The sequence below is a fragment of the Lolium rigidum genome, chromosome 7 (genome assembly GCF_022539505.1).
Source record: "Lolium rigidum isolate FL_2022 chromosome 7, APGP_CSIRO_Lrig_0.1, whole genome shotgun sequence".
NCBI classification, from domain to species: domain Eukaryota; kingdom Viridiplantae; phylum Streptophyta; class Magnoliopsida; order Poales; family Poaceae; genus Lolium; species Lolium rigidum.
Genome location: NC_061514.1, coordinates 45,390,779 through 45,462,867, shown reverse-complemented (window position 1 = coordinate 45,462,867; position 72,089 = coordinate 45,390,779). Strand labels below are relative to the sequence as shown.

At 44.8% G+C, this 72,089-nt stretch overlaps 3 protein-coding genes across 6 annotated transcripts; 1 reads left to right on the top strand and 2 right to left on the bottom strand.

Moving 5' to 3' along the window:
• Positions 1-43,570: 43,570 nt before the first annotated feature.
• Positions 43,571-46,578, bottom strand: LOC124676499 (pheromone-processing carboxypeptidase KEX1-like). The gene is made up of 3 exons (XM_047212545.1): positions 46,233-46,578; positions 45,605-45,675; positions 43,571-44,282 (listed from the first exon to the last, which is right to left on the bottom strand). The coding sequence occupies exons 1-3, from the start codon at positions 46,561-46,563 to the stop codon at positions 43,848-43,850; spliced, it is 837 nt and encodes a 278-aa protein (XP_047068501.1). The 5' UTR covers positions 46,564-46,578; the 3' UTR covers positions 43,571-43,847.
• A 427-nt stretch (positions 46,579-47,005) lies between these two features.
• Positions 47,006-52,267, bottom strand: LOC124676498 (RNA-binding protein P-like). Its single transcript, XM_047212543.1, has 2 exons — positions 50,720-52,267; positions 47,006-50,607 (listed from the first exon to the last, which is right to left on the bottom strand). Exon 1 carries the CDS (start codon positions 52,265-52,267, stop codon positions 50,729-50,731), a length of 1,539 nt encoding a protein of 512 aa, XP_047068499.1. The 3' UTR covers positions 47,006-50,607; positions 50,720-50,728.
• Positions 52,268-64,439: 12,172 nt separating this feature from the next.
• Positions 64,440-71,663, top strand: LOC124674917 (transcription factor TGAL6-like). Of its 4 annotated transcripts, none has more exons than XM_047210973.1 (9): positions 64,440-65,811; positions 66,546-66,634; positions 69,464-69,704; positions 69,795-69,872; positions 70,038-70,097; positions 70,205-70,282; positions 70,396-70,752; positions 70,826-71,062; positions 71,151-71,663. In XM_047210973.1, the coding sequence occupies exons 2-9, from the start codon at positions 66,582-66,584 to the stop codon at positions 71,307-71,309; spliced, it is 1,263 nt and encodes a 420-aa protein (XP_047066929.1). In that variant the 5' UTR covers positions 64,440-65,811; positions 66,546-66,581; the 3' UTR covers positions 71,310-71,663. The 4 variants fall into 4 exon arrangements, with proteins under 4 accessions (XP_047066929.1, XP_047066927.1, XP_047066928.1 ...); XM_047210971.1 differs by having other exon boundaries at positions 70,393-70,752; XM_047210972.1 differs by having other exon boundaries at positions 69,461-69,704.
• The last annotated feature ends 426 nt before the right edge of the window (positions 71,664-72,089 follow it).

Below are 72,089 nucleotides of genomic sequence, written 5' to 3'. Positions count from 1 at the left end.
GGCGTTGGATAGCTCTCCTCCTTGGGGAAGCAGAGCGAGTTCTCCTTCTTGGTGAACCCCATCTTCTTCAGCAAGTTGATGTCTTGGGCAGAGATCTTAGATCTTTCCCACTCAGCGCTCCCCAGATCCGTTGTCGCCATCTTCGACTCTGGAGTGCTATGCCTAGTCAAACGGATGCGAGGTGGCATCAATGAGTGTGGCGGCGAAAGGTGTGAGTGTGGTTGAGCGCTTGAGGCAATGGGAGTAATGGAGGATTTTGCAGAGGAGAAGCAGAGGTGCGGCGCGAGCGAAAGGACTAAAGGAGGAAGACGATGCCTTTATATAGAGGTGCGGTGAATCGACGCGCCGTTGGATGAGGAGATTGCGGGATAGATGGTGTACACGTGGACAAGGGGTAAAAGGTAATTTCATTCAATGGGTAATTTGGGCCCGCAAGGCAGAGAGAGAGCAGTTCTCGCGTTTTCCCGGTACAGCGGTCGTGGCTATCATCAGCAGTGATGTCACCTTGACAAGAGAAAAAATCGGCTAAGCAGCTTCGTAAGAACGGCGACAGCAGAAGATTGTGGATTATTTTGAGAGCCTTTGATCAAATACAAGTTTTTGATCAAATGCTCGGGGGCTACTTTGGAAAAATGAAAAACTCAAGAAAGAAAAAATAGAAATGGCGAGAGCCTATGATCAAATACAAGTATTTGCTCATAGCCTCGGGGGCTACTCCCATCGGGAGCGCTGTTCGCGCACCCGAGAGATTTGAAAAATTCGAGAGAGAAGAAAAATATAGCAACATAAGGCGTGGAGCCTACACCCAAGCACAAGTCCTTGGCTGTAGCCTCGGGGGCTACTCCCATCGAGAACGCTGTTCGCGTGCCCGATGAAATTATAAAAAAAAAGTGAGCATATTTCGAGTTATATAAATAACTCTACATATACTCCCATTGGGAGAGCAATATAAGTCATCCGTTGACTCGATAAAATGTGCTATTCCAACAGCCGAATAAGCACTCGACAATATATTCTCAGAACGCCAAAGTTGCGAACAATTTCTGAATGCCGCAAAACTTTGCGAAGGTAAGACCCCGGATCCGTTCTGTGTGGCGTGGCGCCGTCTCTGACGTCGGTTTGCTACTTTTTTCCGTATCAACAGATACGAAGAAAAATCCTAATGGACGCGTTAGGTACCCGATAAATATGACTGGGACTCGACATAATGGTAAGACCTTAAGCGGCACCTGTCGAAGTTTACACCAGTATCCCGAGATCATGTCCAGGGACGTCATTTTGAAGTAGGTTTTTGCGGATTGCCACTAGAGCAGTTAACTAGTACCTGATCCATCAGATGAACTAGCCCCAACTACCATTATCCCTGTACAATATATAAATTCGTATGCAAAGATATGTGGTAAAGTTCAGAGTTATCGAATAAATATAAAGGTGGAGATTTTCCCTGACTCTGCGATTCAAGCAAAATCTCGGGGGCTACTGACATAGGCATCCCCAATGGGCATGCCGAAGATGGTACCCGGGGTTTACTGAAGGCCCTCGACCCGAAGGATAAGAAGAATCGGAAGCCCAAGTTAATAGTTAAGGAAAGATAGAGTTGTATTAGGAGAGAACACTTGTAATATTGCGGGATGAGTTAGAAACCTTCCCGGACTCTGTAACTTGTGTATTACGAATCCCTCGGCTCCACCTCCTATATAAGGAGGAGCCGAGGGACAAAGAAAGCATCGATTCATTGTCTCACAAACCCTAGTTTTCATATCGTCGAGTACTTTTCGGCTGAAACCTTCGAGATCTACTTGCCCTCTACTTCTAGCTAAAACCCTAGTCTACAACCCGTAGGCATTGACAAGTTAATCCCTTGTCAGCAGCCGACATACCATATGGATTGAACCCATCGGTTGATATCGCAACTGCTACGCTCCTCGGGTCACCTGCTTTCAGTGGAAATTTCTTGACAAAGTTCTTCCATGCAGTACCATCCGACGGATGTATCATCTTGTCGGTGTATCCTGTTTCCTTCCACGGCCCACCTCATCTGCTGGGCGTATCCTCGGTCATGAAGAGCCGCTGGATCCTCGGTAGAACTCGGAAGATAGCGGAGGATATTCTTGGCAATCGTGGTCCGCCTCTTCCGACCATCACCATTGCGGTCTACCTCAAAGTACCTAGAGGAATTGCATTTGATGCAATAATTTGTGTCAGCGTGCTCCTCTCTGAATAGCATGCATCCCTTTGGACAAGCGTGTATCTGCTGAGATGACATCTTAAGGTCACTAAGCAATTTGGTCGAATAGTAGAATTTTTGCGGCAAGAGGTGCCCTTTCGGCGGAAGGCTGCCTACGATGACCAGAAGTTCATCGAACCCATCTCTGCACAAGTTCCTATGGCACTTCAAGGCCATAAGGCGAGCGATGGCATCTAGTTGGGTAACCTCTCGTATTTTCATGTAGGGGTTTCTGCGAAGCAAACAGAGCCTCATAATACTCCTTTGTGTTTTCCTCCGGGTCCTCACTAGTCTCCGCATCCTGAGGTGTCTCCACCTCTACATGAGGGCTTTCAGGCACATTACCATTAGCCAAGTTTTCTAAGCACCTATCAAAACCAGTGTCATATTCCCCCCTAGGTTGAATCTGTCGCACCTCCTTCCTAGCACATTTCTTTGCCTTTTCTCCATGGTAAGTCCAAATCTTGTAGGACGGTGTGAACCCAAACTTGATCAGGTGCATACTCATAGTTTCCTTGTCCTGTGCCTTTTGGTTAGCGCACTTACTACAAGGGTACCAAACTCTTATAGGTCTGCTAGGGATGGCAAACGCCCTATCCACAAACTGCTCGGTCTTTTCTCCCCATTCATCAGTATAGTTCCACTGACTGATTCTGCCATTGTACATCCAGCCACGATTATCCATCCTCTAATCAGCAACAAAACAGATGAACATAGCATTTATATATCAAATAGGAAATAAATGCATCATATCTTTTTTTGACGTGTGCATCAACCTGAAACTCTACTAGGTGGGCTCCTAGCAGCCGCCGGATCCGTAGATTGAGTACGTTCTCCCAGCTCTACCCTGATGTCTACACACGCTTCTTTTCCTGTAGACAGTGTTGGGCCTCCAAGAGCAGAGGTTTGTAGAACAGCAGCAAGTTTCCCTTAAGTGAATCACCCAAGGTTTATCGAACTCGGGGAGGTAGAGGTCAAAGATATCCCTCTCAAGCAACCCTGCAATCACGATACAAGAAGTCTCTTGTGTCCCCAACACACCTAATACACTTGTCAGATGTATAGGTGCACTAGTTCGGCGAAGAGATAGTGAAATACAAGTAATATGGATGAATATGAGTGGTAATAGCAATCTGAAATAAGTATGGCAGCGAGTAAACATGCAGTGGAACAGTGAATAAACGGAGATTCGATGTTTGGAAACAAGGCCTAGGGATCATACTTTCACTAGTGGACACTCTCAACATTGATCACATAATAAAACTACTCTACACTCTCTTGTTGGATAACAAACACCATTCATTGTGTAGGGCTACAAGAGCACCTCAATGCCGGAGTTAACAAGCTCCACAACATTCGATGTTCATATTTAAGTAACCTTAGAGTGCATGATAGACCAACGCAATTATACCGAGTACTAACATAGCATGCACACCGTCACCGACAGTGCTATGAAAGGGGGAATAGATCACATCAATACTATCATAGTAATAGTTAACTTCATAATCTACAAGAGATCACAATCATAGCTTATACCAAGTACTACATGATGCACACACTGTCAACATTACATCATGGAGGAGGAATAGACTACTTTAATAACTTCACTAGAGTAGCACATAGATGATATTCAACTAGATCACAAAGAGAGAGAGAGATGAACCACATAGCTACGGTAGAGCCCTCAGCCCCGGGGGAGAACTACTCCCTCCTCATCATGGGAGACAGCGATGGCGATGAAGATGGCGGTGATGTCGATGGAGATGACTCCGGGGGCAATTCCCCGCCCCGGCAGGGTGCCGGAACAGAGACTTTTGTCCTCCGAATTGGAGTTTCGCGATGGCGGCGGCTCTGGAAGGTTTTATGGAGTTTCGTCAATCGATGTCGAAGAATTAGGTCACGAGGAGTCTTATAGGCGAAGAGGCAGAGTCGGAGGGGCCACGGGGGTCCCACACACTAGGGGGGCGCGCCCTCCCCCCCTTGGCTGCGCCGCCCTGTGGGGTGGGGCCCCTGGCTCCCCTCTGGCCCCTCTTCGGTGCTCTGGAAGCTTCCGGGGAAAATAAGATATTGGGCGTTGATTTCGTCCGATTCCGAGAATATTTCTTTTGTAGGATTTCTGAAACCAAAAACAGCAGAAAACAGGAACTGGCACTTCGACATCTCGTCAATAGGTTAGTTCCGGAAAACGCATAAAATCATCATAAAGTGTGAGCAAAACATGTAGGTATTGTCATAAAACAAGCATGGAAAATCAGAATTATAGATACGTTGGAGACGTATCAGCATCCCCAAGCTTAGTTCTACTCGCCCTCGAGTAGGTAAACGATAAAAAGAATAATTTCTGTAGTGACATGCTACTTACATAACCTTGATCATACTATTACAAAGCATATGAGATGAATGCAGTGACTCAAGGCAATGATCTATAGTTGCTAACAAATGGATAACATATAGCAAAACTTTTCATGAATAGTACTTTCAAGACAAGCATCAAAATTCTTGCATAAGAGTTAACTCATAAAGCAATAAATTCAAAGTAAAGGCATCGAAGCAGCACAAAGGAAGATATAAGTTTCAGCAGTTGCTTTCAACTTTCAACATGCATATCTCATGGATAATTGTCAATACAAAGTAATATAATAAGTGCAAATAAGCAAGTATGTAAGAATCAATGCACAGTTGACACAAGTGTTTGCTTCTAAGATGGAAGGAAGTAGGTAAACTGACTCAACATAAAGTAAAATAAAGGCCCTTCGCAGAGGGAAGCAGGGATTAAATCATGTGCTAGAGCTTTTTAAGTTTTGAAATCATAAAAAGAGCATAAAAGTAAAATTTTGAGAGGTGTTTGTTGTTGTCAACGAATGGTAGTGGGCACTTCTAACCCCCTTGCCAAACAGACTTTCAAAGAGCGGCTCCCATGAAGGACGTTATTTCTACCACCAAGGTAGATCATCCCTCTTCTCTTTTGTTTACACATGTACTTTAGTTTGGTTTATTTTTATTTTTTGGTGACACTCCTTCCAACCTTTGCTTTCACAAGCCATGGCTAACCGAATCCTTGGGTGTCTTCCAACAATCACATACCATGAAGGAGTGTCTATTTATTTTAGTTTTATTTAGAGATGACACTCCTCCCCACCTTTGCTTTCTCAAGCCATGGCTAACCGAATCCTCGGGTGCCTTCCAACATTTCACATACCATGGAGGAGTGTCTATTTGAAACATTAAGTTGCTTACTGACGAATCAGAGCAAAACATGTGAAGATAATTATTAATGAAAGTTAATTAATTGGGCTGAGAACCCCGTTGCCGGCTCTTTTTGCAAAATTGGTAAAAGTCTGCCCAACAAGATTGAAAGATAAAACACCACATACTTCCTCATGAGCTATAAAACATTGACACAAATAATAGATAATAACTTTTGAATTGTTTAAAGGTAGCACACGAAGTATTTACTTGGAATGGCAGAAAAATACCATGTAGTAGGTAGGTATGGTGGACACAACTGGCATAGTTTTTGGCTCAAGGATTTTGGATGCACGAGAAGCATTCCCTCTCAGTACAAGGCTTTGGCTAGCAAGTTTATTTGAAGCAAACACAAGTATGAACCGGTACAGAAAAACTCACATAAGAACATATTGCAAGCATTATAAGACTCTACACTGTCTTCCTTGTTGCTCAAACACTTTTACCAGAAAATATCTAGACCTTAGAGAGACCAATCATGCAAACCAATTTCAACAAGCTCTACGGTAGTTCTTCACTAATAGGTTCAAACTACATGATGCATGAGCTTAAACATGATCTACTTGAGAGCTCAAAACAATTGCCAAGTATCAAATTATCCAAAACAATATGAGGCATTTTCTATTTCCAACCAAATAACAATAAGTGCAGTAGCTTCCAACTTTTGCCATTGAACATTAAAAGTAAGAGTGAAGAACACTAGTGTTCATATGAAAAAGCGGAGCGTGTCTCTCTACCACACAAGCATGAATTTATTCAGAGAATGAAAATAACAAAACTAAAATAAAACACGCAGACGCTCCAAGTAAAGTACATAAGATGTGACGGAATAAAAATATAGTTTCAATAGAAGAAACCTGATAAATTGTTGATGAAGAAGGGGATGCCTTGGGCATCCCCAAGCTTAGACGCTTGAGTCTTCTTGAAATATGCAGGGATGTACCACGGGGCATCCCCAAGCTTAGACCTTTCACTCTTCTTAATCATATATCATCCTCCTCTCTTGACCCTTGAAAACTTCCTCCACACCAAACTCAAAACAAACTCATTAGAGGGTTTAGTACTCAAAAAACTTTAATCCACTTTAGTCCTGTAGTGACACATTGCAAGAACTCAATAAAACATTAGCTACAGCTCTCCACGTCTAGAAAGCCTTGCTTAAAGTCCACAAGAGACAATGCAAAAAACAGAGACAGAATCTGCCAAAACAGAACAGCCAGTAAAGACGAATTTTTAAGAGGTACTTCAGTTGCTCAAATCAGAAAACTCTAAACTAATGAAAGTTGCGTACATATCTGAGGACCACGCACGTAAATTGGCAGATTTTTCTGAGTTACCTACAGAGAACCCTGCCCAAATTCGTGACAGATAGAAATCTGTTTCTGCGCAGAAATCCAAATCTAGTATCAACCTTCTATTAGAGACTTCACTTGGCACAACATTGCAATAAAATAAAGCTAAGGAGAGGTTGCTACAGTAGTAACAACTTCCAAGACACAAATTTAAAACAAAAATTGCTGTAGTAAAATAAAACATGGGTTATCTCCCAAGAAATGGTTTCTTTATAGCCATTAAGATGGGCTCAGTGATTTTAATGATGTACTCCCAAGAAATAATAGTTGAAGCAAAAGTGAGCATAAAAAAGCAAATTCAACACAAATTTAAGTCTAACTCACTTCCTATGAAAAGGAATCTTGTAAATAAACAAATTCATGAAGAACAAAGTGACAAGCATAGGAAGATAGAACACGAGTAACTTCAAGATTCTCAACATAAAGAGGTGAAACTTAATATTATTAAGATGCATATAACCATGTTTCCCTCTCTCATAATAACTTTCAGTAGCATAATTGATGAAATCCACAATATAACCATCACTTAAAACATTCTTATCATGGTTCATATGCATAAAAGTATCATTAATTTTGGCGTAAGAAGAATTCTTCTCATTAATAGTAATTGGAGCAGGATCATTATCAAGAATTTGAACATGGTAAACAAGTTGCATACTAAGGGAATTGTTTTTGGCGATCCAATCATAACTATGACAAGTTTCATAAGGATAATTATAACCTATATCATAGCATTCTTTATAATAATCATCAAAGATTGGAGGCATAGTGTCATCATAAGAAATAGAATAGTTATCTTTCCCAGTAGGTTCATCCATGACTATACCATCATTGTTGCAAGAAGGAGATGTATCAAACATGTAATGATCAGTAGCAAAAGGATTTTCAAACACCTCATCCCCAAGCTTAGAGCTTTCTATATCATTATGGGAGGAAGCATGGATAGTACCGATACTATGGCAATTATTAACATCATCATTTTCAGAATTAGTTTCCCGGAGATTTCCAATATCAAAAGTAGTGTGCTCTTTCAAATCATGATCACTAATGTAGGTAAAGGGCATAGGAAGATCATTGTACTCAGATTCATTATCATAATAATCATTAGGAGCAACATACTTACGGTTACCTATCGTTATCTTATACACGCGGGGATATGCTGTTACCTCTTTCTTCTTATTCTCCATCTTCTTCTTCTTCTTCTTCTTCTTCTTCGTCCCCTTCTTCTTGTTCCCTTTGGGAGGAAGAGGCTTGAAGAGAGGCTTCTCCACATAACCTGATTTATTTCCAGAAACAATAGAAGAAACTTGGGAGGATTCCTCCTTTTCATTAATAAGTTCAAAACACACAGCGGTCCTATCATATTTTGGCAAAGTGTCATCTTCTAAAATATTTTGTATGTAAGTATTTGCATGGCAATTATCAATGCAATAAGAAAGACATCCATGCAGGACATCATCAATATCAAGATCGTTAATATCTAATAAAGAAATTTTTCTTGATAACTCTTCACACCACAAAAATAAAGTAAGTTCATCATGCTGATTAGGAGTAATTTCATCATCACAATACAAATTTGCAGCACTCATGGGGTTTGAATTATCATTGGAGGAGCATTGAAAATTAAAATGACCCACTCTATGGCAAAGTTCACAAATAAAAGGATAGAGGGCACAAACTTTTTTACGAAGATCATCTAGAGCCCTAGACCACTTTCTAGTTTTTTCATTCATATGATGGATACAATATTCATCTTTGATTTGATTAATTCCACAGGGTCTATGCATTCCACAAAAATTAACATGCTTATAAGAAATAACATTCTTAGGAGTTTGAGCATGTTCATTGCAATCATTAACAACCATTTCATTTTCCATGCAAGTGTCTTTGAAAGGTTCATGATATTTATCAAAATTCTTCCTAGGCAATTCAAAATGAGAGGCAAAAGCTTTATAAAGATTTGCAGCAATTTGAGAATCAAGACCATAAGTAGCACTCGTATTTCGAAATTTATCAGTATCCATAAAAGTTTCAATGCATTCATAATCATAATTTATACCTGACTCTCTACCTTTGTCGTTCTCCCAATCTTCAGTATTCTCCTGAATCCGATCAAAAAGGTCCCATCTAGCTTCAACCTCCTTGCTTGTGAAAGATCCCTCCAAACAGGCATCTAGATAGTCCTTGTGATGTCCTGAAAGCCTTGCATAAAATTATTAATAATAACATTACGGGGGAGCTCATGAATGGGACATTTGAGCATTAGTGACTTCAATCTCCCCCATGCTTGGGAAATACTCTCTCCATCACGAGGATAAAAGTTATAAATGTAATTCCTATCAATATGCACTTCATGAGGAGGATAAAATTTAGAATAAAAGAGAGATACAATTTCCTCCCAACCAAGAGAATGACTATTCTTCAGACAATTTGTACCAATGCGCCGCTTTACCGGACAGCGAAATAGAGAATAGTTTCTTCCTCACTTCATCCATAGAGATACATGCACACTTGAATAACCCGCATAATTCATGCAAAAATAGTAAATGATCTCCAGGATGGACAGTTCCATCCCCTTCATAACGGTTATCCATAACACGTTCAATAATTTTCATGGGTATCTTGAAAGCAGTACTTGCAGTAGGTGGATTTAAAATATCACAAGCATCATTAGAGTTATCGCATATGGGAGATAAAGTATTATCGTAGCAAATTTTCTCCCCTAAAGATGGGAAGCTAAAAAGATCATAAAAACTAGCTTCCCCAAGCTTAGACTTCTCCATAGCATTAGCAGTGATTGCGTTCATACTAATAACATTGCTACTAGCATGCAAATAAGGTTCCATAAATTTTTAAATTTTCGCATCAAATAATTCATGTCTTAACTCAGGAAAAAGATTAAAAAGCTCACTAAATTTTTTGTTGTTTTCCATTATGCCTAACTAGTGATAAACAAGAAACAAAAAGATGCAATTGCAGGATCTAAAGGAAATAGCTTCGAGCACTCACACACTGGCAAGAATGCTAGGAAATAGCTTAGTAGTCGGAGGATGTGAATACCTTTTACCTTACCTCCCCGGCAACGGCGCCAGAAAATAGCTTGATGTCTACGCACGCTTCTTTTCCTGTAGACAGTATTGGGCCTCCAAGAGCAGAGGTTTGTAGAACAGCAGCAAGTTTCCCTTAAGTGAATCACCCAAGGTTTAACAAACTCAGGGAGGTAGAGGTCAAAGATATCCCTCTCAAGCAACCCTGCAATCACGATACAAGAAGTCTCTTGTGTCCCCAACACACCTAATACACTTGTCAGATGTATAGGTGCACTAGTTCGGCGAAGAGATAGTGAAATACAAGTAATATGGATGAATATGAGTGGTAATAGCAATCTGAAATAAGTATGGCAGCGAGTAAACATGCAAGTGGAACAGTGAATAAACGGAGATTCGATGTTTGGAAACAAGGCCTAGGGATCATACTTTCACTAGTGGACACTCTCAACATTGATCACATAATAAAACTACTCTACACTCTCTTGTTGGATAACAAACACCATTCATTGTGTAGGGCTACAAGAGCACCTCAATGCCGGAGTTAACAAACTCCACAACATTCGATGTTCATATTTAAGTAACCTGAGAGTGCATGATAGACCAACGCAATTATACCGAGTACTAACATAGCATGCACACCATCACCGACAGGCTATGAAAGGGGGAATAGATCACATCAATACTATCATAGTAATAGTTAACTTTATAATCTACAAGAGATCACAATCATAGCTTATACCAAGTACTACATGTTGCACACACTGTCAACATTACATCATGGAGGAGGAATAGACTACTTTAATAACTTCACTAGAGTAGCACATAGATGATATTCAACTAGATCACAAAGAGAGAGATGAACCACATAGCTACGGTAGAGCCCTCAGTCCCGGGGGAGAACTACTCCCTCCTCATCATGGGAGACAGCGTGGGCGATGAAGATGGCGGTGATGTCGATGGAGATGACTCCGGGGGCAATTCCCCGTCCCGGCAGGGTGCCGGAACAGAGACTTCTGTCCCCGGAATTGGAGTTTCGCGATGGCGGCGGCTCTGGAAGGTTTTCTGGAGTTTCGTCAATCGGTGTCGAAGATTTAGGTCACGAGGAGTCTTATAGGCGAAGAGGCAGAGTCGGAGGGGCCACGGGGGTCCCACACACTAGGGGGCGCCCCCCCTTGGCCGCGCCGCCCTATGGGGTGGGGCCCCCTGGCTCCCCTCTTGCCCCTCTTCGGTGCTCTGGAAGCTTCCGGGAAAAATAAGATATTGGGCGTTGATTTCGTCCGATTCCGAGAATATTTCCTTTGTAGGATTTCTGAAACCAAAAACAGCAGAAAACAGGAACTGGCACTTCGGCATCTCATCAATAGGTTAGTTCCGGAAAACGCATAAAATCATCATAAAGTGTGAGCAAAACATGTAAGTATTGTCATAAAACAAGCATGGAACATCAGAAATTATAGATACGTTGGAGACGTATCATACCCCGATCCGAGACAGAATTTCGGCAGCACCTCCCCGCTGCTCTCCCGATACACGTCTCAGAAAAAAGCCGAGAGGGGTGTGCATCCGGAGAACAACGGGGAGGCGCTACCGAAATCCTGTCTCGGATCGGGGTAGAGCAGGGAGAACGTACCCAACTACGCATCCGCCGGCTGTCCCGATAAATGTCGTAAGAGTTACGGTTCATAATATGCGAGACCACTAATGCATATTTATCTGCGTAACCCTTACGGTCGGGAAGAGACGCCTAGGTATCGCGACAGACTTGGTGATCTAGACACAAAAAAAACCTAGGTACAAAAGAGGCGAACGGATTCTCACCCTCCAAGCGTGATCGACAGCCGGCGAAGAAGATCAACAACCCTCCGGCAAAATCCCCTCCGGAAAAACGGTCCCTCTGAGCAACGCTCCTCAAGCACCCCGACAACGCCGGCCCCCGTGTCCACCTCGAAACATCGTCTGCATAGTGAGAAAAGTAATTAGCGATAAAGACCATTTGTTAGCATGCATATTATTTTATAACTACCCTAAATACAGTAAGTAACATGATCTAAACACACACCGGTGTGATATATACTTAGGTGTTGGTGCCCCACAAAATCCCGCTGACCAGACTAAATTAATCTCACCCGGGTACGCATGGATAGCAACAACTGGTTCCATGGCGACGGCGCCAACATCGGCGACGCCGGTGGCAACATCGGCTACATGTGCGGCTACGCTGCTAGGTGCATCCTATATATGGACCTCTACTTAATTCACACAGCCACACAAAATTTATAATGTGAACCTTGGTGGCCGGAGCATCAACACCTAACCATATATATATATATATATACCAGCACTATTCTGCAACCGGTTGCAGAATAATATTCTGAGCACCGACTTGTACTTCCCTGGACACAAGGTTGTACTTTCCGGATAACAGGGTTCAACTTTCTGTCGAACTTACCAGAACTTCCCATTTTCTTCACAGCTACTGATTCTACTTTGTGTTTCCCAAACATTTGTCGGAACTATGCAAATGATATACCGTTGGATAGATAATGAAAAACCGCAACTTTTTCATGTTCACAACTTTCACAGATTATGCACGGTTTAAATTTAATTTTAAAAATACGAAAACGCTTCTATATGGCCAGAAAACGAACTTTTAGGTTGATTTTCGAATCGCTTATCGAAACTGTGCAAGTGATATACCGTTGGAAAGATAATGAAATTGCGCAACTTTTTCATGTTTTAAGTTTTTTCAAAATACTCACAGTTTTTGAACAATTTTGAAAATACCGAATTTCGGACGTACTCAAAAACGAGCGGACAGTAATTTGGATGAATGTTTTCAACCGTTTGTCGGAATGATGCAAATGATATGGCGTTGGAAAGCTATGGACTAGGCGCAACTTTCTTATTCAAATTGTTTTCTCTAATTCCTTACAGTTTAAGAGAATAAACCGAATTACTGTCCGCTCGTTTTATGTGACGGGCGCCGAATGATTTCCCCGCGATTTCCATTCGGAGTATTTAAACAATGGAAATGATATACGGTTGGAAAGCTATCAAAATTGCGCATCTTTTTTGTATCTACCATTTTTGCCAAATCCGAACGGTTTAAAACTAATTTTAGAAGTTTTGAAATCATGTTTCCGGTATATTTTTGTGGGATAACGGTTTGAATTTGATGGCTTGGATCCATTTATTTGTTGTAAATGTTGTAGGTAATGAAATTAGACATATACTCTAGCATATAAAGCTTTTGGTGACAATGATTGAAGTGGTTGGTGATCAAATCGATGAGATTTGAACAATAGATTTCCGCCCGTAAAAACGAGCATTGAACTTCCTCGAACCGAACTTGCACTTCTAGGGAAATGCGGTTGTACTTCTCGGCGCTGTTTCATGAAAGTGTTCGATAGAAATGACTATAAGTTTCTCATACGGTGTTCGTTTGAGGTCCATGGCCACACAAAATGCTCAAGCACAACCACGCGCATCCGAACTTCCCACGACATGTCCTTGTACCGCTTGGCCTTCATGGTTGTACTTCCTGGAAATGTTTTGATACTAGTGTGTTTTACAAACACTAGCATGTGTGCTTCAAAATGATAATGTTAGATTGTCCCTATATTCTATTTTAAGAGATTTTGCACTTCCCAGATCATAATATTTGAACTTCACAATGTTGCTATGTGAACTTATGTGGGGGTATTTTCTTCATGTAATTACCGCTTGTACTTACTGTTGTCTCCGCCTGTACTTCTCAGAATCACTGCTCGTACTTCCTTGCAGATGACGGGATTATTTTGTTTTTTCTACATTTGGACTTTGCCGGGTTTCTTATACTTCCTATATTAAGTGGGTGTATTGCTCATGTTGAATGGTTGTACTTCTCATTGTCAAGTATATGAGCTTCTTTTACGGGTGATGGGATTATTATTGTTTTTCCCTATGTGAACTTAGGTGAGAGTATTTTTCTTTGAACACTTTTAATTCATGTAATTACCGCTTGTACTCCCTGTTGTCTCCGCCTGTACTTCTCAGAATCACTGCACGTACTTCCTCGTAGATGACGGGATTATTTTGTTTTTTCTACATTTGGATTTTGTCGGTTTTCTTGTACTTCCTATATTAAGCGGGTGTACTGCTCGTGTTGAATGGTTGCACTTCTCCGCATCAACTATTTGAACTTCCTCACGGATGACGGGATTTTTTAATGTTTTTTCTAGATTTGGATTTTGTTGGTTTTCTTTTACTTCCTATAACAACTCGCTTGTACTCGCTCGTGTTAAATGGTTGTACTTATCTGTGTCTAGCATTTGAACTTCCTCGCGGATGACCGAATTATATTTTTTTGTATATTTGGATTTTCTCGGTTTTCTTGTACTTCATATATTAAGCAGGTGTACTGCTCGTGTCGTATACTTGTACTTCTCAGCGTCAAGTAGTTGAACTTCCTCGTGGATAACAAGATTATCGGGATCGCTGCTTGTACTTCCTCGCGGATGATGGGAATTTTTTGTTTTTTCTACATTTGGTTTTTACTCGTTTTCTTGTACTTCCTATGATAAGTCGTTATACTCCTCTTGTCGAATGGTTGTACTTCTCATCGTCGATTATTTGAACTTCCTCACGGATGACGGGATTATTTTGTTTTGCACTTCCAAAACCGACGCTTTGTACTTCCCACAGTCACTGCTTGTACATCTCGTGAGGTAAAAAATGAATGATTTTTATTAATTTTTATGTGCTACAAGGCGGATCATGTATTTACCAAAACTAATTAAGCATACTTCCCAATGTTTGACTTGTGTACTTCAAGAAAATTATAGTTTACTATTTTATATGTACTCTGAAATTCCAGGAGGAGAAGACTTGTACTTTCTAAACCTGACTTCGTGTACTTTCCTGTGCTGCTGTGTGCACTTCCCAGCTGACATTTTAATTACCTTTTCTTATTTTCTCTTAACTGAATTGTACTTCTCAAGATCATAGTTTTAAACTTCCAAATGTTGGGTGCATCGATGATGGGCTGGGTCAGCGCTGGGATAGTCGACGCGACGCCATGCCGCTAGACGGATGAATTGATTTTTTCCCATAGCGAACTGATTTTTTTACAAATGATTTTATTTATTTATTGCATTTCACGGGATTTTTTTTCACTTTCAAACTTGACACGTGTACTTCATGACTTTACTACTTTACTTCCAGCTTGACAATTGTTTTGGTGTATTTTTATTTTTCTTGTATTGCTCGTAGGTTTTATTCTTTCATACTGTTATTGCGTACTCGTCCAATTTCACTTCAGAAATCAAAGTCCTATACTTCCCAACAAATCTTGTGTGTACTTTTTAGCACTTCACGTGCATTTTTTTTAGGAATTGATATGACGTCGAATGTTTTACATCTAATACCCCATGCCCTCCCTGAAAATTAAACAATTGTGTGGATAACTAGTTCAGGAGTAAACAGAAAATTATTTAGCCTCAAACAATCTAGCAAAATGCTTTGATCTAGAGTACATCTGGATATAAACAACCTCACAGTTAAACTCCATAATCAACACACTTGTTCTAAAAAAAGTCACTACTCCGAACAGAGGAAAAACAGTCCATAAGGTAAACTCGAATCCAATTCTAGAGAGATCTCTTCACAACCCAATTCTGGACAGCATGCTGCTGTATGTCGCCTCACTTTGTTCGATCCATATAACTTCCTTGTGGTTTCTTCTCGAAACTTCCTGTATTCAACAAGTTGGACAGCTCATACGTGAAGACTAAAATTTTCCTATCCCTAGAGAATGCGACCTGTACAAATGCACTGCTTCTGTACACAAATGTGCACTGCAGAAGTAAATAACATAGAGAAAATTAGGGGATTTGATGAATTTGTGCCCCCTCTAAAACTGAAAACACATACTTGCACTTCCTGCCACTTGCTGCCACTGTGCGATTGAACTTTCTTCTGAACTTGCATGTACTGCCTAGCCCAAGAAACAGAAAAAAAAACTCAGTTGTAACACTGAGCTAGGCAGGAGTTGAGGGTCGGCGCAGCGGCGGCCTACAACGCACAGGGGCATAGGCCGCCGGCGGATGTCCATGCCGGCGCAAGCTGAAGTCTAGGTGGCTGGAGCTGCAGAACTCTGTGTACACCATGTTGAGGTGCAGAACTGCGCTTGTGCCATGGAAATTCAGCAGGTGCTTCTTTCAAGCCAAAAGAGGATCACTTCTTGCTTTCGTTTCACAGTTTGGAGCTGCAGTAACAGCAGTTCAGAGAGTTGTACAGGGCTGCAGCTGCAGCCTGCGCATGCCCCAGCTCGACGTGCTGCAACCACTTATTCTAATCAACCAACACGACTGGTAATAATCGAAAATACAGAGCTAGCACACGGCCAGCAGCGAGGAACCAGGATTCAGAACAGAGATGTCCCAGTCCATCCGTTTGTCAAAAATCGAGGAAACCAACCACCAGACCGGCGACCAAAACGAGCGAAAGTATCTGAAATCAGCTGTGGAGAAGAATAGAGGAGCAGCAGCGCCTTGGCTGATGGAATGCAGGGAGGCAGATGAGGCTGCAGGGGCACCTCGTGAGACGGGAGGCGGAGCACGGGCACCAGTCTCCTACTCTGCTCCGTCACGGACCTGGGTGATGGGGAAAACGAGCGCCTGCCGGCGGGGGAACGAAGCACGGCCACCGGATGGGAGAACGGGGCGCGGGCGCCGGCGGTGCGAGCGCGGCGTGCGGCCGTCGACGGTGGTAGCGGGGCGCGTCTGCCGACGGGTGAGCAGGGCGCGGCTGCCGCGGGGGAGCAGGGTGAGCGGCGCGCAGCCGGAGGAGTCGGTGGCGAACGGCGGGAAAAGCGGATGTGCGTGGCGCTCCGCAGGGAAGCCTGCCGGCGGCTCGGGAGGTCGCGGAGGTCCGATGGCGGGGGCCGGCCGCGGGGTTGCTCCCTGGTCGTGGTAGGTGAGTTCGTGGGGATTGGGGAATAGGAGGTTGGTTTTATTTCTTGGCCGGGTTTCTTTTTCCAGATTCGGCGCTCCCGCTCTATATAGAACCGGCGGTGCTCAGAATAATATTCTGAGCACTGGTTTCAAAATAGTGCGACCCTATATATATATATATATCTTTACTATTAAATTGCAATAGGTGACTGGCTGGTGTCACAAACGGGCCAAAGAAAATTTGAGGCCCAACATCTTCCGGCAGCCCTTGGCCCAATCTTCATTTGAATCCAAAAGTGATCAGCCACGTATCCATCGACTTAATTTGCATCCAACTCAAACACGTACATGCATGTGTCCTGCTTGCTCATGGCGTCAAGTCCAGTACGTATCCGAGACGTGCTTGCTCCCGGCGTCTATATGCATCTTAGATATGTTTGCTCCTAACCGATCGACTTTGAGTCCAAATAGAGCACGTGCGTATCAATTTTGGCTATGATTTTCTCCTGGCCGTGGCACAAGATGTATCCGCTATTCAACTATATATACGATTATAGCATAGCAAAATGTCAATGTAATAGAGGCCGACCAGATATTTTGAATGATCGGACTCGACTGCACAAACCTTCAATTGATTGGTCTCCTTTTTTTCTCGATTGGTCTCTATAAAATTGATCGAAAGCAATTAAGACATTTATATATACGACGGCGAGGCTATGGCGACAATGGCAAGAAAAAGGACCGTGCGAACGGGGACACATCGCATGAGGGATGCAACAACAAATAACTGAACAACGGAGCATCCAGGCTTGAAGGCGCATAGGGACGAACACAACTAGCTTGCCGCAGAAGGAGGAGGAATTGACCATCGATCAACATCGAAATCATCGATCCACACCAGTAAGCTCCTGGTATTTCCGTGGACGCCGAGAAGTCGAAACGACTGCTAAAGCTGCATGCCGATCAACGAGGACCGGAAGTTCCCTTCGCCAGTAGCGGATAAATTCAACACTCACTCGCTCATACCAAACGACTCTCCTTGTATTGTTGGTCATCGTCACCGGCTACGTTGTGACCGCTGTCTGACCATTCTTGCCCATTGAGGAGAGTTGGGGCGTGTGGCGGCGAAGCAGACGCATATATGGCGTAGATTGTCAAGCCAAATAATGCGGGGAGAGAAGCTGACCAATGAGGATCATGAGACAGAGGTAATCCACCGCTGGCCCACGCAGGGACGCCGACTACCACCTACCACTACGGCACTATACATACATGGACTCTCAAATGAAGAGCAGCACACAACAACTTCCAAAGAGGTACAATAACATCCTCCACTCCATCAATTATTTTTTACTTATGAGCGCCTCGCGATTGCTAGGAATAGGGCGAAGAAGGAACGGTCTAGGACTCACATACATTAAAAAATCTTTATTTATGTGCAAGTTTTACTAATTACCTGCTTCATCGAACTTTAGTTAGTGCAAACACTAATACATTGGTTAAACAAATTAAAATTGAGAAATAAAGAGTATATGACGGAGTAATATAGGAAATAAAAGATTCAGACCAGGCTACATCTACGATGATTGATCGATTTTCGGGAAAAAAATGCAGGTCACGTCTATGTTTTTTGTTAAAAAGTTTAGCGATAAAAGGTCTAAAGTTAGAGTGATCGGTCGTAGTGTGAAGAGGAGGAACAAGAAGGTACTCTCACTTCATTTGCAACAAAAAAACCTGTAGCTGTAGTCTGTAGATATAGATTGTTGCAGCTGATAACCTCGTCCGTAGGGCTTCTATTTGCATTTTATTCAACAAAGAGTTGGTAAGAGAATACATCAAAATGACTCGATCATGGATACTGGCTTCAACACTCATGTCTGAAGTGTCTTAGTAACTATGTTAATATGTTATTTTGTATTCTCAAATCATTATCTTTTGATCTTCCGCAGCAACGCGCGGGCATACAGCTAGTATATATATATCACACATGCAAATTTACAAAAAAAGAGGAAGCTAGCCATACCAAGTGGCCGGTGGCCGGAGCTTCCGCGGCTGGTGGAGTCCGCAGCTCCCGCAGCTGGTGGCAGGCGGAGGGGGCGAGCAGCAGCAGCACCACGGGCGGCGGCGGAGCGGCGAGCAACAGCAGCACCGGGGGGGGTGGCGGTGGGGGCGAGCAGCACTGGCCGGCGCGCGGAGGTGGGGGCGAGCAGCACGGGCCGGCGGAGGGGCGAGCAGCACGGCGAGGGAGGGGCAAGCAAGAGCAGCCAGGGGCCCGGCGTGGGAGGGGCTCCGGCGGCGGCGTGTGGACAGCAGGGAGGGCTCCGGCGGCGTGGGAGGGCGGGCGCAGGTGGGGAAATGTCTGGGTCGCGTGTCTGTGGTCGAGACGTGTGGGTGCGTGGATAGGGTTCATTATTGGGCACATTGCCGTGCAAAATTCTTTGTCGTGCGTGCAACGGTCGTTGCCGTGCGGCAAGAGCTTTGCCGTGCGGCAAAAGTTCTTTGCCGTGCGGCACGGTCTTTGCCGTGCAGCAAACACTCTTTGCCGTGCGTTTTCCACCTTTGCCGTGCGCTTGTGGTGCAAGGTGTAATGGTGCAAAAGTAGCTCCCCTAAACCCTAAACCCTAGCCCTAACCCTACACCTAACCCTAACCAGTAGATCAGGCACACCCTCGATCGTGTGATAATGGCTCTAGCTACGGGTGTATGTGCCAAAGGGTCTCAATCTTGGTTATCCATGTGTATATGTCCTAAAAAATCTAAAAGAATGAAAAGGTACATTGGTGCACCCTCGCGCGGAGAAATCTAGGGGGTAGACCCGCTGGGGCACACGTTCCGCTGTTTTGGGGGAGGAGGGGGAGAACGACCGCCGGAGCACCGGAACCCCACCAAATCTTGCATGTGGACATATGCTATGTGTGAAAGTGTGGTGCAAGGTGTAATGGTGCAAAAGTAGCTCCCCTAAACCCTAAACCCTAGCCCTAACCCTACACCTAACCCTAACCAGTAGATCAGGCACACCCTCGATCGTGTGATAATGGCTCTAGCTACGGGTGTATGTGCCAAAGGGTCCCAATCTTGGTTCTCCATGTGTATATGTCCTAAACAAACCTAAAAGAATGAAAAGGTACATTGGTGCATGATGTCTACGGGAGCTTCTATTCTTGTAGACAGTGTTGGGCCTCCAAGAGCATAGGTTTGTAGAACAGCAGCAAGTTTCCCTTAAGTGGATCACCCAAGGTTTATCGATCTCAGGGAGGAAGAGGTCAAAGATATCCCTCTCATGCAACCCTGCAACCACAAAGCAAGAAGTCTCTTGTGTCCCCAACACACCTAATAGGTGCACTAGTTCGGCGAAGAGATAGTGAAATACGGGTGGTATGAATAAGTATGAGCGGTAGTAACAGCGCCGATAAAAGTGCTTTGCTGCCCGAGACTGGCGTGTGGTTGATAGTGGTAATATTGCGATAAGTAGAGATGCGATAGAAACAAGTAAACAAGCAGCGATAGCGATATTTAGGAACAAGGCCTAGGGATTATACTTTCACTAGTGGACACTCTCAACATTGATCACGTAACAGAATAAATAAATAGATGCTAGACTCTACACCCTCTTGTTGGATGATGAACACCACTAACTGTTTAGGATTACACGAACCCTCAATGCCGGAGTTAACAAACTCCACAATATTCGATGTTCATATTTAAATAACCTTAGAGTGCATGACAGATCAACATAACCAAACCAAGTACTAACATAGCATGCACACTCGTCACCTTCACGCTACGAAAGGAGGCATAGATCACATCAATACTATCATAGCAATAGTTAACTTCATAATCTACAAGAGATCACAATCATAGCCTACGCCAAGTACTAACACGATGCACACACTTGTCACCATTACACCGTGCGGGAGGAATAAACTACTTTAATAACATCACTAGAGTAGCACATAGATAAATTGTGATACAAAACACATTGCAATCATAAAGGGATATAAATAAGCACTTCACTATGCCATTCATAACGGTGAATAAGTATTCTGTGAAATATAGCCTAAGAGACCCACACGGTGCACACACTCGTCACCTTTACACACGTGGGACAAGGAGTCTCCGGAGATCACATAAGTAAAATCCACTTGACTAGCATAATGACATCTAGATTACAAGCATCATCATATGAATCTCAATCATGTAAGGCAGCTCATGAGATTATTGTATTGAAGTACATAGGAGAGAGATGAACCACATAGCTACCGGTACAGCCCCGAGCCTCGATGGAGAACTACTCCCTCCTCATGGGAGACATCAGCGTTGATGAAGATGGCGGTGGTGTTGATGGAGAAGCCTTCCGGGGGCACTTCCCCGTCCCGGCGGCGTGCCGGAATAGAGACTCCTGTCCCCCAGATCTTGGCTTCGCGATGGCGGCGGCTCTGGAAGGTTTCTCGTACCGTGGCTTTTTCGTATCGAAGTTTTAGGTCGAGGACCCTTAAATAGGCGAAGAGGCGGCGTCGGAGGGTCAACGAGGCGACGACACCACAGGGGGGGCGCGGGCCACCCCTGGGCCGCGCCGGCCTATCATCTGGGGGGCCTGTGTCCCCTCTCTGGCGGCTCTCGGGTGTTCTGGATGCTTCCGGGGATTCTAAGATGCTGGGCGTTAATTTCGTCCGATTCCGAGAATATTTCCTTACTAGGATTTCTGAAACCAAAAACAGCAGAAAACAGCAACTGGCCTTTCGGCATGTTGTCAATAGGTTAGTTCCGGAAAACGCATAAAAACGATATAAAGTGTGCATAAAACATGTAAATATCATCAATAATGTGGCATGGAACATAAGAAATTATCGATACGTCGGAGACGTATCAGCATCCCCAAGCTTAGTTTCGCTCGTCCCGAGCAGGTAAACGATAACAAAGATAATTTCTGGAGTGACATGCCATCATAACCTTGATCATACTATTGTAAGCATATGTAATGAATGCAGCGATCCAAACAATGTAAATGACATGAGTAAACAAATGAATCATATAACAAAGACTTTTCATGAATAGTACTTTCAAGACAAGCATCAATAAGTCTTGCATAAGAGTTAACTCATAAAGCAATAATTCAAAGTAAAGGTATTGAAGCAACACAAAGGAAGATTAAGTTTCAGCGGTTGCTTTCAACTTGTAACATGTATATCTCATAGATATTGTCAACATAGAGTAATATAACAAATGCAATATGCAAGTATGTAGGAATCAATGCACAGTTCACACAAGTGTTTGCTTCTTGAGGTGGAGAGAAATAGGTGAACTGACTCAACATAAAAGTAGAAGAAAGGCCCTTCGCAGAGGAAGCATTGATTGCTATATTTGTGCTAGAGCTTTGATTTTGAAAACATATAGAGAGCATAAAAGTAAAATTTTGAGAGGTGTTTGTTGTTGTCAACGAATGGTAGTGGGCACTCTAACCCCCTTGCCAGACAAACCTTCAAAGAGCGGCTCCCATTTTATTTTTATTTTTGTGTGGCACTCCTTCCAACCTTTCTTTCACAAACCATGGCTAACCGAATCCTTCGGGTGCTTGCCAACAATCTCATACCATGAAGGAGTTCCTTTTTATTTTAGTTTTATTATGATGACACTCCTCCTCACCTTTGCTTTCTCAAGCCATGGCTAACCGAATCCTTCGGGTGCCGTCCAACAATCACATACCATGGAGGAGTGTCTATTTTTGTTAATTAATTTGGGATCAGGAATCCCATTGCCGGCTCTTTTTGCAAAATTATTGGATAAGCGGATGAAGCCACTAGTCCATTGGTGAAAGTTGCCCAACAAGATTGAAAGATAAACACCACATACTTCCTCATGAGCTATAAAACATTGACACAAATCAGAGGTAATAAATTTTGAATTGTTTAAAGGTAGCACTCAAGCAATTTACTTTGAAATGGCGGAGAAATACCATGTAGTAGGTAGGTATGGTGGACACAAATGGCATAGTGGTTGGCTCAAGTATTTGGATGCATGAGAAGTATTCCCTCTCGATACAAGGTTTAGGCTAGCAAGGTTATTTGAAACAAACACAAAGATGAAGCGGTGCAGCAAAACTCACATAAAAGACATATTGTAAACATTATAAGACTCTACACCGTCTTCCTTGTTGTTCAAACTCAATACTAGAAATTATCTAGACTTTAGAGAGACCAAATATGCAAACCAAATTTTAGCATGCTCTCTGTATTTCTTCATTAATGGGTGCAAAGTATATGATGCAAAAGCTTAATCATGAGCACAACAATTGCCAAGTATCACATTATCCAAGACATTTTAGCAAATTACTACATGTATCATTTTCCAATTCGAACCATATAACAATTTAACGAAGAAGAAACTTTCGCCATGAATACTATGAGTAAAGCCTAAGGACATATTTGTCCATATGCAACAGCGGAGCGTGTCTCTCTCCCACACAAAGAATGCTAGGATCCATTTTATTCAAACAAATCAAAAACAAAAACAAACCGACGCTCCAAGCAAAGCACATAAGATGTGACAGAATAAAAATATAGTTTCAGGGGAGGAACTCGATAATGTTGTCGATGAAGAAGGGGATGCCTTGGGCATCCCCAAGCTTAGACGCTTGAGTCTTCTTGAAATATGCAGGGGTGAACCACCGGGGCATCCCCAAGCTTAGAGCTTTCACTCTCCTTGATCATGTTGTATCATCTCCCTCTCTTGATCCTTGAAAACTTCCTCCACACCAAACTCAAAACAACTCATTAGAGAGTTAGTGCACAATCAAAATATACATGTTCAGAGGTGACACAACCATTCTTAACACTTCTGGACATTGCACAAAGCTACTGAAAGTCAATGGAATCAAAGAAATCCATCCCACATAGCAAAAGAGGCAATGCGAAATAAAAGGCAGAATCTGTCAAAACAGAACAGTCCGTAAAGACAAATTTTAAAGAGGCACCAAACTTGCTCAAATGAAAATGCTCAAATTGAATGAAAGTTGCATACATATCTGAGGATCACTCACGTAAATTGGCATAATTTTCTGAGTTACCTACAGAGAATTTTGCCCAGATTCGTTACAGCAAAGAAATCTGTTTACGTGCGGTAATCCAAATCTAGTATGAACCTTACTATCAAAGACTTTACTTGGCACAACAATGCAACAAAACTAAGATAAGGAGAGGTTGCTACAGTAGTAACAACTTCCAAGACACAAATATAAAGTAGAGGTACTGTAGCAAAATAAACACATGGGTTATCTCCCAAGAAGTTCTTTCTTTATAGCCATTAAGATGGGCTCAGCAGTTTTAATGATGCACTCGCAAGAAATAGTATTTGAAGCAAAATAGAGCATCAAGAGGCAAATTCAAAACACATTTAAGCCTAACATGCTTCCTATGAAAAGGAATCTTGTAAATAAACAAGTTCAAGAAGCATAATGCAACAAGCATAGGAAGATAAAACAAGTGTAGCTTCAAAATTTTAAGCATATAGAGAGGTATTTTAGTAACATGAAAATTTCTACAACCATATTTTCCTCTCTCATAATAACTTTCAGTAGCAACATGAGCAAACTCAACAATATAACTATCACATAAAGCATTCTTATCATGAGTCTCATGCATAAAATTATTACTCTCCACATAAGCATAATCAATTTTATTAGTTGTAGTGGGAGCAAATTCAACAAAGTAGCTATCATTATTATTCTCATCATCAAATATAGGAGGCATATTGTAATCATAATCAAATTTATCCTCCATAACAGGCGGCAACAAAAGACTACTATCATTATAATCATCATAAATAGGAGGCAGAGTATTATCAAAGTAAATTTTCTCCTCAATTCTTGGGGGACTAAAAAGATCATGCTCATCAAAACCAGCTTCCCCAAGCTTAGAATTTTCCATATCATTAGCAACAATGGTGTTCAAAGTATTCATACTAATATGTTCCATGGGTTTTTAAATTTTCGGATCAAACCATCCATGTCTTAAATCAGGAAATAGAATAAGAAGCTCATTGTTGTCCATTATGCCTTACTAGTGTAAACAAGAAACAAAAAGATGCAATTACAGGATCTAAAGGAAATAGCTTCGAGCACAAACACAATGGCGCCAGAAAAGTACTGTTACCTGGAACCGGAGTATGAGTGCCTTTTACCTTTCCTCCCCGGCAACGGCGCCAGAAAAGTGCTTGCTGGCGTGTAGTTGACGAGGGAGGAAATGGTGTAGCTTTCCTTCATTCCCCGGCAACGGCGCCAGAAAAGTGCTTGATGTCTACGGGAGCTTCTTTCCTTGTAGACAGTGTTGGGCCTCCAAGAGCAGAGGTTTGTAGAACAGCAACAAGTTTCCCTTAAGTGGATCACCCAAGGTTTATCGATCTCAGGGAGGAAGAGGTCAAAGATATCCCTCTCATGCAACCCCGCAACCACAAAGCAAGAAGTCTCTTGTGTCCCCAACACACCTAATAGGTGCACTAGTTCGGCGAAGAGATAGTGAAATACAGGTGGTATGAATAAGTATGAGCAGTAGTAACAGCGCCAGAAAAGTGCTTTGCTGCCCAGGACTGGCGTGTGGTTGATAGTGGTAATATTGCAGTAAGTAGAGATGCAGTAGAACAGTAAACAAGCAGCGATAGCAGTATTTAGGAACAAGGCCTAGGGATTATACTTTCACTAGTGGACACTCTCAACATTGATCACATAACAGAATAAATAAATAGATGCTAGACTCTACACCCTCTTGTTGGATGATGAACACCACTAACGTGTAGGATTACACGAACCCTCAATGCCGGAGTTAACAAGCTCCACAATTTTCGATGTTCATATTTAAATAACCTTAGAGTGCATGACAGATCAACATAACCAAACCAAGTACTAACATAGCATGCACACTCGTCACCTTCACGCTACGAAAGGAGGCATAGATCACATCAATACTATCATAGCAATAGTTAACTTCATAATCTACAAGAGATCACAATCATAGCCTACGCCAAGTACTAACACGATGCACACACCTGTCACCATTACACCGTGCGGGAGGAATAAACTACTTTAATAACATCACTAGAGTAGCACATAGATAAATTGTGATACAAAACACATTGCAATCATAAAGGGATATAAATAAGCACTTCACTATGCCATTCATAACAGTGAATAAGTATTCTGTGAAATATAGCCTAAGAGACCCACACGGTGCACACACTGTCACCTTTACACACTTGGGACAAGGAGTCTCCGGAGATCACATAAGTAAAATCCACTTGACTAGCATAATGACATCTAGATTACAAGCATCATCATATGAATCTCAATCATGTAAGGCAGCTCATGAGATTATTGTATTGAAGTACATAGGAGAGAGATGAACCACATAGCTACCGGTACAGCCCCGAGCCTCGATGGAGAACTACTCCCTCCTCATGGGAGACAGCGAGCGTTGATGAAGATGGCGGTGGTGTTGATGGAGAAGCCTTCCGAGGGCACTTCCCCGTCCCGGCGGCGTGCCGGAACAGAGACTCCTGTCCCCCAGATCTTGGCTTCGCGATGGCGGCGGCTCTGGAAGGTTTCTCGTACCGTGGCTTTTTCGTATCGAAGTTTTAGGTCGAGGACCCTTAAATAGGCGAAGAGGCGGCATCGGAGGGTCAACGAGGCGACAACACCATAGGGGGGCGCGGGCCACCCCTGGGCCGCGCTGGCCTATCATCTGGGGGGCATGTATCCCCTCTCTGGCGGCTCTCGGGTGTTCTGGATGCTTCCGGGGATTCTAAGATGCTGGGCGTTGATTTCGTCCGATTTCGAGAATATTTCCTTACTAGGATTTCTGAAACCAAAAACAGCAGAAAACAGCAACTGGCCTTTCGGCATCTTGTCAATAGGTTAGTTCCGGAAAATGCATAAAAATGATATAAAGTGTGCATAAAACATGTAGATATCATCAATAATGTGGCATGGAACTTAAGAAATTATCGATACGTCGGAGACGTATCAGTGCACCCTCGCGCGGAGAAATCTCGGGGGGTAGACCCGCCGGGGCACACATTCCGCTGTTTTGGGGGGAGGAGGGGGAGAACGACCGCCGGAGCACCGGAACCCCACCAAATCTTGCATGTGGGCCTATGATATGTGTCAAAGTGTGGTGCAAGGTGTAATGGTGCAAAATTAGCTCCCCTAAACCCTAAACCCTAAACTGGGGAGGCTTCGAGCCCTAAACCCCTCTAGACCCCCAAACCATTAACTACACGTGCTGACACACCGGAGCTGCAAAACCATGCATCATAAACCCTAACCCTAAACCTATACCTAACCATAAATCCTTACCTTGAACCTAAACCCTAGCCCTACCCCCTAAGGGCATCTCCAGCGGGGCGACGCATTTCGGACGCTCAAAAGTGGTCGTGAGCGTCCGTTTGCGTCGCCCCGCGGACGCCAAATTGACCGCAAGGGGCGAAATGTTCGTTTGCGTCGGGGGCTACCTCCAGCGGTCCGACGCATTTTGGACATGCAACTGTTTTTTTTGTGCTACTTCTTTGCAGTTTATAGTTGAACGATCAAGTTTTAAACGCGAAAAAGATGTACTCATGATGTCATGTTGGTTGATACGTCTCCGACGTATCGATAATTTCTTATGTTCCATGCCACATTATTGATGTTATCTACATGTTTTATGCACACTTTATGTCATATTCGTGCATTTTCTGGAACTAACCTATTAACAAGATGCCGAAGTGCCAATTCGTTGTTTTCTGTTGTTTTTGGTTTCGTAAATCCTAGTAAGGAAATATTCTCGGAATTGGACGAAATCAACGCCCAGGGGCCTATTTTTCCACGAAGCTTCCAGAAGTCCGAAGACGAAACGAAGTGGGGCCACAGGGTGCCCAAACCCTAGGGCGGCGCGGCCCACCCCTTGGCCGCGCCGGCCTATGGTGTGGGGCCCCTGTGCCCCCTCCTGACTTGCCCTTCCGCCTACTTAAAGCCTCCGTGACGAAACCCCCAGTACCGAGAGCCACGATACGGAAAACCTTCCAGAGACGCCGCCAACGCCGATCCCATCTCGGGGGATCCAGGAGATCGCCTCCAGCACCCTGCCGGAGAGGGGAATCATCTCCCGAAGGACTCTACGCCGCCATGGTCGCCTCCGGTGTGATGTGTGAGTAGTCTACCCCTGGACTATGGGTCCATAGCAGTAGCTAGATGGTTGTCTTCTCCCCATTGTGCTATCATTGTCGGATCTTGTGAGCTGCCTAACATGATCAAGATCATCTATCCGTAATTCTATATGTTGCGTTTGTTGGGATCCGATGAATAGAGAATACTTGTTATGTTGATTATCAAAGTTATATCTATGTGTTGTTTATGATCTTGCATGCTCTCCGTTACTAGTAGATGCTCGGCCAAGTAGATGCTTGTAACTCCAAGAGGGAGTATTTATGCTCGATAGTGGGTTCATGCCCGCATTGACACCTGGGACGAGTGACGAAAGTTCTAAGGTTGTGTTGTGCTTGTTGCCACTAGGGATAAAACATTGATGCTATGTCTAAGGATGTAGTTGTTGATTACATTACGCACCATACTTAATGCAATTGTCTCATTGCTTTGCAACTTAATACTGGAAGGGGTTCGGATGATAACTCGAAGGTGGACTTTTTAGGCATAGATGCGGTTGGATGGCGGTCTATGTACTTTGTCGTAATGCCCAATTAAATCTCACTATACTCATCATGATATGTATGTGCATGGTCATGCTCTCTTTATTTGTCAATTGCCCAACTGTAATTTGTTCACCCAACATGATGTTTATCTTATGGGAGAGACACCTCTAGTGAACTGTGGACCCCGGTCCAATTCTCTTTACTGAAATACAATCTCATTGCAATACTTGTTTTACTGTTTTCCGCAAACAATCATCTTCCACACAATACGGTTAATCCTTTGTTACAGCAAGCCGGTGAGATTGACAACCTCACTTGTTTCGTTGGCGCAAAGTACTTTGGTTGTGTTGTGCGGGTTCCACGTTGGCGCCGGAATCCCTGGTGTTGCGCCGCACTACATCCCGCCGCCATCAACCTTCAACGTGCTTCTTGGCTCCTCCTGGTTCGATAAACCTTGGTTTCTTTCTGAGGGAAAACTTGCTGCTGTGCGCATCATACCTTCCTCTTGGGGTTCCCAACGAACGTGTGAGTTACACGCCATCAAGCTAGATTTCTGGAGCCATTGCCGGGGAGATCAAGACACGATGCAAGGGGAGTCTCCACTTCTCAATCTCTTTACTTTGTTTTTGTCTTGCTTAGTTTTATTTACTACTTTGTTTGCTGCACTAAATCAAAATACAAAAAAATTAGTTGATAGTTTTACTTTATTTGCTATCTTGTTTGCTATATCAAAAATACAAAAAAATTAGTTACTTGCATTTACTTTACTTGATTCATCATGTTTCCTTTTAATTTTACCACAAAAGACATGCCGGTAGGACGTGGGTCTATAGTTGGGAGAAATAATATAGAAGAATTCTTCAATCATGTTAGTACCATTGAAAATTTTGAAGATAGACACTTGGTAGACCTTGCGCCTACTTATGAAATTGCTGCTGCGCATTTAGTTCGCTCTGTTGGAAACTAAATTTGTTAATCTTAATCCTATAATCCAACACATGTTTCTCACACTTGGTGATATGGAAGAAGGGGAAAAGAAAGATTTTGTTTTAGAAACCCTTCTTAGAGAATTTGGTGGTCTAGCAAGAGAAGCTAGAAAGGTCTTTGCTAAATTTAATATGCTTGGTTCTCATACTAATTTTGTTAGTCTCCTTGAAAAGATGGACATGGATAGAATAAGATACACTAATAATATTGATGATGGTGGGGAGATCAAAGCACCAATACCATGTAAACTCTTAGCTATGAATGATGCACTAGAAAATAACTATGCTTGGCTTGTTCCTGAAAATTTGTTTGATGAGAGTAGCACGCCTAAGACTAATGAAAAGGGAGATGCTAAAACTTATGTATCTAATATATTATGCCTGGTTGAGAAAACTCCACACCCCGCTGAGAATGCACCACCCTCCGATAATACTTGATACACACTTTCTGCGCCTAGCTGAAAGGCGTTAAAGAAAAGCGCTTATGGGAGACAACCCATGTTTTTACCTACAGTACTTTGTTTTTATTTTGTGTCTTGGAAGTTGTTTACTACTGTAGCAACCTCTCCTTATCTTAGTTTTGTGTTTTGTTGTGCCAAGTTGAGCCGTTGATAGAAAAGTAAGTACTAGATTTGGATTACTGCACAGTTCCAGATTTCTTTGCTGTCACGAATCTGGGTCCACCTCCCTGCAGGTAGCTCATAAAATTAAGCCAATTTACGTGCATGATCCTCAGATATGTACGCAACTTTTATTCAATTTGAGCATTTTCATTTGAGCAAGTCTGGTGCCATTTTAAAATTCGTCAATACGAACTGTTCTGTTTTGACAGATTCTGCCTTTTATTTCGCATTGCCTCTTTTGCTATGATGGATGAATTTCTTTGATCCACTAATGTCCAGTAGCATTATGCAATATCCAGAAGTGTTAAGAATGATTGTGTCACCTCTGAATATGTTAATTTTTATTGTGCACTAACCCTCTAATGAGTTGTTTCGAGTTTGGTGTGGAGGAAGTTTTCAAGGATCAAGAGAGGAGTATGATGCAACATGATCAAGGAGAGTGAAAGCTCTAAGCTTGGGGATGCCCCGGTGGTTCACCCCTGCATATTCTAAGAAGACTCAAGCGTCTAAGCTTGGGGATGCCTTGGGCATCCCCTTCTTCATCGACAACATTATCAGGTTCCTCCCCTGAAACTATATTTTTATTCCATCACATCTTATGTGCTTTGCTTGGAGCATCGGTTTGTTTTTGTTTTTGTTTTGTTTGAATAAAATGGATCCTAGCATTCACTTTATGGGAGAGAGACACGCTCCGCTGTAGCATATGGACAAGTATGTCCTTGGTTTCTACTCATAGTATTCATGGCGAAGTTTCTCCTTCGTTAAATTGTTATATGGTTGGAATTGGAAAATGATACATGTAGTAATTGCTATTAATGTCTTGGGTAATGTGATACTTGGCAATTGTTGTGCTCATGATTAAGCTCTTGCATCATATGCTTTGCACCCATTAATGAAGAAATACATAGAGCATGCTAAAATTTGGTTTGCATATTTGGTTTCTCTAAGGTCTAGATAATTTCTAGTATTGAGTTTGAACAACAAGGAAGACGGTGTAGAGTCTTATAATGTTTTCAATATGTCTTTTATGTGAGTTTTGCTGCACCGGTTCATCCTTGTGTTTGTTTCAAATAAGCCGTGCTAGCCTAAAACCTTGTATCGAGAGGGAATACTTCTCATGAATCCAAAATACTTGAGCCAACCACTATGCCATTTGTGTCCACCATACCTACCTACTACATGGTATTTTCCGCCATTCCAAAGTAAATTGCTTGAGTGCTACCTTTAAAATTCCATCATTCACCTTTGCAATATATAACTCATGGGACAAATAGCTTAAAAACTATTGTGGTATTGAATATGTAATTATGCACTTTATCTCTTAATAAGTTGCTTGTTGTGCGATAACCATGTTCACTGGGGACGCCATCAACTACTCTTTGTTGAATTTCATGTGAGTTGCTATGCATGTCCGTCTTGTCTGAAGTAAGAGAGATCTACCACCTTATGGTTAAGCATGCATATTGTTAGAGAAGAACATTGGGCCGCTAACTAAAGCCATGACCCATGGTGGAAGTTTCAGTTTTGGACACATATCCTCAATCTCAAATGAGAAAATTATTAATTGTTGTTACATGCTTATGCATAAAAGAGGAGTCCATTATCTGTTGTCTATGTTGTCCCGGTATGGATGTCTAAGTTGAAGAATAATCAATAGCGAGAAATCCAATGCGAGCTTTCTCCTTAGACCTTTGTACAAGCAGGCATAGAGGTACCCCTTTGTGACACTTGGTCAAAACATGTGCATTGTGATGATCCGGTAGTCCAAGCTAATTAGGACAAGGTGCGGGCACTATTAGTACACTATGCATGAGGCTTGCAACTTGTAAGATATAATTTACATGATACATATGCTTTATTACTACCGTTGACAAAATTGTTTCATGTTTTCAAAATCAAAGCTCTAGCAAAAATATAGCAATCGATGCTTTTCCTCTATGGAGGACAATTCTTCTACCTTCAATGTTGAGTCAGTTCACCTATTTCTCTCCACCTCAAGAAGCAAACACTTGTGTGAACTGTGCATTGATTCCTACATATTTGCTTATTGCACTTATTATATTACTCTATGTTGACAATATCCATGAGATATACATGTTACAAGTTGAAAGCAACCGCTGAAACTTAATCTTCTTTTGTGTTGCTTCAATGCTTTTACTTTGAATTATTGCTTTATGAGTTAACTCTTATGCAAGACTTAATTGATGCTTGTCCTGAAGTGCTATTCATGAAAAGTCTTTGCTATATGATTCACTTGTTTACTCATGTCATATATATTGTTTTGATCGCTGCATTCACTACATATGCTTTACAAATAGTATGATCAAGATTATGATGGCATGTCACTCCGGAAATTATCCGTGTTATCGTTTTACCCGCTCGGGACGAGCAGAACTAAGCTTGGGGATGCTGATACGTCTCCGACGTATCGATAATTTCTTATGTTCCATGCCACATTATTGATGTTATCTACATGTTTTATGCACACTTTATGTCATATTCGTGCATTTTCCGGAACTAACCTATTAACAAGATGCCGAAGTGCCGATTGTCGTTTTCTCGCTGTTTTTGGTTTCAGAAATCCTAGTAAGGAAATATTCTCGGAATTGGACGAAATCAACGCCCGGGGGCCTATTTTTCCACGAAGCTTCCGGAAGTCCGAAGACGAAACGAAGTGGGACCACGAGGTGCCCAAACCCTAGGGCGGCGCGGCCCACCCCCGGCCGCGCCGGCCTATGGTGTGGGGCCCCGGGCCCCTCCTGACTTGCCCTTCCGCCTACTTAAAGCCTCCGTGACGAAACCCCCAGTACCGAGAGCCACGATACGGAAAACCTTCCAGAGACGCCGCCAACGCCGATCCCATCTCGGGGGATCCAGGAGATCGCCTCCGGCACCCTGCCGGAGAGGGGAATCATCTCCCGGAGGACTCTATGCCGCCATGGTCGCCTCCGGTGTGATGTGTGAGTAGTCTACCCCTGGACTATGGGTCCATAGCAGTAGCTAGATGGTTGTCTTCTCCCCATTGTGCTATCATTGTCGGATCTTGTGAGCTGCCTAACATGATCAAGATCATCTATCCGTAATTCTATATGTTGCGTTTGTTGGGATCCGATGAATAGAGAATACTTGTTATGTTGATTATCAAAGTTATATCTATGTGTTGTTTATGATCTTGCATGCTCTCCGTTACTAGTAGATGCTCCGGCCAAGTAGATGCTTGTAACTCCAAGAGGGAGTATTTATGCTCGATAGTGGGTTCATGCCCGCATTGACACTCGGGACAGTGATGAGAAAGTTCTAAGGTTGTGTTGTGCTGTTGCCATTAGGGATAAAACATTGATGCTATGTCTAAGGATGTAGTTGTTGATTACATTACGCACCATACTTAATGCAATTGTCCGTTGCTTTGCAACTTAATACCGGAAGGGGTTCGGATGATAACTCTGAAGGTGGACTTTTTAGGCATAGATGCAGTTGGATGGCGGTCTATGTACTTTATCGTAATGCCCAATTAAATCTCACTATACTCATCATGATATGTATGTGCATGGTCATGCTCTCTTTATTTGTCAATTGCCCAACTGTAATTTGTTCACCCAACATGCTGTTTATCTTATGGGAGAGACACCTCTAGTGAACTGTGGACCCCGGTCCAATTCTCTTTACTCGAAATACAATCTACTCGCAATACTTGTTTTACTGTTTTCGCAAACAATCATCTTCCACACAATACGGTTAATCCTTTGTTACAGCAAGCCGGTGAGATTGACAACCTCACCGTTTCGTTGGGGCAAAGTACTTTGGTTGTGTTGTGCGGGTTCCACGTTGGCGCCGGAATCCCCGGTGTTGCGCCGCACTACATCCCGCCGCCATCAACCTTCAACGTGCTTCTTGGCTCCTCCTGGTTCGATAAACCTTGGTTTCTTTCTGAGGGAAAACTTGCTGCTGTGCGCATCATACCTTCCTCTTGGGGTTCCCAACGAACGTGTGAGTTACACGCCATCATTGGTCCAATCGAATAGATTAGCCTAAACAATTAACCGGATACGTCAATCGACTAGATTCAAACATATTTAACATACAAATAAGAAGAAATTTAAAAACATATAAACTAAAACTATTTTTTGGCCTTCTTGTTTGAAGGCCCTGCGTCGTCGTCGTGGAAACTACTCCGCCTCTTGCTTGTCACCTCGTCGTCGGAACTGGAGGACGACGCGCCCGTCGAGGACTTGAAACTGGAAGAAATGGCGTCTTCGTCGTCGTCGTCGGTGAACGGACGACGACGCGCCGCCCGCGCCAGTGCCCTGGACTTCTTCCTTGCCGCCGCCTTGTCGTCCGCCTTGCTATCGGAGTCCTCCTCCTCCTCCTGGCCCTCCTCCTCGTCGTCCGCGTCGCTGGCAGCGCCGCCTCCGTCCTCCTCCTGGCCTTCGCTGCCATTGCCGCCTCCCTCCTCCTCGTCCTCACTCGGTGTAGAGGTAGGGTAGCTGGGCGTGGAGCCCGGATCGCTTGGCGTCGCCGGCGATTCCCACCAATGCAAGAATCCGGGCGACTTGCCCTCGCTCTCCGAGTCGGAAGCAGCGTGTAGTCGCTCATGACGTGCCGGTGTTGAAGAAGAAAAGAAGGAGGCGGTTGAACTTGAATTACCGTAGACGCGGGGGTTATAATGTGCGCGGATTAACGGCGGCGCGTAAAACGAAGAGGCCGGCGGTTGCTCTTCCGCGGCGGTTCGGCGCTCCATTGCGGTGGTTGGTCGCCGGCGGTTGTGAATTAGAGGCCGATCGAACCTAGGTCGCTGCCATGAGGGCCCGTGGGGACGTGAGCGGACGCTCGGAGCGACCGCCGAGCGTCCGCGGAGACGCAAACCTGTCGCATATTTGGGCCAGGTTTGCGTCTCCGCGGACGGCCCGGTCACTTTGCGTCGCCCCGCTGGAACAGGCCCCAGACGCATTTCCGGTCACGGCGGACGAAAACGGTCGCTCAGCGTCCGTTTGCGTCGCGCCGCTGGAGATGCCCTAAACCCTAGCCCTAACCCTACACCTAACCCTAACCAGTAGATCAGGCACACCCTCGATCGTGTGATAATGGCTCTAGCTATGCCAAAGGGTCCCAATCTTGGTTCTACATGTGTATATGTCCTAAACAAACCTAAAAGAATGAAAAAGTACATTGGTGCACCCTCGCGCGGAGAAATATAGGGGGGTAGACCCGCCGGGGCACACATTTCGCTGTTTTGGGGGAGGAGGGGGAGAACGACCGCCGGAGCACCGAAACCCCACCAAATCTTGCATGTGGACCTATGATATGTGTGAAAGTGCGGTGCAATGTGTAATGGTGCAAAAGTAGCTCCCCGGTGTGACCTTCCTCACATTTGGGCGGTAACACTTAGCAGATTTTCCGAAGTGCGTATTAATTGCTCCGAAACCCTGATATATGTGGGGGATGAACATGGAAAGTAATTTTGTATTACACATTGTCTTAAGTAACACTAATAAATAGTCATCAAAAAGTAAAACTAATAAAAAAATAAATATAAGTTTTAGATGAAATAAAATAGAAAGAAAAACAAATAAATGAATTATGGCGCACGGCAAAGAAGGCGTCGCACGGCAAAGAAGGCGTCGCACGGCAAAGGCGGCTTTGTCGTGCACTTTGCCTGGCCTCACGGCAAAGGGAGGCCCACAGCAACGTCCCAGTCCTTTGCCGAGCACATTTTCTTTGCCGTGCGGCCTTTATTGGCTTTGCCGTCCTGGCTTCTTTGCCGTGCGCTTTTGAGGGACTTTGCCGTGCAACGGGACGTTGCCGTGCAGCACAGATGAGTTTGCCGTGCTCTATAACTTTGCCGTGCGCCACCCTGTTACTTTGCCGTGCACATAGTCTTTGCCGTGGGTGCCTCTTGCGGCGCACGGCAAAGAAGTCTTTGCCGTGCGGTGCCTCACGGCAATAATAGGCTGCACCGCAGCGCCTGATTTTCCCGTAGTGTTTCCCTAGAATAATTTGCAAATATTGTGCAATGAACTGCACGGCTTATGTTGGTCCAGGGAGAATGTTGAGCTGCGGTCATAGTTTAAAATAGCCAGCTATCTCATTTAGCCGCGAATTTTTTGGAGGCTATAAAAGGCTATAACTGGGTTATAGTGGGCTATTTCATTCAGCCTTTTTTAAAAATTTAGAATATTTCAGTCATATCTCACCAAAAGAAGAGGACAACTATGACTCAAATACGGTTCATGATACAACTTATTCAACTATACAAAGCAAACAAGTATTCAATTATTCAACTCACAAGTTTTATCTAATTATATTGAACGCAAATTCGGAAAATCAGAAATAAATAATGAAAAGAGAAGAGAATTTCAAAATGTTGGAGGTTTAGCAGCTAAATTAGAGGCTAAATATGGGCTAAATAGGGCTATAACCGGCTATTAGCGGTTTTTCTCATTTAGCCTACAAATGGTATAGCCGCAGCGGCAGGTCTTCCGAAAGGCTATAGCCGAGCTATAGCCATCTATTTAAAACTTTGGCTGCAGTAGGTTACACTATCACAGATTCAAAGCTTATACCATCAAAGTGACATCCCAAAAATCCAAACGATCAAGACCACTATCACCGGCGCTCCGTGCTCCCTTCCTGTTGCAGCACTTGGACTCTCTCCACCGGCACTGAGCCTCTCTGAGCTGGCCACAGGCACTGGAACTGGGTTTGGTGGACTGTGTCCTGTCGGCTGCTCTTCGCCAGCTCACTCCTGAAACCTGTTTCGACGCATGAGCCATGTTCATGTATGAATACTATTTTTATCATTTTGGTACTCCCGTCTTATTTGGATTTCAGCTTGTTCAGTTATTCGCCTATGTTGTTTCCTTCCCTCACTCGACAAGTCAGGCTCACTACTATTTGTGCAAAATAATTGCTACAATTTCATCACCAACTAACAAAATGTACAGGTGGTGTTGTCGATCACCATTTGGATCTCTTTTCTATGATTGTAATGTGTGTTGCATATTTATCTTAACTATGGTTTTTTGCGATAAATCCACCGATTTATTAATAACCATCAACAATAGTACAAATAATCCAAAAGGTAAAGAAAATTACAAATTGGTACTTGGACCACCTAGGGACGACTACAGAGACACTAGCATGGGCCGAAGGCGCGCCGCTATCCTCGCCCCTCCATCGCCGGAGTCTAGCAAAGCTTGTTGTAGTAGAGCTTGTTATAGTAGACAGATGGGAACTCGTTGTGCTAAGGTTCCAAAGGACCAATGCACCATAGCAGCAACCATCGCCAATGATGACAACCGTAGATCGGAAGAGACTGACATGAAACCACACCACCAAACTCGAAAACCGACCGGATCTCAGGAGATCCGACGGGCACACAATTCCAAGCACCCTCCATCAACGCTAGATGCACCACCGGAGCAATGATAGGGTGGAGAGGATCTTGTTCTCATTTCAGGATGTAGCCACCGACTATGCATATTTATCTTAACTATGGTTGGATGCTTCCTTGTTGTGATCTCAGTTTCATATCTTTTATATATGCATAGGACTGGTGTTAATTAAGATGGTTGTTTAAGTTATCTGCATCTGATTGTTCAGTGGCTATAACTAACTATAACAGCTGGGAAATTGTATTTTGTCATCCGATCAGCTATGTAGATCGCAGTTGGTAAGAAAGCAAGAGGCGATAGAGAACACTCGGCTGCTGACAAAGGGCTGGAGCAGACGCCATGGACAGTGACACTAATTAAAACCATAGGCAAATCGTGTATCCCGGTGAAAAAATGTGTGGCCGGTTTCAGTGGGCCACGATTGCCATAGGTTTGCAGCCGTCAAACAAGTCCCAATGACGTTGCATGCAGAAACATATCCACCGACAGTTCGTCTCTTCAAGTGATTGATCCAGGTTAATTCAGTTACCAATCCACCATTCGTTCATTATTCGTTGATCAGCATTACACATGTGGTGGCATGGTATCCGTAGAACCCATCCAAACCAAGCCGTATGAAACCTAATTTACTGGTTTCGGTAACCCGTCCCTCCCAACCTATACCGGTGATGCCTAGGGTTAACATTGTGTGACAATGGCATGAAGGCGGCGAAGCGAAGCTCGCTTGTTCATCTAGTGGATCTTACGGACAGCCCTTACGAAGTGACGTGGAGCACTGCACTTCCTTAAATTGTGGAGCATTCTTCTATTTTTTTTCCAATCAGCTGTGTACGTGGGTGTCCGTAAGATTTGTTTTTGTAAAATATGCCTGTAGATGTAGCATTACTCAGATTGGCATCCGAGTACTTTTTAGCACTTGGGTAGATACATGGACAGGTCCGATTCGAGTACTGCTCGTATCTTATCCTCAATCTGAAACAATTCTTGTACTATACTTACTGCAAATATTCGGAAAAGAACTCAATACGTATTCCGATCGACGCCTACTCTTGCAAGAATATACCGGCTATTAAGAGGCGTGTAGGGAGGTAAAGAAGTGGGGAGATTGTCTTCGCCCGCCCGGTGCTCTTCCGCGCGCGCTGCAAATCATCAAGAGAGCAATCGGCCGGCAATGGACCTGCTCTGCGACGACACCGTGGAGGAGATCCTCCTCCGCCTGCCGGACAAACGGCACCTGTGCTGCGCCCGCGCGGTCGCCCGCCGCTACAATACCATTATCCGTAGGCCTGGATTTGGTGCCCGCCACAGGCGAATTCATACCCCGTACCGCTCCTTCGGTATCTTTCTGCAAAATACTTGTCTGCATACAACCAGCGCGACTGCACAGCAGGCGGTTCACGAATCCTTGGCCTGCTTTGTCTCCTCCTCTTCCTCCTCCTCGCCAGTACCAGCCTTACTGTCCGACCTAAACACCTTCTTGCCTATCCCCAGCGCGAGGGAGCTGGCATCCCTAGAGCACGCCGGAGTTGGCCCGGGCGTCACCGGTAGGAGAATCTCCATCTTACACTCGTCCGCAGGCTTGTTGCTGTGTTCCAGGGGCCATGTCAGCCCGGTGCATTACTACGTCTGCGACCCATTATCGCGCAACTGGGTGGCCCTTCCGGAGCTGCCACGGCCTCCGCACAGCGAACAGTCGGGCTTGCTCTCGGTGAGCGCCGGCGCCGGCGCCGTCCAAGGGATCAAAGCATTCCAGGTGGTCCTGTTTGACCAGCGTATTCAGTGGGATACGCCGGGAGGGTGTTTAGACCTCGAGTTGTTCTCCTCGGATTCCGGCGACTGGACGGCGAGGCGCCTTTCTTACCCACTCGCTCTCACCGGGTTTCAGTGCTTTGTGCCGCCCTGCCTCAGCCGAAGCGGCAAAGCAGCCTACTGGCTCGGGCTTTCCCCCCGTGACTGGGCCATCGCCTACAGCTCCGTCCACCACTCCATACGCCTGATGCAGGTTCCCAGCCGCGCCCAGGACATGAGCTCGCTCAACAGGTGCATGTGGGAGAGCCATGACGAGGTGCTCCGATATGCCCACTTTGACGAGGCGGAGTTCCAGGTGTGGGACCTGCTGCCGACCAGCGAGCAGCTCCGGTGGACCTTGATACACCGTGCCACGGTGAATGACGTTGTCCGCCGTAGCCCAGGAGCGGCCTCCTTTTTCAGCAGCTATATGCTCCGCTGGATGGCTGCCAGCCCACAGGCACTTTGGTGCACTGCCTTCGAGCTCATCGGCTTCGACCCGGCTGACGACGACGTCGTCTTCTTCTTTCAGGCCGCAACTGGCCGCCTGGCCGCCTACTCCATTAGGCTAGGCAAGCTGAACCTCCGATGCCAGCTCTTGCGAGGCACATCGCTCGCCTCCTTCAGCATGTTCCCCTACATGCGTCCACGTCGCCCCGCAGACATCCCTGGCATGCAATGCCTCGCTGTTGCTTGCGCCACGTGATCGGTATGTTTTTTGTTAGTACACTAGAACATTGGGTAGGGAATGTTGGCCTAAAGCCCTAAACCCTGAACCTGCTCTCTCAAACTTAACTAGTGCTACAGTTACTGTCAGTTAACTGTCTTAGCTTTTTTCCCCCATTTTTCTCTCTGAATAACTTTGGCCACTGGTCGTGAGACATGTTCACACTGTGGCTTCATTAGCTAGATTTGTGCTGGTTAGTTAGGTAGTTGCACAATATTAGTGGGATGGCGCGAGTTCAGTTTTTGCCGTATAAATTAAAGGATACCAGTTTCTTGTGTTGGCATACCCGATTCGATGTGTATGTACAGAAGATTATTTGCTATGAAGCTCTACTTGAATGTGGATGTACTCGCTCCATATATCCCACGAAATATGTCGAAGGTTTGCTAAAATTTAGATGTATCTATTACTATTTATTGTCTAGATACATCTAAATTTTGATAAATCTTAGACATTTTTCGTGGGACGGAGGGAGAGTACATGAAATCTTTGCTCGTATGTTGATACACATGTGAGGTTAGAGCGAGTACATGTACTCTCATAATGTGCAAAGTATAAACATATTATATGCTTTTATGTCCTTAAGATTGTTAGTTTATACATGGATGGTTAAAAAAACCTTGTTTTCATTTGAAAAATATAAGTTTGATTGAAAATAAAATAGTATAGTGAGATATGTTTAGTAAAAAAAGATGAATATTATGTACACTCGGTTTGATGGTGTGGAACCATCCAACGTTGTGACATGGAGGGAATGCTCGCTGTACAAGCTGTTGGCAGATGTGGACCCTGCTCCGAATTTGCTACCGTTGTGCTTCAATAATCTCCTCGTCATGTGCCGCCACCGCAATAGCGTTCTCTCCATACTCTGTTTGTTGCTCCGGTGGGGCAGCCTCTACCTCGTGCTTCCCAATCTCCATCCCGATGCGAAACAAATGATCAATTGACCCTTCGTGCCTGGCCATCTTGTCCCTCCGCCTTCCTCCTGCTGTGGCCCAAACCTGATTAATTTTTTCGGCATCAGCAAGGTTAGGGAAGAACTCATTTCAAGAAAAGAACAAGAAACCAATAACTCGATAACTCATTACCCGTTCTTGATCCGGCTCACCTGGGCACGGAAGAAGCGGTGGATGTGTCGTCCCATCCTGGCGCTCTGCCTCCCTTCTCCTCCTGATCTGGCCACGTGCCACTGGCGCCTCCTTCCCCTTCTCCTCACGCGCCTATGGCTTCCTCCTCTTCCCTGGCCAGACAAGGCGCATGAGGTTGGAATGAAAGCAGAGGTTTCCTTAGACTCTGCGCGATTGGGTTGGCTACATGGGAGGGGTGCCCTCGATCGAACGAGGGGTATTATAGGAGTGGTGCCTCGAGGAAGAAGATGATGGTCGAGGCCGAGCGCTAGAGCGGGAGCAAGGTTGTCGGGTTTTGACTGTTCCCGAGGCAGTCGTTTTAGCCTTAAATGACTAGATGAGTTCAGTTGAATGTGTATAGTAAACATGCATTGTGAATGAACTCAGAATTGGCTCTCCTTTTTTAGAAAAAATATTTTTGAGGTCAAAGGCATGTTGTCTAGCTTGACCCAAAAGTTTAATTGTCCTCATGCCTTTTTTTAGCCTTACAAATTCAGACACGCCCACTTTCATGTTTATAAAATTTTATGAGGGATATACTCCCTTCGTTCTTAAATATATGAAGTCATATATTTAAGAACGGAGAGAGTATCATGTTTATGACCATGTATGGTAAAGTTTATGAAATGTTTGTTTTTTATATGGAATGTACACTATTGTCGTATCCAAACCGTACTCTACTGGTGAAGATATCTCAATGGTAGAGATTCAAGTTTCGACGGTCTTAAAAAGTTTGCCAATAATTCTTAGATTTACTAGGCATAGGGCGGACATGATGGGTCCGTCAACTGGATTACCAAACAAGTAAACAACTTAATTAAAAAGATAAAAATGGAGATATTTTCATAATTTTCAGTGGCTGCATAAAAGGAACTGTTTGTGGAAAACCCATGTCGCAGGGGTTCTTTACACAAAACGTGCTTTAAAATCCATCGATGCCCAGCTTCTCAAATCTCATGGGTCTCAGTTAAGTGGGATCGGATGACCAAAGTGCTGAATGATAACTCATGGTCCGCATGATCAAATTGCGGTATTTCCTGAACCACGATCTGCATGAGGAAATGATACGCATATCATCCACGCTGATGGATATTTTTTTCCTCTGACGCAAACTCTTCTCACACCAACTAATAAAGTTTTTTTAAAAAGGTTGACTCTAATTCTACATGTTTGGCCAAAAGGCTTTATTGGTTTATTTGAAAGATTGAGGAGCCATATCAGATCATCATTGTGCTCTTATTCTTCATTAGTCTTTACCCATTACAGCTGCGATCATCAGATTCAGGCATTCAGTCACTCTTTTGGTGCAGAAACATTTGGACATGAATATGAGCCCAAAAGGCTATTCGTATCAATTTTGGTATTGAACAGCACATCATTGCAGATACAAGCCGAAAAAATCGGAGTTACCTTTATGATGAGAATCTTGGTTTAACATTATGGCTAACATCTTCATCCATGTTTAGCGAACAAAAGAGTTGGGAACTTTGTTCTATTTAGGCACTACTTACCTTCCAAACTAACTTCTCCCTCCTCGTGTCTATGCTTTGATTCAATTGATCCTTAAAGTATGCTATTTGGTTCAACTTACCCCATAATGTAATTTGTTTTTTTTTTTTGTTCTTCATATACGAAAGAGAATTCTTTCATCTTTAAAGAGACTCGCCCTATAAATGGATAACCTTTGCACCTTGTGGTTGAATCGTCTTACTAGGGCCAATCCAAGTGGTCTTTCTTGTTCAAAGCAAGCAAGATTTGGACGGCGGAAGCCGAACCAACATAGGGATTTCATCTCATGCCTAGTTTTTCACGGGGATTTCAACTACAAAGAATATTGTAACTCGGCAGTGACAACATCGCAACGGCCAGTCGCACAGAATTTATGCTGGCAAAGGCTTTTGAATAATTTGCCAAATATAAGAAGGAAGACAAAGTCACCGTGGAGGTTGTTAGGCAAGACACCATTGGCAAGGAGCGAGGCGCTTGGCTTTTTGGCCACTCTGCTTGTTGGTAGTGCAGATACATTTTTTTTTACCAAAAATATTGAGAACCTTATATTTTCCTTGAAAAAACATGGACGATTTGACGTTGGTTTCTCGTGTAATCCACCTCTCATAAGTATCTGTGACTTCAGGTGCAACACACCTCTGTTCTCATTGTCACAACAGTTATTGTTTGTCCCAAATGCCGTCAATCAGTCGATTAGTGGCCCACGAGCAAGCTCTTGAACTTACTTTACCTTGCCATTGGTCACCATCGAAACAGGATTTGTGCAGAACCCGACCGCACTCAGCAGTCAGGATGACAAATACAGGAGTATCAACATGCAAATCTTGTCTTAGTTCAGCAGCTAGCAACAGTATGTTTAGGCCTTCATTAAGGAGCTGTCAACAATATGATCTGCCTTTATCGTAAATTATGATGTTCATAATAAGCTCGTAGCCAAGATTTCACAGGACGATTAAAAGATTGGCATATTCAGTGTCGAGGCTTTCGCCACTCAGGTAGAATTATGTTAGCCAAACATCTGTTCGGTCAACGCAACAGAAGCAACAATGACACACAAGTTCCCACTAATTGCTTCAAATCATAAAAATCCTACAATCCCCACACGCTGTGATCAAATGTGGGGCATTTTTAAACTAAGGGAAGTTTGATTCAGAGAACATGACGGAACCAGAGGGCACATCTCATCGCATGGAAACTAAAGCAGCGTTGAAGAGGTTCACTTCTTCCTCTTTTTCGGGGGCTGGAGCGAGTCTTCGTCGTCATCTTCCTCCTCATCATCCTGGTCGTCATCATCTTCCTCTTCTACTCCATCTTCATCGTCCTCACCAGCATCTTCTTCATCGTCATCATCCTCGTTGTCATCGTCGTCGTCGTCATCATCATCGTCGCCTCCTCCACCCTCCTGCTCTTCAGGCTCTTCATCATCCTCCTCGCCATTCTCCTCACCTTCACCTACTTGTTTCTTCTTGGTATCACTTGCCTTCAGATTGTCATACTCCTCTCCTTCCGAGATATCCTCTTCACCCTCTGCAAAGTCGCCATCCTCATCCCCATCATCATCATCCCCATCTTCATCACCGGCATCAGTGGGAGCAGCTTCATCTCTCTTTGGTCCACCCATCATGAAGTCTATCATACCATGGGGAAGACGCTGTACAATGATCAAGCAAATATGATTAGCCAGAATACCAATATCCCTACGGAAGCTTAAGAATGCTGTAAAAGGCACAACCACACACAAAAACAAAGGGTTTAACAAAGCCATTTCTTCGGTGTGACTCGTTTCCAAATGGTAAACTCAGCGTTTCAACTTAACGAGCAAGAAGAATAGGAGTAAACAACAACTTTGTATTCCTATCATAGAACCAGCTGTTGTGTATTGTTGCTAGCAGGAAAGGAGCAGACTACCAGAGGCTTGTGTAACCTAATCTCACTCATTTCCTCATTTATAGACAGGCTCAACAACCACAGTATTATACAGAGCTCATTTCACCCCCAACTTATTTTGTGAATGAGTGAATCATATTTATGAATACCAGAAAGAGAAAAAGTGACAGTCTCCATGAAAATATATTTCTATACAGTTTCAGACTATGTAATGCTTATCTCATAATCTGACTATGAGTTGTTTCGTGTATAGAAATGAAGCATGTCAACATGGCACAGCCGAACCAACTCAAGTAGTAATAATACAGTAATATCACTTGCAGCAGAGCCCTTTTCTGTAGGACTCAATTAGAGACAAAAACTTTGGACAGTGATAGAAGAAAGTGACCTAGCACAAATATCTCTAGCCAAGGGATCCCACGCAAATAATTATGGAGAAAAATCCCTTGTGTCACGGTCAAGAGCACCGTCCAAGAGCCGACACAGACAGGTGGGACCACAGCGGCAACTTTCGCGTTCAGTTCAATGAAGTCTTTTTCACACTTAAGAAAAGTGATTATTCATAGCAAACTACACACAAATCATCATTAGACTAACCAAAACAGCTTACAGGCTAAGCAACTGAACACTACTACTCTTCTTCACCAGAGACATCATTCAGAGAGAGAGAGAGAGAGAGAGCATCTAAGAGGGAATATTCCCACAGCCTGTGGGACGCGAATATTCGGGCCCGAGGCGAGGGGCAGGGAGTTGTAATACAGAAGCAACGACAGGACGCTTTCTATACTATGCCACGAGGGGCCCAGTGCCCCACCCCCACGGAACTGAAACCCCAAGCTGAGAACCGTAGCCTAAACCCAGGACACAGTTCCGCATCCGAAAAGTCCAAACGAAATCTCACTCAACGGTGCACAAAAAGCAGTCCAAGATTTTTTTATCTCGTAAAAAATATAAAGCATGCTACACGAGGTTTTTAAAAAAATCTGGTAAGGCAGCCTAAAGGAACAGACAAAATTCAGAGAAGAGTAAATTCACAAGGAAGGGATGCATGCATGCATGCATTTTGTGAGTGATTTCTGGGGTTACCTCGTCGATGGGGACGGCGGCTTGCAGCTCCGGGAGGTCGCCGGCGAGCAGCTCCGAGTCCATTTGGAAGGCTGCAGAGGGGAACACGTAGGCAGGCAAGGACAAATCAAGACGTCAGAAGTTTTACCGTTAAGAGGCACACACAAGGAAACCTTAAAAACCTCGGCATCATTTTTACTTTTCCCAAGGTCGGCCGGAAAAGGTGCAGAGAATTAGTTGCACCTAATTTTAGCAAAAATCCATGCTAGTGCTAGGTCAGAGAAGAGAAGAGAAGCGAAAACCCGGCTTTCTTTTTTTTTCCGTTGCAGATGCAGAAGCTGACTAACAGAACTGTCAGACAAAAAAAGAACGAAAAAAACAAGAAGCAGAGATATTTTCTCAGCGAGAGATTCTGAAATGGGTAAACTCGCAGTACTACTGATACTGAAGCTTGAAGGTTCAGACCTTTCAAGTGTTGTATACAAACTACTGATAACACAATTGCTATGGCAAGCAGGAACCCTAGAACTAGTGCCACAACAATTTTTCTACGACAGGAGGATTATGGCTTTACAAGCAGGTAGAAAAGTAACGGAGATGCATGAACCAGTAGGGTGAGATGAACACACCAGGAGAGGCAGAAGATTACCTTGTTTTGGGGAAGCAGGCACTAACAGGCGACAGATCTGGAGGTTTGGAGGATATATGAGCGTTCTCGACAGGCAGAGAACTAGGCCGACTCCATGGCAGAGGAACGGGAGAGAGCAGAGAAAGAGGATGGTGGAGAGAGAGCCGGGCAGCACGGGCAGGAGGGGCAGGTGGTGGGCGCGGGATTGGCGTGGCCAGTGACGGGTGGAGGGCACACTCGTAAATTCCAGCCTACCCACGAGGACCAAAGAGGGATTTTGCATACTGGAATGCTGGGGTCCGTTGAGAGGATAATCAAACGGCTGGCGTGAGGCAGGGAACCCAGTCCACATCTCCACGTCGCATGCCGGCCTTGATCCGATGGGAGCGGGGTGGACCCCGCAAGTCGGGCCTCTTCCTTGCTGCATAGGGTGAAGTCACGCTCTTACACGTCATCAGCGGCTCACACGTGACGTGTCCTCCTTCTGGTAGGAGCACCGCGTAGAGAGAGAGGCTCCGTATGTACAAAAATAAATCGCCGCTGAATTGAATACTAGCGGCACGAGTAGCTGAGCAGTGGAGGACGATAAGCTCTGACCTTGCCGTTGCTAGCAGGCCTCCCATCAGCTTTTTTTTCTTTTTTGCTGAGCAGATATCTATGTAGTATCAGCCATCAAGTGGCCACTTCGTACTGAACGGGACGAGAGATATTTTTCATCTGACAGAACTCGGCGCCTCTGCTAACGAACACGGCCGAGAACAGACGGAAGGCACATGTTGGTTGATACAGAAAAATACGAGCGAAGATTAGCAGCATCAAGGAAAGCTTCAAAGTAGCATAGACCACTTGCACGCTGGATGCTTACCAATAAAGTGGGGAAGATTAGTGGGCGAACAGGAAATCAGGGAATATGATCCCTTTGTTCTTCCGTGAGCTACACTTTTGAAATCAGCTCATAAACGTTCGTGTCCGGATCATCATCCCCAATTTGTCTGATCCACCTACCGTTCTGGACGTATTATCAGAACTTCCCTGTCTTGTACTGCAGTGATTCACCAATTTGAGCGGATAATGGATGGCGGAACTGAATTTCAGCAGACGTTTCTGAGTACCACAATTGGCATACAGTATTGGCTTCACCTTTTTTTGCTATATATTTGCAGTGTAAAAATCCAGCTGAACCACCAAACTGGAGTTTCTTGGGAGAAAGGACAACAGACAAAATACCAGCTAAGCTTTTGTATAGGAGGAGGACCCTCCTATCAGAAACAAAGTATCTGAAGCAATATCCTTCCATGAAAATTTCCTAAGCTCAAAGAAGCTGCATGCGCGTTCTCTGGGTTGCGCCTGAAAGAAAAGTCTTCACTTGCTCAAGTTGTAAACAATTATGAAGAGAAGAGCCCAATAAGATGTTCCCAAACTAGGAAGACATTGTTTCCAAAATTACCATGACAGAATCTTATCAAACAGTAAGAATGCGACCTGATATGGTAAGCTCAAAACAAAGATACCTAATAGCAGATGGGTGCAAGTGATAAGCTGTTCACACTTTACAACAATAGTTGATGAACCAGAACGAAAAGACTCGATAGCAAAAAAAAAATGACAAGTAGAGTAGATTTAAAGCACCATAACGACCATATATACTTGAAAATGACAATTCAAGCAGTACAGGTAAGAATGAAGCATAACTGGTAACAAGAATAGTTCCATATCAGCAAACTTTGGGATGGGCAAGAAGAAATTGGTTAGATGAAGCTTTGTTGCTTGGGACTTGCCATTTTAGAGAAGTTTCATCTGCCCAACATGGCCATCTTTCAATACAAATATTAACTAAATGCTACTCCAGCATGGAAACTTAAAGTTGTATTATGAATAATGAAAGCCCAATTGGCGCAACGTAATTTAATTCATAGAAGAAACTTGATGTAATTTTTAATCTATATACAAAAAGCAGATCAAAGGGTAATCCCAATGTTCAAGAAATCGTTAATCGTTAACTAATCGGTCAGCCTCAAAATGGAGATTAATCGCTTATCGGCCGATTAATCGATTTTATCGGTCGGCCATTTATTGGCTTATTTTTTTCTAAATCCAAATTTTTGGCACTAAATTTTCTATAATATGCTATGTAAGAATAACATTAGAGCATTGGATAGAAGTATCACCTTTATTCCTTGCATTTGAATCAATAAAAATGGAAAATTTGAGCTAATGCACAGTTCTACAAGACTATATTACGAAAACATCGACTATCAGACCAAATTTCAGCGCAATTTCATCGAAAAACGGCCGAAATATCGGCTGCAAATCGGTGCGGGCGATAAATTAGCCGATATGCGGAAATCTTATCGGTTATCACCCGATTCACGATAAATCGGTATCTCGGCCATTTTTTGAACAATGGGTAATCCATCAATGACTTAAAGGGGGCTACAGTTCAAAGCATTACATGCAATGCAACCTGATTCGGTGAATGACATAGCTAATTTCATAGACTGGCTTGGTTTTCACGTGTACTAGCTAGTATTAAGAAATTTATATTCAAGTACATGTGAAACATTCAGAAATTCATCTGTTGGTAGAATTATTCATGAGATACTTGCCAGAAGTAAAAAAGATGTTATCAAGGGCTCAAAGCATAAGCGTTGTCAAATCACACTTGGCAGAGGATCAAGAGAGAACAGAAAAGGATTCATCTGTTGGTAGTACTGTAGAAGTATTCATGAGATACTTGCCAGAAGTGAAAAAAAAATGGTATCAAGGGCTCAAAAGCATAAGGCGTTGTCAAATCACACTTGGCAGAGGATCAAGAGAGAACAGAAAAGGATATCACCCCTCCATAGAAACGAAGAAGAGTAAACTAATGAAGGAGTAATATTAACTCATGCTAACTCCCTAAGTGTCCCCTCTAAGCGCATCGATTGAATTTGGACACCAATGTACAACAGCCCAGGTCTGATTAAATTCTGCATTCGAATCTAATTAATTATATACGGATCTGCCTAGTCATGGCCTAAGCATCACACATATACAGGGAGCAACACGAATGATCAAATCCTTGCAATTTAATACCAACATATCATTACAGAACAACTAGCAGATTTTGGTCCTTGTTTGTGGTAATTATATACGGATATGCCTAGTCATGGCCTAAGCATCACACATATACAGGGAGCAAGATAAATGATCAAATCCTTGCAATTCAATACCAACATATCATTACAGAACAACTAGCAGATTTTGGTCCTTGTTTGTGGTAAATTGATCAGCATATCCAAGCACAAGCAAATACCCTCAACCAAAATTTGATTCTAGTGTAGCTAAATTCCTTTATGAAGAGTAAAGGCATAACCAATCGTGTGAACAAAAAATGAAAGAGTCCAGACTGCTATGGCTTCATTGTATAATTGTGTTCAAGATACTTCTCCAAGAACATGCCTTGAAGAGAATATAATCATTTAAGAACAGGGTCATCGACCAGTTGGTTAGAGGTGTGCGCATAGGTGTGCCGTGCTCCGAACCCCGCGACCTGTGTCCAAGCCCTGTGCTCCGCCCACACGAGCTGCCTCATGGTCGTCTCTTAAAAAGGCCACGTGGTCTAGTTCCTGATGATCTGTTGTTTACGCCTTCAATGAATTATTATCAGTTGATCACCATCCTTAAATGCAGATCAATATTTCTGAGATGGTATATATTTAAAACGGGACACGCTTTAAACCTATTTTCCATGGCCACGTGGTCTAGTTCCTTATGGTCTATTTTTTACGCCAGAAATGAATTATGATCAGTTGATCACCATCCTTAAATGCAGATAACTATTTCTGAGATGGTATATATAACACGAGGCACGCTTTAAACCTATTTTCCATGGCTATAGCAAAAAAAACTCAACATTTCAAGAAACAAGTTCCAAGGAGAATAAAGCTCTCTCGGTTACTAAAGATTTTGAACGCCACATCTGTCAAACTCTACCTGAAGTCAGAAATTTCCAGGATGAGTGCAAAAGATATGAATATCCCATACCTCCAAATCCCACTGCAACTACAACCAAACTGAGATCAAGTGCCCAGAAACCATTTCACATAATCAATAAGACCAGATAACAACCCAAGTAGTCAAATACAGATACTTCAGTACATGAAACCAACTACAGAACAATAAAGTACATGATGAAGTTGCAAGGGCGAAACTACATAGTTGGCAATAAGAACAACATAAGTACTTCAACAAAAGTTCCTTCTGCAAATACTGCCAAGAAGGCATCTGATTGAAAAGCATCTGGCAGTAAAAGTCAACAGCAGGAACTCTTCCGCAACACTTGAGCACCAACACAGGTTCAAAATCCATCCGAATGCAAAACCACACGAACGAACCACGACCAGCAGATGCCAAACTAAAACACAGGGAGAAGTGATCAGAAAGCTATAGGGCAAAATGACCAACTAACAAATAATGCATAGAGAATTAATGAAGACCTCAAATCAGTAGTGGTTTGCGAGTTATACCTAGTGCTGTCAATAGCCACCCTGAAAGCCAGTCTGGGAACTGGGCACTTGACCCTGCCCAGCAGCCCCAGCCTGGTAACCAGCAGCACCAGCAGCAGCTGCAGTAGTACCGGCAGCTTGGGTAGCGGCTTGGCCAACCTGAAACCCAGCAGAAGTTGGGAACCCAGGTGTCCCCTGGAAACCAGGAGGGCCACCCTGATATGATGCAGCTCCCTGGAGACCTGCTGCAGTTGGGAAATTGACACCAGCAGCTCCGAACCCCTGCGTCCCGAAACCTTGAGCTCCAAAACCAGGAATGCCAGTGTGCTGCCCCCCAGCACCCATAGCAGCAAAAGCCGGATTGAGCGCCGCAAGCATGGCTGGGTTCTGCATCGCGGCTGCCATCATGGCAAGCATTGCAGTATTGGGCTGCGCAAATGCTTGCTGCTGCGCACCAAGCCCCAGCATGGCAGCTTGCTGGGCGAAGCCCATGTCATGAACAGAAGTAGCACCGTACACCGATGCTGGATCATATGGATTGATGGTGGCAATTGCAGGCGCGGCCATTTGCGCAGAAGCAGCGGTGGCGCTAGGATTGGCATTTGAGTTGGACCCAGGCGTCTTCGACCTCCCATCTATTGCCTTCTGCACATTGAGCACCTTGCCATCGAAACTCTTGTTCGGGTCCTCCAGGGCACGCCGGGCACTGTCCACAGACTTGTAGACGAAGAGCGCGAACCCCTTGGGCCTGCCAGTGCTCTTGTCAAAACCCAGTGGCCCCTCCTCGATCTCGCCGAATTGCGAGAAGTACTCGTAGAGGCGGTCAACATCGACATCGGCGTGCACGTTGCCAACGAAGATCTTGCGCTGCATGTTGTCGGGTTGCGAGGAGGAGGAGGAAGCAGGGGCGGTGTTGGTGGTACCGGTGTTGGTGTTGGCGTTGGAATTGGAGCTAGGGTTCTGGGCCTGCGCGGACGGGGGAGCAGGGCCGGAGGCGGCGAGGTGGCAGAAGGCGAGGCGGCCGCCGATTTGGAGCTGGGGGCGGCGGAGGGCGCGCTTGGCGGCGCCGCGGGAGCGGAAGAGGACGAAGCCGTAGCCCTTGGATTTGCCCGACTGCTTGTCGCAGATGACGCGGCAGTCCTCGAGGTCCCCGAAGCGGGAGAAGGCGGAGCGGAGGTCGTCGGCGCCGGCGCCCCAGCCGAGGCCGTGCACGAAGAGCTTCCGGCTGGCGGGGTCGGCCTCGGCCGCGACCCGCACGGCCGCCATGGTGGCGGGGCTCGCCTCGGCGGCCGCGCGGAGCAGGTCGACGAGCTGCTCCCGGGAGAGCGGCTCGAGCATCTTGGCGACGTCCTCCTTGTCGTCGCCGTCGGCGCCGTCGTCGTCGTCGGCGGCGTCGGCGGCGGGCTCCGGGGGGTCGTCGGCGATGGGGAAGTAGATGGTGCCGCGGGGCTTGAGGTCGGGGGACGGGAGGTCCTGCTGGTGGTTGGTGGCGGCGGGGTCGGAGGCGGCGGCGGCGGCGGCGAGGGCGGCGGACTGGGCCGGATCCGCCTTTCGCTTCTTGGGCGCCATGCGAGCTAGGGTTTTAGGGGAGGCGCAGGTGGAGATTGGGCACGCTGTCACGGTCACGGCACGGGAGAGAGGATTGGGGTTGTTGAACTTGATGATAAATAACGTGGTAGATCAGGATTAGCGCTGGCGGCGCAGAGCCCATAAGAACATCTGGGCCGGTTTGCATGAACTGCAGGAGTAGCCCTGTAATGTTTGTAAGGCCATTAATTGGGATGGCCATATGAGTGAACTCCATCGAAAGCCCATTAAAGTATCAATCTGTTCTGAATTGCCAGTCCAAGTAGGGCTTGAACGAGTCCTTTTCTGGGCTTAAAAAATATCTTGGCTTCACAAAGGTAGGTAATCCAAGAGAAATCCAAATTTTCAAAAAAAGACTCTCAAGAAAATCATTTTCTTCTGAAATATATTAAGCTCCATCATGCTTGGGTAGGCTTGAGTTCCGTTAAATTAATTGAGTGCTCACTATATATGGCAAATAAAGTTAGTTCGACAAAGCTCAGGTAGACATGACGAAGTTATGTACATATGTAAATGGACGAGTCATATCAAACTACTCGATCTCAACTTTGGTAGGCTTGTGAGCTTGTTTTGGACTCGAGTCCGGCTCCCTTTATTAGGACTAAAATCGAGCTCATTATTTTGGCATCCCTAAACTTAATTGTGCCTAAACTTCGCAATACAAATGATTATGTACATCGGTTCATGAAGAGGCCAGTGTTCTATTATCTTTTCTGTTAAAAAACAGTTGGATGGAACACCTTTGTCATTGCTCCACAAAGTCTCCTTGGCACCTTTTTTGGCGATCTCATCGTTGTTGTTATCATTTGCCGGAGAGAGGTTAGTTTTAAGGCAATATAATTTTCTCTAGATTACTTATGATTATTTCGCACATCAAACTTCCTTCTTTCTTATCTGATGCTTCCTTCATAGGATTTTTCAGTGTAAAATGGTTAACTCAATTGGGCCACACCTAAATTGGAAACCATGGTAAGCTGGTTGCAACTAAATTACTTCAGAATTTGATCCTGCAAACGATGTGCCCCTTGATCAGTTGAGATGATTCACAGTCTACTATAAATTAATTGAGTGCTCACTATATATGGCAAATAAAGTTAGTTCGACAAAGCTCAGGTAGACATGACGAAGTTATGTACACATGTAAATGGACGAGTCATATCAAAATTCGATCTCTACTTCTATAGGCTTGTGAGCTCGTTTTCGACTCGAGTTTGGATCCCTTTATTGGGAGTAAAATCGAGCTCATTTTTTGGCATACTTAAACTCAATCGCCTAAACTTCCCAATACAGAGAGGCCAGAGTGCTATTTTCCTTTTCGAAAAAAAAAAGTTGATAGGGGCACCTTTGTCATTGCTCCACCAAGTCTCCTTCGCACCTATTTCGCGATCTCAGCGCTGTTGGTATCATGTGCTGGAGAGAGGCTAGTTTTAAGGCAATATAATTTTCTCTAGATTACTTATGATTACTTCGCACATCAAACTTCCTTCTTTCTTATCTGCTGCTTCCTTCATAGGAAACCATGGTAAGCTGGTTGCAACTAAATTACTTCAGAATTTGATCCTGCAAACGATGTGCCCCTTGATCAGTTGAGATGATTAACAATCTACTTTTTGTTGTTGCTGATAAGATCCATCAAGAAGTCTTTGCAAGGTACATTGTCGCAACAGAGGAAGATAAAAAAAACAATACATCATCGATTTATGAATTTGATGATGGTATGCAATCCGCTTTTATTACATGAGCACGAGTATGAACACTTTGTTCTTTGAATTCTTGATATGAATAAGCGGATGTTTCCGTAAACTTTCTACTCGAGAGGGTACCACGCTTTAGGTAGAAAAGGTCTTTTTTTGCGAGAAAAATATCTGGAACCTGAAACTAGGACGGACTGAATTCAACCTACATATATAGCAGCAAGTCAAACCCTCAAATGTACGAGGGGCCAAATAATTCATAAGCATAGTCAAAAGCACAAGGAATCTACTCATGAAAGCTCCACTGGTTATTAGCCAGAGCAATAGTCAGCTTAAAGGCGCATGAGCAACCAGAGGCCAGCGTTGGTGACGCACATAGTGTTCTTCTCCACGAGGTGAGGTTTTGTGCCTCCTTCTTATGAGCATAAGGGGAGCCTACCAACCTTTGCCTTGTGCCTGTCCAAATAAAGAAAAAAAAATGTGAGGTAGAGATGACATTGGCTGCTCCATTTGCTGGATACACATTGTGCGAATTATTGCCCTTAGTGGGACAAAGTCAGGGTATATATTTGGAGAAAGGCTGCCCCCACCAATTCACACTTTGCTGAAGCAATGGAACCTCCATTTTCTGTCCTTGTAGGGAAACCATCACTCCTTTTTCCGGAAAAGGTTACAATTCCATTTGTATTGGTCCCAAAACACTTGTAATACAATCAGCTGGTCATATGCATCTATCAATTCAGAGGCTGCCGTGTAGCAAAAGAACTAGGTGAGTTTTTCAGATAAAAAGGTGAAATGTGCATGTATTAACATCAAGTTCTGTAATAAGAAGTTTGGTTCATCTTTAGTAGATACAACAACAGTACGTGTTAATGTTAGATTTTAATTGCCAGTGCCTTAGTTTCCCAGAATCCAACATCTGTTGAACATTACTAGAAGTATAGCCAATAATTGTTGGCCCTCCAGCTAGCTCGTTCTCATTGCTAACCAACCGAAGTCACTACCAATGGCTCGTTCATATATACTGGACCGTCCACATTTTTAATGCCTGCCCATGACGGAATGACCATATAATAGTTTACAAGCACACCTAACGGATATATATACATGCACATGCTTGTTTCAAGAGTTCAGATTCCCAAAGACTCTAGACGTACTGATTGATGCTCACAGCTATGCAAGTTGCAACAGTTAAGTCAAAAGTTTGGCTTCCTTAGATGGACACGAAATGCGTGTCCTTCATCCGGAGATATGCTACACACATAGGCTTTGGCTTTTACGAACTTGCGTGAATGTGTCTCCCTCTTGAGATATGTCTCCTTGGCTGTATATTCTTAAGAGTTTTGGGTTCACACAGTTGGTAGAGTAGGAAGAGAACTGCCTCCTTTTGATGAAGCTAGCGGTGACTTGTTCATATTCTCAATCAGGAGTTTTACCAGCACGACTTCAACTACAAGGCTCCGCATGTACAAAGAAAATGCCATAGTGCAACGGTTGATTTTGTTGCATTGAGTAATGTTTTCTTGCATCAAACATTCATTGCAATAAAAATATTTCTTTCCATTTGTTGCAATATATAACGTGGTGATAATTTGTGCCACAGTTGATCATTTGTAGCATATATTTGCAAAAAATAAACTGAAACGATGGAAAAAAAGCTTTGCCATTTTCAATTGATTAAGAAGGAGAAGGTTCAAATATTTACATTACATGGCCAAAGCTAGAAGAACACAACGGATTACTCACCCGGGATTGCAGCACCAAGATGACATACCCGGCCTTGACCCATATCACAGCCTCACACTTAATGCGAGAGAAGATCGACCGAGTTAGGGAAAGGACATTATGGAAAACTCTCGGGTTTCACTCATTCCATAGCTTCCAAGTGACGAGCATGCGGAGAGAAGTCGTTGCCTTCCGAGCGGAACCTTGAAGCTGGATGACGAGAAACCACCACTCCTTGACCGAGTCAATGCCAAGCCAAAGCGACAGATCGAGGTCGCGAAGGCATGTAAGGCGCCAACTACACTCGCGCTTGTGAAATTGGCAAAGGCTACTATTTGGCCAACCTCTTATTGCAAGCGAACATTTGTCCACGCTAGATTTTTAATGATGAACCAAGCGAAGATTTTGCACTTAGCAATGTTATTACTACTACACAACTATTGTTGTCGTGAAACAAACATATCATCATGATTTGTTTCCGTGGCCATAGTCAGCCGCAACAATTATCATCATGGTGTAACAAATTTATTTTGTGGGCATAAATATGGAATATTTCCTGTGGCAATAGAGTATTTGCAACATAATAATCTCGAGGAGATAGAATATTGCACAAAGTGTCACACAAGACAGTTTTGTTGCAGCACTTCCAGATAATTACAATAATTAATATCTAAAAGTAGACAACACTCAAAATCGTGATGATACTACATTGCTGCAATACCTAGAGAACTTCCATGCATGTATGCTCAAACGACATTTATGTAGTGCATGTGAGCTAACTTAATGAGAATTTTAGATTTATATTTTATCTTCATCATTGTGATTTGGAGACGCGGTTGCACGAGAATATCCATATGTGATGATAAATAACAACAATGATCCTTTTAAAAATTAATAAAAAGGGTGCTACAAAAAACCAGCGCTAGTCTGAACTCGCTGAATTGCCAATGGTGGAAAATATATCAGATTTGGGGTCACTGGAGTTGAGCTATCAAAGCTAAGTGTCAAAGTCTAGAGAGTTGACCGAGAGTTGTAGCTTGTTCACGAAATTGGCCAAAAAAATCAGTGTCAAGATATCTGGTATATGTTGAGCTAGCTAAGTTTAGTTAAGGTTTTGTGTAGTAGGATTTTCTTCTAAACTTCCATAAATATATTTTTACCAATTTTCACTTTTTTTTAAATGAGGCGTACCAGACTTTGCATCAATCGATGCACACAACCTTACTCATTTATTTCAAAGTTTAGAGTTTAATTGTTTACAATCATGGACCAGAGAGGGTTGAGACATGTATCAACCATCTAAAAATTAAAAAACAACTTATAGCTATCCATTAGCCTACTAATATGATGCCACCCATCTTTTTTTAATGTCTACTTGTAATGCAAATAGTCCTCACTGATGGTATCTTCTTTAGAGAGAGGAGTATATACCATCGCAGTTGGACATATGTCATGTCAATCAATGTAGGAGTACACTACGTGAGCAAACGCCTTGACCTTTGAGCGGGACTCGTTGGGGCTGGCCTCTCATCTTTAAAGCCTACCTAGAAATATGAATAGCTCAATTGTGTCTGCCATGAAGAGTTTTTCCTTGTTGAAAAAAAGCACCATTGGCTATCGATCCGTTCGCATCGCGTGACCAGAAGTGTCCCCTCAAAACCCAAAAGGGAGAGAGCCTCAAACACAAGAAAACCCACAACCATTGGCCGGCCTGGGATCACCTCACTCACATTGCTTGTTTATTGTTCACTGATCACTTCACAAGATCAATGTCACGGCTCACGTCGTTGGTCTCACAATTAACATAGTCCATCGAGAAGGCAACTTGGAGATCAGTGGAGTAGCACCTAGGAATCGCGTCCCATGCATGCCTCATGGTACAAGCCAAGTTCCATTCTCTATTACATTCTCTACACAAAAGATCACACGCCAAGTTGCAAAGCCAAAGCTAGCCACCATATATGCATGCATGTACTCTCCATCATCCAGCTTAATTAGACTACATCTACTCACTCACCAGCACTCCTAAGACGATATAAAGCGAGCAAGATCCATCCTCGCTTTGGGATCCAACAAATACTATGTTAACTAACCCTTCCCTTTTAGGAATTGAATAGCTTATCACCGTGCCCGCTTTGCTTGATTCTTTTGATCCTAAGAAACAACCATGACAACCACGGACAGGTAGGTAGCATAAGATGTATGTAAATAGGCTCATCGCATGTACATTTATAGGGGTCAAGCGCACCCACAGCTCGATCACGTGAGAATCATAGTCACACATCATTACTTGCTAGACGTGACTTCTGATTAGACGTTTATCAATTTATAACCGGTAAACATCTCTAATAGTGAACCCGACATTGTTAAGACGATGACCCCGTTGATATGCACGATGATGTTAAGACAAGTACGCAGTTGAGTTGAGACGCGAGATATAGTTCACAACACTATTAACTACATTTTATCCTTGTGAAGTGTATTGTGTCCTTCTCAATTGCATCCGTGTTTTTTCCATCTGCGTCATGGCCCTTCTCATTTGCATATCCATCCTTCTTGACTTCATTTTCATCCTTATCAACTGTATCACAATCAACTGCATCGGTTCCAAATGTATCTCTCACAATTGCACCGTTTACTCGAGTCTTATGGGGTAAACATGCACTGGTTAGCAAAATGTTACTTGGCCAATTTACATCAGTGAAGTGTAATGAAACGCCTTGTGGAGTGCATCGCAAGCCAATCAACCTATCTTGTTTTCGTAGTGCTATATTATATATGTTATATAGTTTCTTTCAGATGTGCACAAAATACTTATTTATATGATGTTCCAAAATCATGATAATCTGGTGAGAATACAAGTGCAAATTTATTTTTTGTTGCAACAAAATTAGTATTTATGGTGATACTGCAAAATTGTGGTAATATACTAAGCATAAAACTAAAATAGTAATCATTTGCAATTTTGTGACCGGTTGCAAAGTAGCTCCTATTTAAGGCAACATTTCATAATCATGGGAATACCAGCCTTCTATTACCATAAACATGAAATATGACATACTCCATCCGTTTGGAAATGTAATAGGTGCTTACAAAATAGACTAGTTACAAACTAAAGTGAATGAACCTACATACTAAAAATAGACTAGAAACAAATTAAAGTGCGTGAACCAAAGAAAGTGGTCCAACATTTTACATTTTCAAACGGAGGGAGTACAATTTAATACCGCCATAATGTTTTTATGATACATATAAATAGGGTCTATTCCCGTGGAACCACTCGACTTTTCTGTTGGAGGCAGTACTGGTTGGAGGAGCAATGTTCTGGTCCTTCTACCCAATAACGTAGCCTCTACTCAATCAATGGAGCATGATGGCACATGTTGTTGGGTGGCGAGTGAGCGTGATGGAGCATCCGGGGTTTTTTTTTGGAGGGGGGGGGGGAGATATCCCTATCGGATCGCCGGCACCGACGTGGTGACGGCCGCGAGCGCCGCCGTTCCTTCTTGAAGGGTGCAGTGTGTAGCCCTTCCTCACACCCTTCCTCGTATGGGGGGACCCTATGATCAGTTTGGGCAGCAACGTCATCAAACCTCTTCTTAAATGTGTTGCTTGGTATGCAGCGGAGTGAATTATCTGGAGGGCGCACCGGTTGCGGGTCATCATCGTCTTCGTTGATCCGGCATTGTTGACATTACTTTTTCTTTTTCTTCTTTTGTTTCATTTGATTTTGCTTGTGCTGATGCCCCAACACATGTACCATGTGGTTGTTAACTTGTTATAACGCTGTGTATCCCCGGGGTGATCGATCGTTCGGGTCGCCACGCACTCAGTGACGCGCCACACGCCCCACCGTAGGTGTTGGTCCCACACTACCGCTTTTTTATTTCGTCTTTATCTTCCTCACTAGCGTTGCTATCTCCTCTTCTTTTCCCAAGCCCCTCACTTCTTCCTCCACATCGCCGCTCCGGGAGCCTAGATCCTCCGCTGCGTGTTCTGCAGTTGTGCTGCCACCGAGGGTGCGCCACTGCTGCAATTTCTCTCGAGTGAAGAAGAGGAAACATGCGAGAAGCAGTAGGTTGTGGCGTCGGCACCAACGGTCAGGGTTAAACGGCGGCATGACGAGGTCAACCGAGGCTGGCGGAGGCAGGTTGCGCTAGCGCGAGAGCGGGCCGACGAGGATCTGCACCTGCAGTAGCGGGCTAGCTGACACCACAACCTCCACCAACCGGCATTTCTCCGGCAACCTCATCATCGTGTCAAGATCTGGCTACCCGCGAGGAATAGCAGCGGAATTGCCGCATTGAAAGTGCATGGAGCCCCCATGTGTGGTTTTGGTAATTAATGACAATCCCTATGGACTAATGTTTGCATTGAGTTATATTTGTAGGAGTAGTCCATAGGCAATTCTTGAACCATATGTTGGCTTCAAGGTTGCAATAAGAAGAATTTGATGAAGGATATCAATTGTCAAGTATGTCTTGAAGATGAAGATGAAGTGTGCCCTCAAGTTACTTCAAGACATCAACATGATGAAGAATTGAAGTGCAAGTTCAAGATGAGCCATCTCGAAGAGATCCTTTGATTGACTCTTGTCATCCATATGGTGATCATGGATATGTGAAGTTGCGCCGAAGAAGAAGCTCTCCCATGTTGGTTTATGGGGGAGCAATCTACAAGACTTCGTCAAGCAAGCACAAGCAAGAAAGGCGTTCCATCTTGTTGCGGTCAAGATCGTCATCATCGAGATCAAGTGGAATGCGCAAGGTTAAGGTTTGCTCTTGATAGGGTTTCTTTCTCACCGGTCTCATGGTGTAGTTGGAGACCGGTTTATAGTTTAGTTGCCGTACTATCAAGAGGGCTCTCGAGTGAGTAACTCGATCGTATCGTTCGGAGAGAGCTCAAACCTTTGCATCCTTGCATCATCTTTCTTGGTTGTTATTTAGATCTTATCCATGTGATGTTTTAGAGCTTGTGCTTATTCTCATGACAAGCTCTAGTTCATCGAAAACGGATTTTGCATAGATCACTTGTTGCGTTTTCGAGTTTGATGATTTTCTCGGTTTCTCATGTTGAGGCATTGCACCTCTAAAAATCATAGAAAATCACCCCCCACTGATTTCCATATTTCCACTTTTTGTTGGGTAGCTCTTGTTGTCCTCTTTCCAACAAAATTGGTTTCATCTCGTTCTGATTCTCCAATCTCAAGATATTTGCATTTCCATATTTAAGTTTAAAAACAAGAAGAAAAAGAGAAGAAAAGGAAAGAAGATGAGGGGTGGTCGCCGGCGGTGGTGCGGGCGGTACCACCGGCCACGCAGCGGCCGGAGCCTCCGGGCTAGGTACCGCCCGTGGTACCGGGGAGGTTGGAGCCCCGGCGGTACCTTGGCCGGTACCCCGGCCGGAGGCTCCGGCCTCCCCTCCCGGCCCGCGCGCCCCAGCCCTCACGTCTTGGCCACGTGGCCCGCTCCTACTCGCCGCGCCAGTTCGACCATGGCCGGTAGTACCGGCCCAACCTGGCCGGTACCTCCGGCCTCCCCCTCCCACGCGCGCAGCTGCCTCCAACGGACAGAATTTTGGAGCCTCCTTTTATGCTCCCTCTCTCTCTTGTTTTATTGTCTGCTTGCTCCTTCTTCTTCCTCCTCTCTCTCTCAAGCTAACCACCATTGTTGATTGACTTTTTGTGAGCTTGATCTCTCTTTCCCCAACCAATGATTCTTGCATCTTTTTGAGAGAAAGATTGAGGGGATCTAGATCCACACTTTGACCAAACCAAATCACCTCTTTGTGAGTGAATCTTTAGGATCTAGATCTTGGAGAATTGTGTGTTCTCCTCTTTGTTCTTCCTCTCTTATTCCCCCAATAGCTTTTGTAGCTTTGTTGGAATTTGAGAGAGAAGGACTTGAGCATCTTTGTGGTGTTCTTGCCATTGCATTTGGTGCATCGGTTTGACTTCTCCACGGTGATTCGTGGTGGTGAAAGCAAGAAGGTTGTTACTCTTGGGTTCTTGGAACCCTAGACGGATTCTAGGCCTTTGTGGCGATTTGTTGGGAGCCTCCAATTAAGTTGTGGATGTGTGCCCCAATCTTTGTGTAAGGCCCGGTTTCCGCCTCGAAGGAAATCCCTTAGTGGAACCGTGACCTAGGCCTTTGTGGCGAGGGTCACCGGAGATTTAGGTGAGGCGCCTTCGTGGCGTTCGGTGTGTGGTGTGAGTACCGCATCTTGGGGTGAGGCCTTTGTGGCGTTGGTGTGCATCGAGCAACCACACCTCAAGGTGAGCCTCTTGTGGCGTTCGGGAGCACTAAGCAACCGCACCTCTCCACCGGAGATTAGCACTCGCAAGAGTGTGAACTCCGGGATAAATCATCGTCTCCCGCGTGCCTCGGTTATCTCTATACCCGAGCTCTTTACTTATGCACTTTACCTTGTGATAGTCATCGTGCTTGAAGTTATATATATCTTGCTATCATACTTGCTTGTATTGCTTAGCATAACTTGTTGGTGCACATAGGTGAACCATAGTATATAGGCTTTGGGCTTGACAAAGTAAACGCTAGTTTTATTCCGCATTTGTTAAGCCCATCTCGCAAAAGTTTTAAATCGCCTATTCAACCCCCCCCCCCCCTCTAGGCGACAACCGTATCCTTTCACGCATGTACTGGTGCCTCAAGCGTGCGCCCCTTCCTCCTCGCTGAGACCCTCATGGAGAGCACGATGAAGGTTTGTATAGCAGATTTTTTGTCTCTTTGATGCAAGTACCCTAAACTATTGTAGGGAAATTCTTTGGTACAATTAAAGTGGAAATTCTTTGAATATTTTTGTAGCAGATTTTCCCCCTTTTCGACGCAAATCTACATATCAATTGTAGCGGATTTTTTCTTCCTATCCTGCAATTTAGGTGGAAAACTTTTGAATGTTTTGTAGCAGAAAATTCCCCCCTTTGATGCAACTCTACATAATAATTGTAGCAAAAGTTTCCATCTTTATGCTGCAATTTGTCTTCAAATCCTTTTATGGTTTTGTAGCAGATTTTTTTTTTTTTTTTGAAACTCAGATTTTTGTTTTTTGTTTTGATACAAATCTGCATGACAATTCTAGCAAGGATTTCCAAGGTTTTTTTCAAGTCAAGTAGTCGACAGTGGGGTGCTTATAGATGTGCTGCCAGGCGTGACCATCGGTGGTGGGTGGCCAGCCGCGGTGCTATGGGCGTTCCGCGAAGATTTGGCAACGTCCGGCGACCGGCGATGTCTTCTCCCGTGATGGTGACTGACGGTGCTACGATGGAAGCGCGACGTTGCTACCCTAGGTGTGCGGTCGTGCTACCAGTAAGGGCAGCAGTGCTGCCGTTGGTGGAAAGGGCCATGGGGCTGCTAGCACTGCGCTGCTCCAGTTGGCGGAAATCTCCCGCCAGAGTTTCGACCATAGCTGCTGCAAAGTGAGCTCGTGGATACAACAGGGATTTGTTTCCATTTATTCTATAAACTTCTGCGTTCATGCGGGTGGTGGGGTCCAGCCATGTGAGTGGGGTGTTTCTCTATGTTCTATACCGAATCAGATGAAATTAGATGGACGTGTATGATTGCTTTGGTTTGATCTAACGGCTGCGGAGGAGGGGGATCGAAATCCCCGATCCCTAGGAGACGCTCAACGATTCCCTTAATATAGTGGGACGAAAATATGTTTTGAGAAAGATTATCACTGGAAAACAGCCAAAGGATCTTATTCTTGGAAAACAGCCAAATGAAAATTCGAACTCTGGGCCAATAGTAGTAGTTTTTTTTTTTGATAAAAGTTCCTTCGGTCGGTTTTATGAAACCCTAGCCAAATAATTCTGGTTCGGTGATATTTGCTAACAAAAGGTAGGCTGACCCTTTAATCGACCCTTCATCCAACAACCTCATCTACCGCCGCCCTTGCTGCCTGCCGAGAGAAACCACGGTTGCTATCCATGACGCAGGTAATTTCTTATTCCGATCAATCTACAGTCCTTCCTGCAGTGCCGGATTCAGAATTTCATAGAACGTAAGGCCTATAAATCTGCCGTGTAATCGTACAGAAACATGATGAACATCGAAAAGCGGTGATCAAAAAGGCAGGGGAGACCGGAAAGAAGGGCGCAAAATCGATCAAGCCAAAAGCTAAGAAGGCGAGGCCACGAAGGAATCGTCCGCCGATCGACGAAAAACACCACAAGAAATATGCAGCGCGACAGCCATATGCCTCCACAAACAGCTCCAACAATATCAATGGCTGCCATCAGCGAGGGTCCCCCATTCGCTGTTTGCATTAAGTTAATTTCTGATGATCTAGGAATCAAGTTAATTTTGTGTACTAGATTAGTTTAGCAATGCATAGTAACGAAGACCGCATCATTGGCGCTTAATTACACCACTAACGAAAATGATCAATCAATCTTGCTAGCTAGTGCTTTTATCTTATCTTGTGCTTCTTTAGGTTGGCCGTCGAAAGGTTCCTCTTCTTTTTGGGCGCCTTTATGGCAAAGGAGAATTCTTCGTCGTCACGCACCAGCCTCTTATTACGCAATTCACAAAAGGAGGCTGGGTGCATGCCTGCCCCCACCAGGATTAACAGTTTTTATATGTGTGTACATGTTCCTTCTGCGTCTCTGTTTTCTTAATTAATTGGGAGTGTTTGTGCAGTGTAGTTCCTTCTTGCTTTGGGGGGAAAGATATGGGCAATCATTGCCCAACGATGGGACGACTTCGACTAGAAACCAGGTGCAGTTTTGTGAAGGCATGTGTAATTTTGGTTCAGCTGAGTTTGATTTAACGAAATTAGCTGAATTTGATGGCAGTTCGCCTGTGTTGATGTGATGAGATTGGCTATTGCTCAATTATGCAGAGAATCAAGATATCTGAAGACTGATTACCACGATGTGTTCATCTTGAGAATAAAACCATTAACATGAATGATTAAAGAAAGATGCCGATACACGACCAAATGAGCATCTATAGGAACGATGACAGGTAGCATGTAGAAGAAGAAGAGAGATCAAGAGGTGTAAAGCAGGCTTCTTTTTTAGGATATTTAGAGAGGTTTGGTGATCAGGAGGGATACCCCAGAAATGGCAAGTTCCACCATGCACCCTCCCAAACAAGTGAATCTAGTGACGATGTCCCTCGATTGCATCATGGAATCTAACATGAACCCCATTATAGGGCCATCGAGTTCCTACACAATTACTTAATTCCTCCTTGCCTTAATCAGCTCCCACCCAAAGGCACCCTCTACTACCCCAGCAATAGAATTACTGATACAAGTTCAGATTACAATTCTGTTTGACCGTAGTGCCGTAAGCCTGCAACTACCACTACCTATGTGGCTAATAATCTAACAAAATTCTGGAGGACTTAACCTGTGGGAGTTCTTGTGCCAAAGCAAGTCTCTTCTGCACTGCAAATAGCGCAAATGTTTCCTTCTCTGCCGAGTCTTAACTTTCTGCCTAATCAGTAGTCACAGTGGATGCAGTGCAGTAATTAACCATCTTTGCTCGGTGGTTTTGTAGCATAATTTACTTGGAGATTGCTTAATACCAGGCCTTTCCATCACAGACTAGCTGTTTCAATCACTTGTTTTACCTGAAATTATTGGGCTGACAATGTGTCGATCTGTCGGAGCAACCAAGTGTTTCAGACTGAAATGCACCCTTAAAAGCCCATGCCTCTTTTACACCTGAAAGTTACCCTCTTTGTGACTTTGTCCTCTGTCAGAATCATGTGCAAACTTTCCTGGCTCTCTCCCCTGGTTAGGTGATGATGTGTGTGTGTATGTAAGTGTCCAACTAGTTTACGGAAAGAATAATTAGTAGTGCATCCTAACTTCCTAAGCATGAGGCCCAGGTGATAATATTAGATACTGGAGGCTCTTTATACTTTGGCTAGCTACTCCTTTTCAAGGGAAGACAGCCAGCTCTTTATATAACGCTGCATCGCTTCATCTGCCCAACTTGGTGCCTTCTGGAGCTCAGCTACAGCACACCAGTGGAGGAGTTCCCTGTGTTCAGTGATTCTCCCTCGAGTTCTTGGCTGTATATCTGCCGATTAGGAGGCCATCATCCTCTGTCGAAGAAAAGCCCACCGCAGCAAGGTACTAATTTTCTCAGTCTTTTTGATCCATTGATTTTGCTTGCTCCCTGATATCCAGCTTCTGTAGTCAAGATCAAGCTCAATTCTAGTCTCTCTCTCTCTCTCTCTCTCTGCTATTTTTGTGGGCTAGGATCACTGATAAGGGAGGTTTATATAGGAGTTACTGTTCTGACTGAAGAAAAGAAAAACATCACACTGCAGCCTGCAAAATACATGGCTTGTGTACCTTCTAGTTATTGTTAGAGCCTAGAGTGAAAGAAAAGACATGATCCTGTTTGGTGCTCAGACAGATTTCAACTTCTCACCAACAGCTGTGCAATCTAATTTTGGTTAGTCCTGTCAAATTTCTTGCTTGGTTTGGTTACTCTGAATGGGACTGCAAATTGCTGCAATTGCACACGACTAATCATATTCGCTCTTCCAATAAGTCTGGAATAGCACCCCTAAACCATACATTCGTGAGAATCTCTCTCTTCTTTTTGCCAACAAGTTCGTGAGAATCTTCATATCGTCCGAATAAAGAGTGTCGAACAAGTGATCAGAATTCTATTTTTTTTTTTCAAAAAACGTATCCTGCACCTGCTTAGAGTATTTTTCTATGACCATATCTTCATGTTCCTACAACGCTAGACAACCTTAGGAACCGCATAACTTTCAGTAGTGATAAACCACACAGCTCGTACTTGTTCCCCTTCGCCCTTTTGCTGAATGAGTTCATGTTCTCCATCTTGATAGATATGAGGTGATCAGTTCAAGTAGTCGTATGATATAATGGAGCTCTACCCTGGATATCTCGAAGACCATTTCAACATCCATAAGCTCAGGTATGTAATCCATTCCCCTGAAATTCTCCTAATTTTCTTCCATGTCATTCATTGCGAGTTCATAAATATTATGGGGACTGTTACATTAGCACACTGTCTGAAGTAGAACTAGCTAGGTGGCAGGCAGAGAGGAGACTTGACGGCACACACTCGTACTGCAATTTGCATTAGATATTTCACTAGTATACTTGTGGCATCGCATGATGTAAACTGATTACTGGTCTCTAGTGGCGTGAGCAAGTGGGCTAGTGCACCCAAAATAAGATCATGTCAGGTCAGCTAACATAAAACAAATCGAAGCAGCAAACTGTACACTGCTAACCACCTTCACCGTTTATGACATAAAAGAATCGCCATTTCTAGGATCGAAACGCTATATCAGGCTAGGGAGATACCTTGTGCCGATTCGTGGAAAGTGTAAGGGGGAGATGCCCTGCTTTGTTCTTTGCCCTAACAACCGTAGAAACACAAAGTTTTCCTGTTTAAACCCACAGATGACTCTGAATTTGCACGACACGTCAGCGAGCGATAGGTGCCAATCTTTCAGAATTGAGAGCCATGACCGTTGGAATCTGGTCTCTTCGGTGGAGGGTTACAGGTTGATAGTTGACTCCCCAACGGAAGAATGGACAGGGCCCTGATTTTGGCAAAATGGTGCTGGGAGCACCGGGGATAAAAAGAGCCAACACAACCCGGTACATAGCACGGTAGACACTAGAGAGGCCACTCCGGCACTGCTCTGAAGAAAGTTGTTGTGATCGGTGATCAGTGTGTGCATCACCAATCTCCATTCACCACCAACTGACTAGCTAGGCCAATCAAACATTCCTTATCTTCTTCCCATCATGTTTCTATCTTCAGTATTTCGTAACCACTGAATTGTTTTTTCTTCTCCTAAAAGTTGGCAAAACCCTCAGCCTATGTAACAGTTGATTACACGTTGAATTTTCGATGGTGTTGCACGCTAGATGCCTTGTGCTAATTCTGAATCGAAAGAGTTGACATCAGATCATTAGATCTCAGTTGCAATTGCAACCCATGTTGCAACTCAGGATTAACACGAATCACGAAACAAATTTGATGGTATAAACCAGTGTCGGAAAAAAGTTTTCCCCACAGGTTACTCTGAATTTGCACCCCACGCGACGGTAGCCGTTCCTGAGCAGTATATAAGACAGATTCGGAGCCAATTAAGCTTGGCAGCGAAGTCTCATGAATGGAGGACTACTGCAGGTCCCCTGCGCGCGACCCCTGATGCTAGTTGATTCCCTGACGGAGAAGACCAAAATGTCTTCTCAGTGCTTGATTTGGCAGAACATATCGTGCCGGTGCACTGGGAGAAGAGTTTGAATGGCCAACCGAGGCTGGAAACGTCAAGGTAGAGACTAGAGAGGGCACTATACCGGCACTGCTCACTCTGTAATTCCTAAAGCGATCACTGATCAGTCAGTGAGTGCATGATCGTTCACCACCAGCCGACTTGCCAATCAGATGTTATCATCATCTTCTTCCCGTAGCGAGAGACCTATGCCATTGATAGGTCTAGGACACCCGCACGAGCGGCAAGCGAGGACGGTGAATGAACCTGGACGCATCAGTACTGCACAGGTGCTCCTACGTGGTTTGCTTTCCTGCGTGCGTGGCCTGGTGGGGTTTGAGCTATCCGCAGCGACGGCTGCCGGCGAACGCTTTGGGCTCCTCCGTGTGCGCTGGCCGGCTGGATAGACGACAGGCCTAATTTTGCCGCGCTTTTGCTGCTACAAAAGCCAAGTGGCCGCGCCAATAATTGGATCGCTGAGGTGGGCATCCTTCGGGTGTGCAGCATGGTGCTGGCCCCGTGCGTGGTGGTGGTAGTAGTAAAATTCTCCACTACTCGTGGAGCTCCTGTCTCGGGTCGGTGATTAATCATGGTGGCATCGACCTCGAGTATCATCGATCCCACTCCCCGCTGGCGATAAGCTTGCCTGCTATGTTCGATCATGATCACAGAACTACAGAAGAACGTTGCGAGCTCAGTAAGCTTCAGGCTCGGAGGTCTTTAATCTGTAGTGCTAGTAGGACTGTTATGCTTTCTGCGGTCTGAGGTCACTGGTGATGGATGTTGGACGAACTAATTGCCGTCCCCGTCGCCGTCGCCGTCGCCGTCCCGGCACCTCAAAACTCTACTGGCAAGTTGGCGTCGTCTTTGTCGCGGAGCACAGCAGCGAAGCAAACAAAAGTCGCGACCACTCATGCACCGGTCGGTCATGGCCCCCGCCTTTGCAAGCGCCAAAAGCCAGGACAAAAGAACACGAGGAAGGGCCGGCCGTCCACGGCCACTCGCGCGCGGTGGCCATCGATCCATCCCCGGCCGGATTCGTCCCGTCTCTCTCCGAGTAAAAAAGCTGCAGTACATGCCACGGCCGGATTCCAGATTCCAGCCAGCTCCATCGCTCCTCGGATGCCTCGCTTCTCGGCCAAGAGACCGACGGCCACCGTGTAATTCAGTGCTGACGGCGACGTCCAGCTCGCTCGGTTCAGGCTTGTACCAGTACCAGCGCGCGGAGCAAAGTGTGGTCGCCGTCACGGCTCGGCTGCCACTGCCAGGTCACCACCGGCATATCGTCTGTTGCGTACGTTGTCAGCTCTCACACCGGCCGACGCTTTTCTCTGGAGCTCACCTCACTCACTCACTCACTCCTAGTCTAGGCCTCTAGGGCAGCATATCCTGCTTTGCGGCTGCCACCTACCTTAGCTTTAAGCTTTGCACTCTGTTCTGTAGTCTGTACCGCATATTCTCTGTTCTGAGTAGTTTTGCTGCTTCTTCTCCCTGTTGGCATCCATCAGCAGCGTCACCGGCGGCGTCTCCCCGCCGGAGTACATGACCACGGCGTCCACGCAGTACGCGCCGGCGCCCCTCAGGATGGGCATGTACGACCGCCACCACCAGCAGCAGCCGCCCCCGCCCCCGCAGCAGCAGCAGCCGGTGGCCGGCATGTGGAGCACCGACCCTTTCAAGGTCGACAGCGGCGGCCAGGCCACCAGCGGCTCCACCATCATGGAGGGGGACACCAAGTTCGACCACACGGGGGTCAGTAATCAAGATATTCTCGCTGGTTTACTCTTCCTCTTGGGTTTTCGTAGGTCATTCGTGTGTACTCATTTTGGATGTGGTTTGCAGCTGGAAGATGTTCCACACATGGACGAGCTGGAGGAAGCAGAGGACGCCGATCAGGAGGCGAGCAAGCCGCGAGACAAGGTGAAGCATCTTTGAATTATCTGTTGCATGCTTCTGTATACTCTGTAAAAGTACTGTAATTAGCTTCAGCGGTGTAACTCCATGGTAAATAAATTTGACTTATTCTTGCAAAGGAGAATAAACACTCTGCTTATAAACTGTGGGCGCTGTTTTATATATATTCAGGCCCAGAGAAGACTTGCACAGAACAGAGAGGCTGCCCGGAAAAGTCGACTCAGAAAAAAGGTAACTGTATATACAAGCTTAATTAACCTGTCTCGAGTTCCCGTTACTATGCAGGACTGAACATAGTTCATCACATCACTGACGCCATTGCTGTGTTCCATATACAGGCTTACATCCAGCAGCTAGAGACGAGCCGGATAAAGCTGGCCCAGCTAGAGCAAGAACTCCAACGCGCCAGACAGCAGGTACATTCACAGACAACAATATGTTAGCAGCTTCACTGCCACTGCTCGATCATCGATCAGCGTCGCATTTACTGACCAATCGCACTGCTATTCCTCGGACTCAAATGCAGCAGGGCGTATTCGGCGGTCCGAACCCGGGCGGCCTGCACGGCGACCCGTCCCTCGGCGGGTTCGCGGGGGCGCCCATGGACCCCGGCGTGGCGGCGTTCGAGCTCCAGTACGGGCACTGGGTGGACGAGCAGGAGCGGCACACGACGGAGCTGCGTGGCGCGCTCCAGACGCAGGCCACGTCCGAGCTGGAGCTCCGGATGCTGGTGGAGACCGGGCTCGCCAACTACGACCACCTCTTCCGGATCAAGAGCGCCGCCGCCTGCGCCGACGTCTTCTGCGTCATGTCCGGCCTCTGGCGCTCCCCCGCCGAGCGCTTCTTCCTCTGGATCGGCGGATTCCGGCCCTCCGAAGTCCTCAACGTAATGAATCATCGACACTGAAACCTTGCTCTGAACGATCGAGCAGGTTGTTAACACTGAATCTTGGTGGCAGATTCTGAGCCCGCAGCTGGAGCCGCTGTCGGACCAGCAGGTGGTGGCGGTGTACAGCCTGCGGCAGTCGTCGGCGCAGGCGGAGGACGCGCTGTCGCAGGGCATGGAGAAGCTGCAGCAGACGCTGTCGGAGTCCCTGCTGGCCACCGCCGACCCCTTCGCCATCCCCGACGCCTATAACATGGGCACCAGCAGCGCGGTGGTGAAGCTCAAGGGCCTCGTCGGCTTCGTGCAGCAGGTAACCCAATCGATCACAGGCAGTGACCTCGGCGCCACACATCGATATATTGATCCATGGACTGAACATTTCGTTCTCGGTGATGCAGGCGGACCATCTCCGGCAGGAGACGCTGCAGAATATGCACAAGATCCTCACGACGCGGCAGGCGGCGAGGGGCCTCCTCGCGCTCGGGGACTACTTCCAGCGCCTCCGCGCGCTCAGCTCGCTCTGGGCGGCGCGCCCGCGCGAGTCGGCCATAAGCTAAAAACGTAGTAATGGTGGAATTCAAGTGCTGCAGAAGCTAGTAGTAATCCGTCAGCTGTGTAGTTCAGAGGCGATGATGATGATGATGATGATGGGCAGTGAGTGAAGGATGAAGAAATCCATCTCGCTGGGTTTCGGCAGAAGAATTGGTGACGTTCAGATGAAACGAGCATCCTCTTCGGGTGGGCGGTAGAGAAGATTATGTACATATGTTTTTGGTGTGATGATGATGATGACCATGATGGTAAAGTAGTGATGAAATTGCAAATGAGAAGGAGACAGACTAATAGTGATATAAGTATATGATGTAATTATATGCATGTAACTAGTAGTGTTAATATGTTCCTCTTGCTTAGTACGGCCGTCATGGTGCCATTGTATTGTATGGAAAAATGTTATTACCACCTTTCCAAAATATTAGCGTTTTTAGAGAGCTAGTCAGCTTTCTTAAAATGCTTATATTTCGGAACCACTACAGGAATGGCTCGCTGCGCCGACGGCCGTGGCGTACGCCGACGGCCAAATGTCGGGGCCGTCGGCGTACGTCCGGTCCATGGCAGCGGCCCATCTAGCCCCTCGGCGTAGACATCCCCTCGGCGTAGAGATGGATACGCCGACGGCCACCCTCGGCGTACTAAAGGCCGTCGGCGTAGCACTAGCATGTGCTCCGGTCCCGCTCCGGCCGTGACGGCCCGGTCACGGCGTCAGCGAGGCGCCGAGGGCCACCCTCGGCATAGGGCATCACCCACCTATGCCGACGGCCACCCTCGGCATACATTTT

Excerpts from the sequence above, each read along its gene's own strand:
- LOC124676499 (XM_047212545.1), bottom strand. The coding sequence starts at position 46,563 with ATGTGGACTGGGTTCCCTGCCTCACGCCAGCCGTTTGATTATCCTCTC. Across the intron at positions 45,676-46,232 it reads GCCTGCTTCCCCAAAACAAG|CCTTCCAAATGGACTCGGAG; the intron begins GTAATCTTCTGC and ends TCCCCTCTGCAG. Across the intron at positions 44,283-45,604 it reads CCGCCGTCCCCATCGACGAG|CGTCTTCCCCATGGTATGAT; the intron begins GTAACCCCAGAA and ends ATCATTGTACAG.
- LOC124676498 (XM_047212543.1), bottom strand. The coding sequence starts at position 52,267 with ATGGCGCCCAAGAAGCGAAAGGCGGATCCGGCCCAGTCCGCCGCCCTC.
- LOC124674917 (XM_047210970.1), top strand. The coding sequence starts at position 66,582 with ATGGAGCTCTACCCTGGATATCTCGAAGACCATTTCAACATCCATAAG. Across the intron at positions 69,705-69,794 it reads CCAAGTTCGACCACACGGGG|CTGGAAGATGTTCCACACAT; the intron begins GTCAGTAATCAA and ends TGTGGTTTGCAG. Across the intron at positions 70,098-70,204 it reads AAAGTCGACTCAGAAAAAAG|GCTTACATCCAGCAGCTAGA; the intron begins GTAACTGTATAT and ends TTCCATATACAG.